The following is a 72,089-nucleotide window of genomic DNA, read 5'->3' on the forward strand; positions in this document are numbered from 1 at the left end:
CTTCCTCATAATACCCTCACATTCCACATTTTCAAAATAAACATTACTTTTCTACACGCACGCCACATTCTCTATACACCCCACATTCTCCAAATTTTATAACACTCATTTGTTTCTTGAATCTCTCCGTGTTCAAAGTTTTCCGCGTTAGTACCCTTCCCATTAAGGAAACTTTGGAAGTTCTTAGCAGTAAACCCCCTTGTTTATCAACCACAATCACCTATTGCTCCTCACTTGTGAGGGCGAAAACCATATCCATCATTGCTCCTTCCACAATCTCTAAACTTCACTTGGTTGTTCTAGCGATTGTTTCTGCAGAGTAGTCGTACTCCAATAAACATCCAGCAGGCAAAACTGAAACATTCCTACAGCGATACCGACGTGAATAGAAATCCATAATTTAGACCACCCTCGCCACTTATGGGCCGCTGCTACGAATCATACACCTCAAGAACAAAACTATTAATATTGTTGATTAGTAGCAGCAGTGACATTGTAAATAAATATTAGGCTTGAATTAATAATAGGCTTAAATAAACATTAGGGTAGTATGGTTTCCTGGGGAATCACAGGCAGGCATTTGGGAAGAAAGAAAGGAATCCTATAAAATAAAAAAATTGACCTTGATTCACAGTTTGAAGCCCGCAACATATGTTCGAAAGATAATTATGATACTTTTATAAAGTTTAATAACCCAGAAAAAGAGAAAGGGATTGGGTAGGAGGGATGGGCATATACGTGCAGTAAACGTTTTCAAAAAGGTAGTTTCATTCGTTAGAGTTTGCTCAATAATGAAGGGTACGAGGAGCTTTAATAGTTGAAAAATATAAACAATATGTTAAAAGTGATTTATAGTGTATTCAGAAATTTCTTATTTTTATTAAACCTAATAAAGTCGAAATTATCATTGTACAGTAAGGTACATAAGTAATTTAGTATTATGAGGTGCGTTCAATATCACGTGGGTGCTAATAAAAAAAGTCGAATTGTAAAGCAAAATATCAAATTCTACCAAAATAATTATCAAAACATACTAAGAATAGGATAAAGTATATAATATGAAATTGACTCATCAACTCTCGAGTTTTCAAAAATTAACCTTGAATTTTCATTTTTTGGTTTTCAAAGTTTTCAGTTAAAATAAAAAAAAAAAAAAACGAAACGATTATCAAATACTCCATAAGTTTTAAAATTTAACCTTGAATTTTTACTTTTTGATTTTCAGAATTTTGGGGAGAGAGAGAGAGAGAGAGAGATGAGGACGTGGAAATGAATCTATATGGCAGCTTCTGGTTGGTTGGTTTGACAGGTTTGGTAACTGCAAGCCAATGAGGAAGAAATTACTATGCTACATGTCAGCACATTTAACCCATTTTGACGAAATAGAGAATCTGATCAAAGTGGAGCATACATCGAGTTACATGATGGACAGTGACAATGCTTCAGGGAGAAAAGTGAAATTAAGTTCGAGTTCAAAGAAGTATTGCAAAAAATAAGCATATCATTTTCTCATATTATAGTATAATATTTTGGAAACATATCAATTTATGTCTTTTAAGTTATTCAGCTGTCTAATCATTCATTAAATGGGTAATATGGCGAGTGTGGAACAATTTATGAGCTAAAGTCTCAACCAACACTTGCACCACATGACAAAAAAAAACAAAAAAAAAAAAAAAAGAAAAAAACATGCACCGTAGAGCTTCCTCCTAAATCGATGCTTTGTATCCTAAAACCATAACCAATCATACAATTTGGTCAAAATGTTCAAGCTTGGCTTATACAACAAATCAAAACCGTCCTACTACTACATAATGATACGTCATCAATACAATGATACATTAGACATTTAAATGAATTAAGAAGTATAAGTTGATACAACTTTAAAACTTCATAATGCAATATGAGAAAATTCAAAACTCATAACCAATTTTGAAAACGACCTCAAAAATTTAAAGCATATAAATTTAGTAAGCCCAAAAAACTTAAAGGTACTTAGCAAAAATTCTACTTTTACCATAGTTTTCACTTTTCATACAACAATTGTATTACCTTTCTAATAAAAATGAAACCCACTTATATCATTAAACTATGTGTCTATTAAAAAGGTAATACAAATATAATATTAATAATATAATAAATGTAAAATTACTCGGTTCTTAGTAAGGTCAAATCGTAAACCTACCTCTATTGTACCATCAAATTGCAAGTGGAGTAGCTTAAATTATTGAGTTTTCTCTACAACTCTTCTTCTATATCTTTTGGCCCACAACCATGTGAAACTTGGTCCGTACTATCTTCCATTAGTCCACACGTGTCTCAAGGGCCCCAAAATATTTGTATTCACTTTTGTTTTTGTTTGAGCCTTGGGCCTTTTTCCATGGGTCGGTGCCTTGGGCTTAAGCAACTCTCTCTTTTCACATTTGACATACTATATATTTTGAGTAATTGACTGTTTCAGAAAGAAAACAAACTTGTGACAAGATTGATAGGGACGGATCAAGAGAAAGGTATAGAACACCCTTGTGTATATTTGGTAATGAGGTAAACAATCACGGGGTGATCTAGTGGTTGGAGATGAATTTTAGGTCCGAATTTTAAACAGCACATCTAGGTTCGATCCATGATGTTGGTGAATCGCAGAATGGTGGTCAGAGGGAGACTGAAATGCATCTGTGAGTCTTTTCGGTTCCCGAAAGGGTGGACTGGCATGACTAAGTCATCAACTGGTCCCCTTTTAAAAGAAAGAAGGTGATGAGGTAATGTAGATATTCTCTCTATGTGTTTGATATGTCATTTATACATTCAATTAGTTGTTATGGTTCTTGCTGAGAAAGGACTACAATATTATAACTTGTACGAAATTAGATGTGTCTTGATTTGGTTAGCTCAATTTGATCAACGTGAAATGGGTCATTTTTATAGATCAAAGGCATGGTGGTTGATAGTGTGGCAAATAATATGAGCTTTAATTTCTACGGGCAATGTTGTGTTTGATGATATCTCGAAGGTTATTTGGATTGGGGTTGTTTCTTTATGTTGATTTTTCCTTTTGTTTGGTGTTTTGCTTGGGCCTTAAGCCCACTTTGTAACTAAATAAACAACGGAGCAAAATTTGGATTTTTATTAACAAAGTTAAGTGTTTTGCTTCATTTTTTTTTCCCTCGGTTTATGAATTTGGATTTTTATTGAAATTGTGAAACTCAAAAGTTGGGGATTATGTACAATTTTTATAGGGTCAAATATAATTCATGTGAATGTAAAAAAAATTTCAGATTGTAGACGAAAGCTGAAAACACAAAGGAGACCGATTTTTTGTTACTTGGTTTTCGAAAAAAAAAAGTGTCAAAGGATCGTAGGTACTGAACAAGGAAGAAGATGAATATGATGGAGAAATAAAATTTCTTACTCGAGGACCACCCTGGGACTCTTGTGTTCTTCTTTTCCATTACCAATTCATCCTCGATTAAATACCTAGGCAAGGAGAAATCAAATTCATCTGCCAAGACATATGCTTATGTGATGAACAATAACAGCAATAACAGGATAAATTAGGAATTGTATGTTACAACTAAACATAAAAATTAGATGAAGGGATTTCAAAATAACAATTAGTAATTAGTAATTGTATGATATTCGATCATTACCTATTTTTAATATTGAAAATTAAGACTTTGTTAAATCAAAGAAGAAACCAGGATTAAATGTTTAACAATTATGAATACAACTCATCGTTCAGGATGTATATAATTTTTAACAAGCCCACGGTTTTAATAGGATTAGAGAGTTTGAATTTCTTCTAGTTAAATTTGTGTTTTGATTAGGTATGTGATTGAACCAATGAAATTCTTCCATTAAAACATAATAAGGAGTAGAAGCCAGCGAAGATATATTTTAATTGTGGGAATAATTAATTAAAAAACTTGACGAACAAGTGAGCTTTCTCTATCACTGACTTTTATATTATATACATCTCAAACATGAATTTTGCCCATGTGTATGACCAAATAAATGAAGAAAATATTGGACAAGTAAATTAATCAATCTCTTTCGCGCCTTACATTCTAGTGTCAAATGTATTCATCAAGTTTGGAAGCCGCACATTGAATTAATGGAACCAAACAGACAAAAAAAATTATTATAATTGATCAAGTAGACTGATCACTTAGTACTATGAACCTATTGTCTAATGATATTTTTCTTCACTTGTAAGTAAGATGCCTTAAGTTCAATTTTACCAAAGATAAATTTAAACCACTTTATTGCTAGTTCATTATGAGGCTAAACTCACCTCCTTCTTAGTATAGATAATATCGTTTATTGAAAGAAAAAAAGTGATCAAGTAGACTAATCAGATGATCTCCCAGGAATAGTTTTAGCTACAACTTTTTTGCAGTCGTGGCTATCTCCATTGCCACTCACCTTTGCAATTCCTATAGAATCCAAAAATGCATTTCCTATTTTAATCTTCTTTTTTTTTTTGCCTACAATGCTGATCACCACATGCCCCTTGAAAATAAGTCCTTTTCTAATTACAACTAAGCAATCAAGAGCAAATGTTTACAACTTTACATGCATGCATCTAGTTAAAAAAAAAGTAGAAGAACCAATGAGACACGATTATATCCCACACACAATTTGCATCACACTTTTAGGCATGAAGAGCAACAAAAGGGGCAACACCTCTTAAAGGCCGTTTGATAACATGCATCTCGTTTTCAATTTTTTTTTTTTTTTTATCAATTGTGTTCCCTTCCAACAAATTAAAAAAAAATACGATCCAATCTATTACAAGCATGAGCAGGCACATACATAAAAGAATATGACCGCATCTGTTTGCCTTCCAACGCTTCTTCCTTTTTTTTCGGTTGCCTAATCCTAGATGGAATGTAACGATGTAGGAATCCATATGTTAACATAGTACCTATTTAGATATACTCAAATGACCACTTCTCATAATTGAAATATGTATATAACCCTATTCTGGTCTAGTTCGGTATAGAATGAACGTATAATCATGAAACTGACTTGATCATCATATTATGGATTATGAATTCATAACCCTAGTCCAGTCCCATTTTGAACGTAACAACAAACCTATTAATTCTTGTAGAAGCTAATTTTAAAGTCTTGCCATGAAATGACATTACCTAACAGAACAATCAATATTCTAGAAATAAACAAACACAAAAGAAAAATTAGCTTGGACATGGTTGCTACTTTTCACTTCAAATAACTGTTCCTATAATACTCAGCCACTTTGATGCATTTTGAAGACAACAACAGTTATATATGTAGGCATTATTGCTGTCCTAAAGATAGAATTTTGCCGGAATGAGAAAACAAACCTAATAGTTTTTCACAACATGTCAAATGTTCTAGAAGATCATAATATTATATTGTAGGATAAAATTACTCATGTATGTCCAGCTCCAGCTACACAAGCCGCCTTAACTAATGGATTTTCGCTTTCAAAAATCCACACCAAACATTTACAACCAACAAAAAGAATCAAACTCCCGTAAACACATGGGCACCATTGCCACACCCAAACCCTACATCACCATTAATCATCACATTCAACACCAAATAAACGACAAATTATCCTTTTTATTAAAAAAAAAAAATCCTAAATAATTATTTTTTGATGAACGATAAGATTATTATACTAAAATTTATCTAAATTAACAGCGGGAAAGATTCGAACGAGGATGCTGAGAGAGAACAACACTACTCTTAACTAATTTCATTAAACCCAAATCCGCCTAAATAAATCCTTCTAATCCTCCGTAAAAAAAAAAAAAATTATTTTCCTAGTGGGGTTCCACCCTCGTCATTAGTCAACCTTCAAAACTCCTTGCCTATAAGCCCACACGACTCAGTCAATCCTTCGTTTCATTCCTTCTTTGCTTTATACCTCTGCACAAACCTCATGGAGTAGCGCCAACCCTTTTTTTATTTTTCTCACCTTCCTATTTTTTTCTTCTCTTTCGAGCAACAAACCTTAATAACTTGCTAGTCATGAAATACAACATTCATGCCGTCTTGCTATGGATGCTCAGCTTCCTCCTGTTGTCGCAGCTGATCACAGCCCAAACGACAGCGCCTTCTCTGCCGCAAGCCAACGGCTCAAGCTCGTCGAAATTCGACATCAAGTTGGCGGTGGTGATGGTGGTTCTCGTACTTGTATTCTTCATCTTGGGCTTCCTCTCCGTCTACACCCGTCAGTGCGCCCAGACCCGCCTCCACGGGCGCATGGTTCGAAACGGTTCCCGCATGGCGCGTGGCCTTGACCCCGCCGTCATCGAAACCTTCCCCGCCTTCATATACTCCGATGTCAAGGCGCTCAAGCTCGGGCAGGACGCTCTTGAATGTGCCGTATGTTTACAGGAGTTTCAAGACCATGAAACGCTGCGTTTGATCCCCAAGTGCGATCACGTATTCCACCCCGATTGTATTGACACGTGGCTGCTCTCTCATTCGACTTGCCCGGTGTGCCGGACTTACCTGGTTCCTAAACCCGGAGAAGAGCCATACACTTGGGTTGATCCGACTGAAGAGGATATCGAGTCGGGTCAACCTGAGACTGGGCCGTGTACAGCAGAAGCACCCTCACCTCCACTGCCGTCGCATATGCCACCCCGCCAAGTGTCAGTTCGGATGGTAGAAGATCAAATCAAAGAGGAGGAATCTCCATCTCCAGCACCTCCAGTGTTTATCAATTTGGTGAATGGAAGTGAGGCAACCAATCAAAGAGGTCCACCTCGGTCTAGGTCAACGGGTTTTGGACCGCCTCGGTCGAGATCAACGGGGATGCGGTTCACCGAAATATTATTTCCACGATCACATTCGACCGGACACTCGCTGGTTCAACCGGGTGAGAACGTCGAAAAGTTTACACTAAGATTACCGGACGAGGTACGGGCTCAACTTGTGAATTCAGCCTTGATTCGTAGCAGGAGTACCAACGTGGCATTCCCAAGGGCCGGCAGTGTGAGAAAAGGTTTAAGAAGTGAGAGTGGGCGTGGAAAAATCCCCGGTTTGTATGAACGGTCTGACCCAAGTTCGCGTTCGAACCGGTCGGGGCGATCGAGCCGCTGGGCTTTCTCATTGCTGCCGCCTTTTGTGTCTCGGAACGGGTCCGTTAGGAACCAAGTTGGTGATAACGACGTTGCAACTGTGTCGGCAGCCGGGCCATCGGAATTGAATAGAGCACCGTTGGACAATAAGCAACTGTGTCGGCAGCCGGGCCATCGGAATTGAATAGAGCACCGTTGGACAATAATAGTGGCGATCAACGATCAACTGATGCCTTGCGGGCGAAGGATCGTGTTTAAACAAGGAATACGTTAAGGTAGTTTGAGTAAATTGAAATTTTGTACATATTTTTTTTTTAAATATAGTTCATTTTCTTTGTTTTTATTCATTTCAAATTAAATTGTGAGAGGGAATACGTGTAAGAAAATGATGTGGTACCTACTAGTTTCAAAATTTTGAATATGAAATTTTGATTTGTTGTGACAAAGAAATTGAATACGGATGCCTTGCTAAGTAATAATGTTGGAAAATTACTGTTCTTTTCAGGAGACTCGTCCTAATTTTGGTGTAAAAAGAAGTTTATGTTACTACTAGATATAGAGGATTCCATGGATTCTTTCTTTTTCTGATGGGTGAGTTGATGTTTGTTTGTAAGTTGATAACTTGATGGGCATAGGGTTTCCATACAAAATATCCCATTATAAAATCCGAAACGTTTTTCGCTTGCGATTAGCATACTTTTACCGTACAACTTTTTTTTTTTTTGAATATTCCATTTTTTTAGTTATCATTTAAATATCATCTCTATAAAAAAATTAATCCAATCGGTGATCAATTGGTTATCCAAATGTATAGAACAAATCAATAATTCTGTATCAAGTAACATCCATATGATGAACTGTCAATTTCACTTTAGACATATAAATGTCTAAATGATCTTCGAGTTGATTAATTTTTTTAAAGATAATCTTTAAACGATTTTGATTGTGAAAATTGTATGTTGAAAAGACGTTAGTTGCAAGAGGTGAACAACTGTGATGAATGCAAACCGATGTGAGCAATTGGAAATAGAACATTCATTGGAATATTGACAGAAATATCTCAATCCTTCATAAAGTAACATAAACATGAAAGTTTACCGTTGGACACTAAACAATTTAAATGTCTGTGGGCCGTTATCCTAAATATATTGGGATGGTCAAAGCATTTTTTGTGCTGCAAATTAATACAAATTAATGTAATTTAAATAAGCAAATGTAATTAAAAATATATATTTTGGAAAGAAAAAAAGTTGCAAATGTAAGAGTTTGGCAGTGCTGTGAGTTTTGGTCTTCTTTGATTGCTGGGCTCACGTTTTATATGCAGAGAATCAAACCATATCAAGTTTGTATTCATGTGTTGAAAGTCAATGCTTACCAACTATTTAAATAAAATTTTGTTTTCAAGTACGTTTCCAAACCAATGAAGAAAACAACATTATAAAAGAATGGAGACTTCGATGTAATCCAAGTCTGCGGACAGCCAACGCACCCTTCTTCCAGCAATCATCTGTTTTTCTAGTTTCCAGACGTATGCAAGATGAATAAATGATTTAGTCGTTTGCTGTTTATTGTATAAGCTAAAATGCGAGGAAAAATGTATTTTTGTCATACCAATTTCATCGCATGGCAATGTTTATTCGATAGATAGTACGTTTTTTTTATATATGACAAATGTTAAACTTGGTTGCATGGGAGAATCTTTTATCCAAGAGAAAAACTTGTGCATGACTTAACTTGTCCCTGAATTATACTGAGTAGAACTACAATCCCATAAAAATTTGACACGTGCTAATTTTTAAATATTATTTCTTATTTATAATTCATATTAAAAGATTTCAGAATACACACATTAGTTCTAAATAGGAAATATAAACAATTAAATTATAAACATCGCCTTCAGAATTCAATGGAAAAGATTGAGGACATTCAGATTCGTCGGCAAGTTTTTCCTCTATATGGTCCAATATTTTTTTTCTTTTCAAATTATGATCAAATTAATTGAAGAGACGCTATGTTCTTGACGGATATAAAAGAAGTTTAAATTGTTGACGAATATGATCCTGTTTACAATACTAAGTCGAACCGCAGCATTCAAAGATCAAATTATCAGAAGTTAAAATTGTATTTTCATAGCTCCCTGGTCTCTCTTTTCCTTGTAAATGTTGAAAGAAAATTATGCAACTCATTAAACGGATAAATGTGTGAAACAAAACAAGTACGGAAAAATGCAATGGACTGATTAATATAGGATAAAACCTAAGATGTGATGTTGCTGCTGCCTTATTCATATGTGAATGTGCTTGACAAAACCAAAACCCAGGATTAAACCTCTCGGCTACGGCCCCATTCTCAATTTCTTGGGCTAGCTCTACCCTCCAGTTTTGGCATTGAGTGGTTTTTTGTATACCCAAATTTCATCTTTGTACATTTATTAATTTTATCTAAACGTAAAGGATGCTATCCCATATATATATATATATATATATATATATATATATATATATAATTACTACAAAGGGCTTAGTTGTGACAGCCCATCCCGAATTATTTGTACCGTAGGTGTGAAAATACTAAAATGCCCTTGGACGTTAATTGGTGTTGTGGGGTGTTGTTTAGTTGTTTCTTTTGGTTGTTGACTCATCTAGGACCACACACCCACACACACACACCCGTGGACCTTTCTCTCTCTTCTTTCTCTTGGATTTTATTCCATTTCCTTTGCAAGTGTACGGACGAACTTCAAAACCAACCTCTCATGCACGGATCGACGTCTAGAAGGTAAGATTCGAACTCCTTGCAAGCTCCTGAGTTCATCCATACCATTTGTGAGACTTGAAACCTTCGAAAACCTCGAGAACCCTAAACCTAGTTTTCATGCACTGTTCATGCACATGTGATTGTGAAGTTCTTAGGAGTTTTTAAGGTCACAAGGAGCTTTTGGAGGTCCTCATGAAGCTCGGAGAAGAAAGTTGAAGTGTTTTGGACGTCGGGAAGCCCAGTTTCAGTGAGTTGCAGGTTTGGCTAGAATATCGTGGGTTTTTCCGGCAAGATTCCGTTGGTTTTAGGGCTTCAAAGTGGTAAGGTTTTGTTCTACTCGTTGTAAGCTTCAATTTGGTACCAATTTCATGAAATTTGGTTGAGAAATGAAAAAGATATGAAGTTTTGAAAATTTTCTAGTTTCCGGCAAGAATTCAAGTTGCAAACGGCGGCGGACAGCGAGGCTCACCGGAGAAGACAGCGAATATTCCGTCAACTCTGACGAAATATTCCTAACGGCAGTCATGTTAGTTTTAATGGAATATGCTTGCTTTTGGACAGAATATTCCCTAACGCTGTTAGGGATTCCGTTCGTGTGCCAGGCACGTGCCTGCGCGTGGTCGGCGCGTGGGGCGCATGAAACCTTAGAAAATTATTTTAAAAATATGGGGATGTTCGTGAGGTTGAGTAGATCACGTTGGTGTATCCAAACACCCCAATTAAGCATTGTATGAGAAGTTATTACCTAGTTTTGGTTATGTGCTTTAAATTGACATTTTTATAGTTGTTTCGCATATAGGTGAGACCTATCCTGAGGACGAGCGCAGTCGCTCGAGACAAGGGGGTTACGACCCTTCCATATATCAGTGAGTGGGCTTTTGGTTTTCCGTATATACCTATATACTTGTGGTTTTTCCCAGAAAATGAAATGGAATGTTTATATGTTTTAAATGCCATGCATAGCGTTTGCCTATTTAATTATGCATTAATTGTTGCATATATGTATGTTTAGTGTTGCAGACGCACAGGTAAGTGCCAGGTAAGTTTATGGTTTATGATTGTGAATTAGTGGTTATGTGAGATGCATAGAGAGCTCATAACCTGCACCCCCGGTGTTAGTGCTCCCGCCCAGAGTAGGGCATAGTCCTTCACGTGATGTTCACCTCCCGCACCACACGCTCATCTTGGATCCAAGTTAAGTGCACAGTCCTGTCGTACAAACCACTTTAGGTGGTTCTGACTCGTAGGTGACTTGCGATTATTCGCCCAGTCTTCACGTGATCGTAGCACTTAAGCGTATTTATTTACACCCAGTCCTGTCGGAACCACCTATAGTTAGTGAGTTGGGATTTGAGCTCTAGATTTAGCCGTACAGGTTACGTTAGGTGACTCTGGCCAACATGTTACTTGCATTGATTGACATTACCTAGGTTACTTACATTTTATGTGGAGCCATTCGACATGGCATATTTTTGAACATGTTTCCGATATATGTGTATATTCTATTTTCTGGGAAACTATACAGGTTTTACGGCGAGGGATTAGAACTTTTGTTAATGAAATGATTTTGAAAAGCTTTGTTTTTGCCCACTCACACTTTCTGTTTTGCGCCCCTATAGGTTCTAGTTTGGTTTGCTCTTTTGGTGGCTTACGAGGAATCCATAGCGTATCTGACAGATTATCACCAGTGTAGGACCACATCTGGGTATGTTTAGTTAGTGTTTGTTCCTCTGGACTACACTAGGCTTTTTGTGCTCTGAATATTGTTTATCACCCTTACACTTGCACTTGTATGTTAACTACTCTGTTTTGTAGTTTGGTTTTTATTTATTCGTACTTTTATTATTATCTTTTGCTTCCGCATTGTGCACATGGCTATGTCACCCCCACATGACGGCCAGCACGCCTTGATTTCGGTCGGAGTGTGTCATTAGTGATTACTCAAAAATAATTATTATTATTTTCTTTGGAAATCTGTGGAGTTTTGAAACAAACAACATGGTAACCAAGTGACTAATTAATTTCGCGGTTGTTGAGTCACTTCGAAAACGTTCTTTGTTCCTCATATTTTGTCTGATTATAGTGCAAATTTTGCTTCATGAAATAAAAGAACCATGCAGTCACATATAAAACAGATAATTATGCCATCAGCGAAAATTCCTTAATTGACGAGAAAGCCTTTATGATTTATAAAAAGAAAAGAGTGTGCAAAGAAAATAAAAAGCAGGTGTCCAGAGAGAAATAAATTCATAAAAAAGTAAAAGAAGTGCACTCTTGAAAGTTTAGTAAATTATATTGGGTTAACCTAGGTTTATTACTCTCAAGTTTCGTGGTTTTTCAACATTTAGTACATGAAATTTTTTTCATCCCAGAATCATACCTAAAATGTTAATTTTGGGACAGTTTCATACATCCATTAGTCTGGCTGTTAAGTCTCTCGTTAATTGATGATGTGGCCCCCATGTGAACAATGACTGGGCGCCACGTGTCAATAAAGGTCACACGTGGACAATGATTGGACGCTACATCATTAGTTAACGGAAAGACTTAACAGTTAGACTAACGGATATATAAAACTGTCCCAAAATTAACACTTTAGGTATGACACTATAACGAGAAAAATTTCATGTACTAAATGTTGAAAACCACGAAATTTAAGGGTAGTAAACTGAGATTAACTCAATTATATTTGTAACTATAATGCCTCATTCTTGGGCCCACATTCTTTCACGTGGGTCTATGACTTCACGGGCCAATTGTAGCTCAAACAGTGGCTACCGGCGTCGATCTTGTCGATACTGGACGGTCTTCACATCCATCTTTATTGACCTGTTGTGAATATCCTCTATGTTCTTGCTTCATCAGTTTTTCTCATTCATTTTATGTGTTAATGACTTGTTCCTTTTTCCTTTTCTTCTTTTCTTTGGTTTTTAATATAACTGATGTTGGAGAGAAGGGAAATTAAAAATTTCACTTGTTTGAGTTCAAACTTTTTCCTCCTCGTAGTTCAAATAAATTTAAGAATTTTTACGACTCACTTTATTCTCGTCTGTTATGTTTAGGCAGAAATTAACACCAAATTTTTTGTTTGTTCAAAACTATCTTAAGGGTGGTTCCACCACTTATGCCTTTCCTTTTCAGTTTTTATTACCTCCAATTTATGTATCCTCCTACAAGAGCCTTCATAACTGCATATTTATATCCAACTATAAGTCAATTTTATCTTCATAATTGTGTATGTATATATCAAATCATACGTCAATTTTATATTGAGAGATGGCAAGAAACAAAATTACATGATGAAATTGGGTCAATCATGTAATATTCCGAAAATTTGAAGTAGTGGATTAAGAGTGGATTACTTGTGGGCATGTGGCCATTGTTCGTAAAACTAATTTGTCTTATTATAATGTTAGATTTTTATCACAAATGCTCCCTAAAATTGAACCACTCAATCAAGATGGTCTTTAAAATTGAAAATCGACAGTGTGGTCCCTGAAAATAGGTGTCATAATTCAATGTGATCCTTCCGTCACGACTCCGTTAAATATTATGTTATGTGATGATGTGTCACATAGTTGGGTCCCACATATATAATTAAATATTATCACATAAATTAAAAATATTTAAATAATGAAATAACAAATTTTATTTTGTATAATTAAATTTTTTTTTAAAGAAAAGAAAATCATCATCTTCCCATCTTGACACTCCAAACAATCCAGTCGGCCATGCAACTCCTGAGGAGCTTAACACCGCCGAGCCAAACCTTGAAAATTCGATCAATTGCCACCCTTTGCAGGTGGCTTTGCACTCTAGGAAAATTTTGGAAAAAGTTTTAGATGGGTAGTGTGAGGGAGGGGTATAGTAGCAAAGACTAGAGTTTTGCCGTATGTGTACCTGTTTGGGCCCAAAATAATATTATTGGGCCGAGCGCCACATTTATGTTTGGCCCAAAGCTTTTTCAAATGTACCATAGGCTGTCTGGTGGTCCTAAGCCACTTAGGTAGGGCGGTCAAGTCCTATGACAAGAAGGAGTGATTTGGATAAAAGCGAATGGGTCGAAGTCCTAGTACGATAAAGGGTCCTAATGTAAGGAGGATTATTGGCCGGAAATGACTACGACCTGAAAAAGGGGTGAGTTTAAAATCCTAATAGGAGTATGATTGGTCAAGATAAGGTTGGATCAGAATAAGAAGTCCTAGTCAGAATATGGTTTCAACTCGATCTTAAGGAGGATTTGTTGCTATAAATAGATAGCAGAGTGCATCATTCAAGCCCCATTTAATTCAACACATAAATTGCCCTGTGCAAACCTCTAAAACATCTTGAGATTTTTTATTTTCTTTCTCCGCCAACACATCTTCAGTTTGGATAAACAGCACTGTGAAGGCAACTGACGAACATCTTCAGTTTGGATAAACAACACTGTTGCCGTAGAATCAGCCGACCGAGAAGCACCTTCAGTTTGGATAAACATCATTGCATCGAGGTCGACTGGTTACCTATCCAAGTCTTGGTCGAGAAGGGTTTCCGAATTCTTATCAGTGGAGGTCATCTTATTAGCCTTTTCGGCGAAGTAAGGTGTTACAAGTTACTATATTCGGCGCATTGAACGCCGAGCGGTTTTATGATTGGATACTCATAAGTGAGTTTCAGAGTTCGGCATTCTGATGGCCGAACCACATTTACCATCAAGACATACATCTTTTTTTAGTACTTGTGTCCGTATAATTTGGAGTCGGTTCGACGTGTTTATACTCTTACGAATATAATCATTGTAATCGAACCCAGTGCCAATGATTCGTGAAGTTCGCAGAACTAGCAGCCTTGTCTTTAGGCTCTAAAACCCGAAGGCCGAGACGTGTTCTTTCCTCGGCTGCAATCGCAAGATCAAGAAGTCAGCAATGCACTCAACGCAACATCAACAAATTTTACTCCTCGGGCCGAGCTCGGTCGAAGAGTTGGCACGCCCCGCATCAACCGAATGACGTAGTTAGCTCATTAGTTACTCGGCATGCGCGCCACATAGGCTTTGTAATTTTTAGGGTCAACAGTACCCAAAGTCATACTGGAGAACGAGCTGGGTGCATGGCTTGGTTTTGGAGAGTTCTATGGGTTTGGTTACTTCGAAGAAGAAAGTTGGTTCTGCGTCATTTTGAGGGATGGGCTGGGAGAGACCCAAGTTTCATAAAGATTTGAATGAATTTGCAAAAAAAAAAAAAAAAATAGTGGTTAATCTTTCCAAATGCGGCGCTGAGCTCCGATCTGGGTATTTGGCTTGGCGTTGCTGAGCTTCGCAGGAGTTGCACACTTGCACGGCCGACTGGGATTTTTTGGTGTGTGAAGACGGGAAGAAGATGACCATCATCTTTTTTATTCTTTTCCTTTTTTTATTTTTTTTTATTTTTATTCTTAATACACACTTTGTGTGTATAAACACATTTTTTTAGAAAATGAGAATGAAAAAGGGAGAGAGAGAGAGAACGGATTGGGGGGGGGGGATGGAGGTTTTTGTTTTCCCTTTTTTTTTTTTTTTTAATATTGGAGGTATTTTAAAATTACATGTAGATGAAGCTTCAATAAAAAAATAGTAAAATTTGGACTTGTGAAATTACATTATTGCCCATCATTTTTTTGTGTGATAGAAGACTAATTTGTCTTTTCACTTTCTTTTGGTTGACAAAGAGGTTTTTATTAATTAGTAAAGATTATAAAAAATAAAAATTGTTATTTTAATATTTTTTAATTCATATAACAATATTTAATTATATTTGTGAGACCCAGTTATGTGCAACATCATCACATAATATAATATTTAACAAAGTTATGACAGAAAAACCACATTGATTTGTGACACTTATTCTTGTTTTTAAGGACTACATTGATTAATTTTCAATTTCAGGGATCATTTGTGATAAAAATCTTTAATGTTTAGAACAGTTGGTTTTTAGCCCATTAAAAAATCCTTTACTATTGGGACCAGTCCTTGGTAAGAAAGAAAAAAAAAAAAAAACTTATTAAGAGTTTACATTAAAAATCAAGGGGAGGGTGAATTTCTCCTTTCTAGTTCTTTTGTTGCCAATTTTTTAAAGGAAGAAGAGTTCAGTTTCCGGTTGCTTTACTTGTGACGATCAGGACGGGTCAAATTCTTTCCTTTGTCTCCACTAGAGATATCCATTTTTTCAATTTGAAGTCTGTTTGTTATTTGGTGTAACCCTTGAATTAGAGTTTGGTTTTCTTGTAGTGTGTTTATTTCAAAGCATTTTTATAGCATATTCCGTTGTTGGATTACATAGTAGTGGATTTGAATGATTCTGAATTACTCTTGTTGTTTTTTGGCATGCACTAAGAATTTAAATGACTACAAACTTACTGAAAAACCCTACTAAGCATTATTCTCCAAATGGCCTGAACATATCTTTATGTAAGAAGCTCAAAGTTTCTTTTGTGAACTCATTATATTTTTTACCCTGAGTTATCTTATGAGAACCATTATAAAACTTGGTTATATTCAAATTTGTGGTTGTTTATCTACTATTCAGTTAGCATTTTTCATTTCAGATTTTGACACTTTAGGATGAAATCGATTTCGTTTCCAGAGTCTTTGAAAGTGATTTGGGGCTGCTAAAGTTTTTACAAAAAAAAAAAAAAAAAAAAAAAGCAGCATGCCTGTCTTAGACTTCAATTTTACAGTACTTTCCGAACTTGGAAACCCAATTGACATTTTAACACAAGTTAGTTTTATATGTCTACTTTGAATCCTGAAATTTTCACATTTTTTAGTTAAACAAGATATTTTTGGTGAATTTTATGGTACATGTTATTTCTGCATTTTGTATTACAGCAAGAAGTCCTTTATTTTATTTGTTAAAGTTACACTTGTAGTTTTGGTTACTATATTTGTTGAGTTTAAATTTTACACTGTCAAACTCTTTAGCTAATATTTGATTTACACTCCTAAACAACCGCCTTGTTCTATTTGTTCCTCTTAACCTCACACCTTGAGTTTTGGGGCGTGACAGCTTGACAACTTGACAACCCACTAGTGACTCTTGTCCTCCAGAAAACAATTCTGACATCAGAAACGGGTCAATTTAACATACTGGAACTAACGTCAATCTTTTGAGAGCTCGATTAGTCATTAATAATTCATTTTTTTTAAGCCAATGCCAATTTTTTTTAGAGCCCAGTTAGTCATTACCTATGAGTTTGAGCTCGCAAAACGTGTGGAATATATATGTTGTATATTATTTTGTTATATTTTTTATGTGAAACATTTCTCTAAGGGTAGCTTCGAGGCCAAAAAAAGATTAAATTTCGATATGAAGGAGGTATACCTGTGAAAACTTACATACGAGACATTGTTGCTTTAGTTAATGTCGATACCCGCGTTAGAAATTAAGGGTTTTAAGAAGAAGGATCCAACACGTTCGTTTGACTCATCTTTCTATACGTGCCTGTTGGTGATTCATAATTATATATATGTGTTTGGGCCCAAAATATTATTGCTGGGCCGAGCAGCAGGATGTGCTCGGCCCAAGGAGATGATAAATACTATGGGCTGAATAATAGGGCCCGGGCCAGCTGACAGGGTCGGCCAAATCCTATCATAAGTAGTCCAGATAAATAGAAAGGTCGAGGAAGTCCTGGTGCAACTAGGATTCTCGACCAGCAAGGAATGAAGTCCCGAAAAGAAGGAAAATTCAGAATCCCAGTAGGAGTAGGTTTGTTCGAGGAAGAAGCGAAATGGGACAAGGACTCCCAATCCAAATCGGAGTCGGTTTCAAGGAATGGGGCACTATAAATACAAGAAATCATGCAAACAGAAAGGACCTTCAAATCAGCATACAATTGCCCTGCGCAAAACCTCTCAACACCTTGAGATTTTTTCCTTTTCTTTTCCCGCCGACACACCTTCAGTTTGGATAAACAGCACTGTGGAAGCACCCGGCGAGCACCTTCAGTTTGGATAAACAGCACTGCTGCCGCAGAATCAGCCGACCGAGAAGCATCTTCAGTTTGGATAAACAGCACTGCGTCGAGGTCGACCGATTATCTATCCAAGTCTCGGTCGAGAAAGGTTTTCGAACCTTTGTTGGCAGAGGTCACCCTGCTAGCCTTCTCGGCATAGTTAGGTGTTACGAATTACATTGCTCGGCGTACTGGTCGCCGAGTGGTTTTATGATTGGATACTCACAAGTGAGTTTCAGGGTTCGGCATTCCGACGGCCGAACTACGTTTACCATCAAGACATACATCACGTTCGAGTACCTATGCCCATACACCTTGGTCTCGATTCGACGTGCTTATACTCTCACGAATATAATCATAGTGACCGAATCGGGCTCGGACGATTTGTGAACTCCGCAGAATTAGCAGCCTTGTCTTCAGGCTGTAGAACCCGGAGACCGAGAGTGTTCCTTCCTCGGTCGCAATCGCAAGTTAAAGAAGTCAGCGACGCGCTCAAAGCTACATCAACAAATTTTACTCCTCGGCCAGGCTCGGCCGACGAGTTGGCACGCCCCGCATTCGACCGAAGGACGTAGTTAGCTTATTAGTTACTCGGCCTGCGCGCCACGTAGGTTTTGTAATTTTTAGGGTCAACAATATGTTTGGATGATCTCATATTTCTAGATTCAACATAAAGTCTTGGAATTTTAATCCATTAGAGATTGTTAAACTGATGATATGTTAAATCATAATCCAATGGGTCAAAAGTAAAATCGCGTGAGTTGGAAACCAAATAACTTGGTTGAAATATACAACGGTTGCAAAACTAATGTTTGAGAGAGAGAATAGAGGGAGGGCCGGCTAGAGAAAGAGAGAAGGAGAGATGGGCTTGAGGAATTGATCCTTGTGTAATTCATGTTGCTTAGTGCTTTTATTTATATATACTAGTTATGATGAGTTTTACTTGCTCTACAAGTAATACAAGTTAAACAACAAAAGACTTTTTAACCAAAATGGTCATTGAGATTTGTATAACTCCTTACTTTTGTCTCTGAGATTTGAAATCAATGCAAGTGCTCCTTGAGATTATTCACCATCAATCATTTTGGTCATTCTGAAAATAGTTATGTTAAATAAAGATTAAAATAACATAACTACCCTCAATCTAATAAACAATAGGCCAAAATGATTTAACAAAAAATGAGGGTATTTTTATCATTTTATCTTATTTAATGAAGATTTTTCACGGAATGACTAAAATGATTGATGATGGATAAACTCAAGGACCAATTCTATCGATTTCAAATCTCAGGGACCAAAATGAGAAGTTATGCAAATCTTAGGGACCATTTTAGATAAAAAGCCACAAGAAAATGATCTTCTAAATCCTATAAGATTCCTATTTCTAGTTTACACAATCACACTAATTAAAAAAAGCCACATAACCGATTCGGAATGGTAGTCGACACTCTACACATACAACAAATACGCAAACTCATTTAGAACATATATACTTCTAGACTTTTTAATTTTCTTTATGTAAACAGTTCTGTAAATAGTTTTAACTTCTTTGGAAAATACAGATATTATCTATAATTCTTCTATATTTACTCCAAAAAATTAAGAGGAGGTTTTCCATATAGTTTTATTAGTAAAGCGATGTTCGCGCTCCAACTTGCACATAAGCGTATGAACACATTATAAAGCGTCAAAAGCTCTCTCCTCACACAGTAAGATCCATGCATAGTTTGCACACACACGGACGCCATGAAATAGTAAAACCGCGTCCAACTGTCATTTTATATCTTTCTCTGCCCTCCCACCTCAATGTTACTCATCCCTTCCCATTCTTTCTTCATTCGCAATGGCCCGAATCAAATTCATTGGCATCCTGAAAGACAAAGCCTCAATCCTCAAAGCGACTCTATGCATCAACGGCCGAGTCTCCGTACACCTCGCTGTCCTCCGCGCCACCACCCATGACCCGTCAAGGCCGCCTTCAGAGACACGAATCGCCTCCGTGCTCGCCCTAGGGCTTTCCTCCCGCCTCACTGCATGCGCATGCATCGAGGCCCTCATGGACCGACTCCACGTCACTCGGAGCGCCTTTGTTGCCCTAAAATGCCTCCTCACAATTCATAACATTATATCAAGAGGGTCTTTTATTCTCAAAGACCAGCTTGCTTATTACCCTTGTTTTGGGGGATACAATTTTTTGAATCTCTCCATGTTTTGTGACAATTCCGATTTGTGCATGCTGGAATATTCATCTTGGGTCAGATGGTACGCCGGTGTGATCGAGCAGAATCTCATGGTGTCTAGAGCAATTGGGTATTATTTCAATTCGACAAAAACCGATGGTAATAAAAGAGACAAGGAAGAGAAGGCACTTGCTCTTTTGGACTCGGATTTGGCAATGGAGATTGAAGTGCTTGTGGAATTTGTGGTACGAATTTGCGACGCACCCGATTCATTAGAACTTCAGAAGAACAATTTGGTATACGAAGTGGTGAGAGCAGCGGGCGAAGATTACAGGTCGATTCAGCGTGAAATTGTTGTCCGAGTCAAGGAAGTTGGAGATAGAATCGACTCAGTTGAGGGTTTGAGTTCGGATGAGTTGACTCGGTTGATTGACGCATTGGAGAGGCTGGAGAGTTGCAAGGGGAAGTTGATGCTATTGTTTGTGAACAGGAAGAGGAATGATGGGTTGTGGGAGTTGGTGAAGGAGACGAAGGCTAGGCTTGTGGAGATGCAGGAGAAGCGAGAGGAGAAGAGAGTGGTGGTTTTTATGGGTAGGAACGAGTCAGCCGAGTCGACTCAATGTTGGAACCCATTTCTTGAACCAGGACAGTTGTTGCTGTTACCATCTGGTGGTGCGTGGGTAGGCTTGGGACCGACACCAATAGCCATTTGAACAGCAGATTATCGTGTCTTGTCGGGTTTTTGTACAGTGGTATGCATCTAATTGTATGTGTGAATTATATTAGCATTTATACATAAGCGATTACCAACTGTTAATAATACATTATGGAATATAAATGTGAACCAATGACTCACCATCACGCATTGCCCTTGTAGGAGAATACGAGCACTAGCTACTCCATATATATGTTTCTAGATTAAATTAACAAAAGAGTTATCTTTTCGTAATCAACAAAAACGAAAAAAGTGACTTTTGATCTTCAAACAATGTTCTTTGGTGTGAACACCTAAAATGGGTACTTTGACAACCCAATAATTGGTGTCACAATTCTTCCAACAATGCGGCTGTAACAGTGTGAATGTATTTTGACATGCCAAAAAGAATGGTTCAAAGAATTTTTTTATTTTTGGGACAACAACAGCAACGGCGTGGCATTGTTGTTGTTGGACAAAAAATTGAATGGGGTCTGTTTTTCTTTGGAGAGAAATGGACAAAAGAGAAAATGAAATTCTAGCCAGGTTTGCATTATTAACCCAAAAATTGAAGTTTGATTTTTCTCATGGTGGCTTTTGATGGGGTTTTCCATGACGTGTTTGACGAAATGACAATAAGATAATTCTGATGTTGTTTGTGTTCTTATCTTAATTTCTTTCTGTGTGTTGCTAACTATGTTAGGAACAATAAAATGCTGACTTTGTTTATATTGTTGCGTTTTCAAGGCACTGTAAGCTGTATATGTACCCAAAACAAAGAAAAGAAAAAATTAGAGTAATTAATCTTCATCACTTCATCCTGCCCAGTCAACTATAGTAGGCCTTTCATAATTGTTCTCCTAAAAGAAGTGGATGGAAATAATTGATAAGAAACGCCATTAAGAGAGAGTATTGAAGGAGTGTTGTGAAATAGACAGATTATGAGAGTTGAGTTTTGTATGCTTCAACTTGAGAATGGGTGAATCACAACATCCCTTTAGGGGTTTCACAAAATAGAGCATATACAACACTTGAAAAAAAAAAACACCCTATAGAGCATTAAACATGCTTCAAAGAAAAAGTCGCACTTGACTTCGATTATATTCAATTATCTTAGACGCGAGTTCAATACCAAATTATAACTGACACAAAGCTAAATATATATGGCTTCACTCCAATTAAAAGGTTGTATAGAAACACAAAGGTCGTTATTTCACCACACTATTAATTATTTCTCCATACTACTATTTCACCCACATGCAGGTATCCATATATTTACAACGAGTTCTCTTTACCTATTTGTTGGGAAAACGTTTAAGAACTACTCTGTGGTTAAGCTTTTGAATTCACAGGGATGGCCTAAAAACCAAAATGCTACATCAAAGAAAGTTGGTTTAAAGTAGCTCGAAATATTTATGCCCAAATAATTCTGTTTCCTTTTTTTTTTTTTCATGTATATTCATGAAACTAGAGTAGCCTAACAAACTGCAGGTAGCATTTCATGTATATTGTTGCTCCTCTGTCTGATCATCTGGATTAGGAGTTGACCACTTATTTACACGCTGGCTGGCCTTCTGAGCCTGCAAAATTTGTCAACCAATATTATGCTCGTTTCAGCTTGGACATTTTTTTTTTTCTTTTTTTTTTTGCTGAAAAGAAACAAGTGTACACGTAGCTTTTATTTTTGGTGAAATTAAAGAAATAAGTGGCCTTTTATGATCGAATCTTATACCTCTTTTTCCCAATCACGTCGCGATGTCACGATGCCCAAAATCACTGTTTGGACAGCAGTTCCGCCAAGGATCATCCCACCCCATATGCCCTATTTTTATATGAAATTTTAACAACCATATATAATGAGATAATGTAGTAAACTGATGCTTGAAGAGTTTATTAGAAGTACATATAATTATGGAGTCAAAACACACAATAACAAGGTTGTCCATTGAGATAGATGAAAGAGCAAAATGTACCGTAACACCCAAGTCAGCGACCCATCCCATTACAAATCCTAGAGGGAGCCCAATAACGTAGTAGCAGAAAAGATTTATGTATGCCACCCATGCCTGCCATCCTGAGCCTACAGCTACTCCTGTAATACAAGTAACGACCATCTTCTTTACAAAGGAACAAAACACTAACGTTTTAGGCATAAAAAAAGTACCATTGTTACTTTTAGAGAAGTGCTATCGTACGAAGGCAGTTGTTGGACACTACATGCATCTATGACCAGAATTAGCGCAGGCATGCACAACTAACAATAACAAAACAATTACTTCTACCTTCGCGACACTAATATTAAATCTGGAAGTGTTGTTTAAGCTCTTGAGATAACTCAAATGATGATGTGCAAAGTTAGAATTAGGATAGTTCAATGATTTGATTCCCACTTATGTAACCCAAAGACAAAACACGACCATCGTAATCACTCCACAGGAATTGAATATCTAAGACATGTAGCTAACAATTTATGAAGGGGAAAAATTTAACCTGACAAGACGGGTTGAACACCGTTAAGTAGAATTGTGATACCCAGGATGTAAGACATTTTATTAACTCGTTGGATGACATCACTGCTTGTTGTGAATATGTATCCAAAATTATCACGGAATGCAATAATAAGTATGCAGAAGAATAGGGCAATCAAGCTGGATTCTGCCACAGATACTTTTGCTGCAAATTTTGCTGCCTGACCATTTCCAGCACCCAGCTCATTCGATACTCTTACTCTGTGAGACCCATGACAAATTCTTTTTAAATTTTTTACTTCAATCATAATGCAGACTCACAAAAGTAGTAACAGATAAGATAAAAAAATCATTTACCCAGTTCCAGCGAAGAAGGCTAAATGAATCATGAGCTCCCAAGCATTCATAGTCATGCTGCAATAAGAAAAAAGGTCAAAACTCACAGTTGATATGGTCATTTGCATTTTTATCTTTTCACTAAATTACCAATTGCAACCCAAATTCGAATATATGCTAAGCAATGTTGATAAAGGTCTAGTACCAAACTGATAAGGCATCCACAGAAAGAGTCGCGTTCTGTAAGTGTCCAGTCATCAATATCAAGATTCTGTAGTACCAAAATTCCAAGCTGCATAAGTGATTAACAACAACACTTGAGATCAAGGATGATTAATTTTAAAACACGCGATATTAAACGGTCCAATCAAACCCTTATTACATTTCTTTTTGACAAAATGATATTCTGATACTCTACCTTAGATAAGACCTTATATTTGCACTTAAAGATCAATCGAGCAGAAACCAAAAATCATCTAATCATCGAACCATAACAACACCAACAATTAGGGTAAAATGATCACTGTAATAAAATGCTTACAAGAAAATATTGATTTGATCCTTTTTAGAAGTAAAATAACTCTCTCACAAGAAACTTTAAAATTCTAGTGACTGCCGACATACTGTGCATCTGCTGAGCAGTCCGGTATGTTGCTTAAGTTGACATAAATATTTTTCTATAATTAAAACTTCTCACTTAATGTTGTATGGAAAAAAATTAGTAAAGCAGGGACATGGTTAACATTTAAAAGAAAAAGATTTACCAACACTTCAAATTTTTATGATAGAAAAAAAAAAAACATGAAGAAGAAAGGAGAGATCTATACCAAAGCATGACCCCAGAAGCAGTAGATAGTTTGACAAATTCCCAAAGGCCAGAAAAGGCCTCCATAGAGAAACCAGTCCAACTGAGTGGACACCAACCACATGTCACATATCCTAGTAGCACGAAAAAGGAAACCCACCAAGAGATATCCAAAGCAATAGCAGCACCCACAACCCCAAAGTCTAAAACATACACAAAAAGCCAACTTATCAAGGCATGAAACACCAAAACCACCAAGGCAACCCACAAAGTCACAAAGTTCTTCAGCTGGCTCTGCAAGAACCTCTGCAATGGGAAAAAAAACGCATAGCTGAAGTGCATGGGTAAAAGCCACAAAGACACCACTCCCGACATCTCTGCAACGTCATCGGACTGTCCTAATAGTTTCAGAATCGGAGAGGCGAAAATGTATATAGGCGAGAGCAGAATGCAACATAGGAACAACACAATCCATGACCTTTGGAGGTATATCCCCAACATATGGTGCCTCTTCGCCCCAAAAGCCTGCCCACATAGTGTCTCTAGTGCGCTTGCCATGCCTAACTGGTTGATTGTGACAAAAAAACAAAACAAAAATACAATTATGTCAAGACGTAAACATATAATAGAGCCCAAAGCTATTTCAATTGGCTACGGGTACCACATCATTTGATTTACAAAATTTAGTTTAAAAATTTGGTATCTTTAGCATTTCCCTAGCTCTATAACAATGTTAACTTGGAATAAATTAAAAATTGATTATACTGAAGAATTGGAAAAACCAAAGCAAACCTAGCAGCCACACCGTGAAACCCAAGTCCCCCACCCCTGCCCACCCCACAGGCGGTTCGGCGAGTCTGCGACAGCCTGCCCTCCCCTCCCCACCCCACCCCACCCCGGTTCAAGATCTGGTGTGGATTAAAAGTTCTGCAACGAATAAAATGCAAGTCCACATTAATCGTTAAAATCAATCCCCCTTCACCGAAATCACATTTTAAATAAACAGCACTCTCAGTGAAATCAAACTCAAAAACAACAAATGGAAACCACAAAGTTCAAATTGATCAATGATCCATTAACCCATAACTTCGAAAATCGAAAAATTGAAAGGAAAAAATTGTATACTGTAGACACAAAATAGATGGGGGCGGGGAGGGGAGAGAGAAAAGGTTGCAGCCGGCAGGGTGCGGTGGTCAGGGTGGGTGGGGTCATGGGATGGGATAGCTGCTAGGTTACAGGTTAACAATGTACCGTTAGAGTTGAGTGATTGGAAACGTGTCGATTAACGACAAAGGAGACAGAGAGGGACACGGAAATAGGGACACCAGACCTCTGGCCATTTACATTTCTAGTTTGGAATTGTGTACAATTTGAAAGTCGGAATAGCACGTCACACAAAAAAAAATTATTATACAAACAGACTAAAATTTATCGTATTTTGATCATTACCAGGAGACCAAAAGTGAAGCCGACAATGACATTGTTGGCAATGGAAATGGAAGCGAGTTCAACCACACCAAGGTGTCCGGCAAAGGCTTGTGTTATGACGATCATGGAGAAGGAAGACAAACGGCCGATGATGGCAGGACCGACCACGCGCCATAGTTTCTTGGATTCTATCCAAACTCTTGACCAAAGGTGTGTATTTTGTTGATCATCATCAGTAGTAGTAGTGTTTTTGCTTGATGATTCTGCTAATAGAGATTGGTGAAGATGAACTTCTTCTTCTCTGTCAACGATTCCCATCATACAAATATTTTCCTGCCCAGTGGGTTGGTTAGTTGGAAGAGTAAAACTAAAAAAGAGTCGTGACTTGAATAACAGATAATAGCTAGTTGACGATTAGAAGTCGTTGCAGAAACGTTGTTTAAAAAGGTAAATACTAGCAATCCAGCCAGGTTCCCACCCCACAAATATTTTTATGGAACGTCGTGTCTGACGTCCAGAAACCCATAAACAGAAAAAACAAATCAAGGCAAGTGATGAAGTACAATAAACATTGGGCATCATGTAATATTTAATCTCCTTTGATATGATTTTAAAGATAAATGTTGAGAATATTGCCTCCGTTAGAGAAAGAGGAAATACTAAGTTGGTTCTTTAATGCAAAGGAAGGCTATGTTGGAATTATATCTAATAATAATTATTATATTTTAATAATTTTAAAATGTAAAGAAAAATGTTTTTATATCCTTTTACATCAAATAATTTATATCTAAATTAAGTTGGTGTCATTCTTTTTGAAGTGGAACTAATGTTTGTATATGAATCTTTGCCAGCCGAAAAAAATAATAGAATTTTAACGAAAATTTTTTGGTACTGTTCACTTTAATGAAAAACCATATTTTTACACTAAAAAGTCAACTATGGTACTATTTACTTTACCCTTTATTATGTCCTTATCGTTAAAACTCAAAGTCTTCAAACCATTTTTCATTAGTTTTTCTTAAAAATAAAGAATTGATGGATATGCCCTTAGCCAAATGACCACTGCTTATAGATGTAAAGTTACATCTGTTTAACAAGCAGCATTTGAATTTTATATAAACCTATGAATTCTAGTTGTGTAATATAGAGAATTAGTGAGTCAAATCTTATTCTTGAGAAATAAAGTTTCTTCAGTTTGTTTCTCCCATTATTTGTTGTTCAATTCCGAATCATATATTGAGAGTACGAAATATATTGGGTTTGTTTTCGAATTATAGATTGTTGAAACTTAGGAGACGGTCTCCTACCGAAATACAAGCATAAGAGTAAGGAAGAAATTCTGTCTTGATAACATTGCATTTATGCAAGTCTCAATTTTCAAGTTTGTCAGTATTTCTAATTTTTTCTCTAATTGTTTAATTTTTTTTCTATTTGATCATTTCGTCACACAGTGGGCAATCTGGTCATATTTTCTAAGAGTACCTATCTATAATATGAAAAGAAAAGAAACTTGAATTTTCAATTCTATTAGGTACCAATGCATTGTTCTCAGCCGGAGAAGAAAAAGTCATCCTTGAATTTTTAAATACTGATGATTGTAGTGTACGTAGAGAAAAGCCTATAAAAACAAGACCTAGCAGGTAAAAACCACCATTGTTTAAGATCTAGCAGTTCGAGGCCATCATTGTTTAAGATCTTTAGCAGGTAAAAAGCACCATTGCTTGACCACTTACGAATTTTACAGAAATTGTAAATCCGATTATCCAAATATAACAAAAAGTGGATTTATTCCATTTTATTTATGTTCCTCTAATTTATTGTCTCGGTTAGAAGTCGACCAGTTGTTCACACGCTGCATTGCCTTCTGAGCCTGCATATAATTGATCAAAACCATTGTTGGACTTGGATTACAACAGTGTAACTTTGACTTGTATACTTAAAGAAGAAGGATAAATAACCCGAAATTCTTATGTTTATTAAACCATACCTCCATTTCCCAATCATGTCTTAATGTCACGATGGCCAATATCGCTGTTTGCACAGCAGTTCCACCAAAGATCATCCCACCCCATATACCCTGTTTTCCATTTAAAATTTAATCAATTAGTTGATCCTTTGAGATTTTATTGTAAGTAGTAACACATGAATTGGAATTCAAACCGAGGCTATTCAGAAGGCATATCCTAGCCAGAGACTAAGAAAACCAAATGTGTAATTTTGACTGTCTAAATAGTAGTAACACATTTTTTACATTTTGCCGTACATTAAAATGATGAATGATGGGGGTAACAATGGATCAAGATCCTCTCCTGATCTTTGTATGGGGATCCTCATGACCAAGAAGTGTGGGCCGTTGAATGAAAATCCAACGGCTACAAACAGGGGGGTCCCTTTAAAGTTATAATAATTATAGCCGTTGGATTTTCATCCAACGGCCCACACTTCTTGGTCATGAGGATCCCCATACAAAGATCAGGAGATGATCCTGATATGGTAACAATGCACATTCTATAGGAGAAATCAAATCACTTTGTCTAATGACTTCTTTTCAATGTTGCAAAAAAATTTCGAATTCGAATATTTTCCACTGCTTGAGGATGTAAAAGAAATCATTCGAGGAGAGAACATTCTGTGTAACTTCGAGAATGAAACATACCGAAACACCGAAGTGGAGAGCCGATCCCATTACAAATGCAAGTGGGAGCCCAAAAATGTAGTAGGAGAAAAGACTTATATATGCCACCCATGCTTGCCATCCTGACCCCACCACCACTCCTGTGAATATACAAAGATGGATTTGAAAGAAAAACAGAAGCACTACTGTATATAGAGAGTATAGAATAGACCATGTGATACCAGTATTAAGGTTAATTATTCTACCACCAATTTACTTTTAAAAACTTGATGAAGGATCAAGGTTAACCTGCCAAGACGGATTGAACACTGTTAAGTAGAACTGTTACGGCCAAGAGATACGACATTTGATCAACTGCTTCGATGACATCAGGACTCGAAGTGAATACGTGGGCGAATTTGTGATGGAACATGATAACAAGTACACATAAGCATAGACCGATTGAAGCAGATTGTGCCATTGAAACCTGTTGTGCAAATTTAGCTGCCTTCCCATTTCCGGATCCCAGCTCATTTGCCACCCTAACTCTGTGAGTTTCATGACAAGAATTTCAGAAGACTCTTGAAGAATTACATGCTAGAAATGCATTACAGTGCGTAAGTAAATAATGTCACAACCAAGAATTACATGACTGAAAGAGATGATAAATATGGTACGTACGCCGTGCCAACCAAGAAAGCCAAATGAATCATGAGGTCCCATACATTTATAGTCGTGCTGCAAGATGTAATCAAACCAATAATCAGAATGGCAAACGACCAATTTAAGTCTGCTTTGTTAACAATTTAATTTTTATTTTGAGTTTTACATTTTGTGTTAGCGACAAAGGAAAAATATATGGAAGAAATGAGGATGAAGAAAAGTGGATGAACGACTGGGAAATATGGGAAGATATACAAGGAAAGACATAATGAAAACCTAAAATTAAAAATCAAAAACTAAAGTTTTAATTTCAAGATTTTGCTTTCATTCATTTTTCCTTTTTTCTTCGCATGCATATCTCATCGTCCTTCTTCATCTCTAATTTCCCCTATATACTTCCTTTCATATTTGGAGCACAAAAGTAAAATGGTTATCAAATGGACAACTTTGTACTTTTCAGATAGATCCTTGTAATCTTGAGTTTTAAGGTCTAAGTCCTTATAAGGTTTTGATGTATTGAAGTCCCTGTAGTTAGGTTTCACTTTTGAAAAAGTCTCATAATGTCTCACACACGCATCTTCTTATTAACTATATTTGAAAAATTAGCGAATTGAAGAGTAAATCAGAAGAAAGATGAACACAGAGAGTTTGGAGAGAGAAATATGAGATTTGTGTTAATTAAAAAAGAAATATTACACAATTCTGTTTTTATAAGAGAAAACCTAACTACTCTAACCAAATACTAACAAACTTACTATATTGCTGACTTGTACAATCATTTAACTAATCATCTAACTAATGATGTGGAACCTTAATACACTTACCATATTGACAAGGCATCCACAGCAAGAGTTGCTTCCTCTAAGAACCCAGTCATCAGTATAAGGATTTTATAGCTCCAGAATTCCAAGCTTCAAAGAAAAATAAGAACAAACAAAAGTTGGCTAAAAAGTGTCTGACTGTTAAGTATGGTACAAATGTATATGTGCAAGAAAAATAAAAATAAAAAGAGCAAATTAAGGAAGAAATTTAGTACCACAGCAGGACCCCAGAAGCAGCAGAATATTTGGCAAATTCCCAAATCCCAGAAAATGCTTGTATTGAGAAACCAACCCAACTCAATGGACAACCACCAGACACAACATACCAAAACAGCCCCAAACCGCAAGCCCAGCATGAGATATCCAGAGCAATGGCAGCACCCACAACTCCAAAATCCAACACACTCACCAAAACCCAAGTTGTTACTGAATGAAGCACCAAAACCGCCAACGAAACCCACAAGGTCACAAAGTTCTTGAGCTGGCACTGCAAGAACCTCTGCAATGGGAACTGAAATGCATAGCTGAAGTGCAAGGGTATGAGCCACAAAGCCACCGCCCCAGACTGCTCCGCCACCTCATCAGACTGTCCAATTAGTTTCAGAATCGGAGACGCGTATAGGTACACAGGCAACAGAAGAATGCAGCACGAAAACAGCACAATCCATGACCTTTGCATGTATATGCCCAGCATGTGGTACTTTTTGGCACCAAAAGTCTGCCCACATAGAGTGGCTAGAGCGCTTGCCATCCCCAACTAATTGATTGCCAAAACAAAAAATATATAGTTTACAATTACGATTTTGTTCATGAGTCAGATCCTTACGAGTGAGGAGCTAATCCTTCAATTATGCAATTCACAAGATGACACGTCAACAAAAGGATAGTGATTTTACACTCTTATTTTCTCGTTCTGCACTAATCTCCTTATTTTTAGTCCCTTCTCCTCTGATTTATTGTATTCAAGGGATAGAAGGGGGGAAACAAACCGGGAGAAGTGCACGGGAAGAGAAGGGGAGTGTGGAAATCACATACCTACACAATACTGACTCATTACACATGCAATAACTTTTGTTGTTTTCGTTTGCTTATGTGTCATATGGAGGAAAAACTTCTTATAAGAAGCCAAATATTTTCCCTTTTGTTATCAATTTCGGCAAATTACCGAGTATTATGATTAAGGTTCCAAGAAACATTATTGAAATCAGACTAAAACAAATAGAAGAATGTAATTAACCCATATCATAATATATTTTATACATATATACATATAAATGTCAAGAGTAAAAAAAGCCAATTGTATATATTTTCAATGTCTATCTGTGAAATAACCAACAAAATATACAAGAGAGTAAGTGTTTGATATGTATACCAAGAGACCATAACCAAAGCCAACAATGATATTGTTTGCGATGGAAATGGAAGCAAGTTCAACATCGCCAAGGTGGCCAGCAAAGGCTTGGGTGATGACAGTCATGGAGTAGCCAGCCAAGCGGTTAATGATATCAGGACCTACAATGTGCCATAGTTTCTTGGACTCTATCCACACTCTTGATAAAAAGTCAGTCGCTATTTTCTTCATCTCAGAAGTACTTGATGATTCTATCTCCAATAGGGAATATTTTTGGCGGTCCATTACTTTTTCCTCGACACTTCCCTTCATCAAAACAGTTTCTTGTTAACTAATGGACTAGATGACAGGGTAGGTTGGTCTCTGATCAAAACTACGGTTAAATGAAGACAGCTTCAATTCTTGACTAAGTGTGGATGTCCACATTGAGGATTGTGAGTTCGGAGAAATGTTTTATGTTGATGGCCACACCTGTTATAATAAAGATGGATGACATGGTTGATATTTGATAAATTACTTTTGTAATATATGCCTCAGTGCCTTTTTCCCTTATCAAGCACAAATTTCAGATTAGAGAGGATTAACTCAGTAAAGAACTATAAGATCGGTTCTTTTTTCATCCTTTTATAGAGACTCTATTCAAAAGTAAAGGAGTTCGTAACCAAAAAAGAGTTTAAGAGAATTACTGTTGAATGAACATCTAATTAATGAGTTAAAGGGTACAATTAGTTAATTATGTTTCGGATTCCTGAAGTCGAATGAATGGACGGGTAAGGAAAAAAAATTTATATCCTTTCTTCCTTAGTTGCAAGCGACCACGTACGTTAGTAAAAAATTTGTTGACAGTTTTACCTTGACAAATAAAATTGTCATAAAGGTTACACAAACTGGGGGATCAATAATGTAACGCTTGTAACTTAGAGGATCATTTAATTCAACTTTTATAAAGTAGAGGCCATTTAGTATTACAGTATAGTGACATTCTTCTTCATTTGTAGGTGAGAGGTTTTAAGTTCGATTCTCGTCAAATGCTAAATTGAACCACATTATTGCTAGTCCATTTTAAGGTTCAGCTCGCCTTTCCCTTAGTGTAAATACTATCATTTGTTCAATCAAAAAAAAAAAAAACAAAAAAAAAAAGAGGAGAAACTATTACGAACCGCAAACTTAAAGGGATGCGGAGTATGTAAGGGACCAATATACTAATAACGGACTAAACGAATTGCAGTACATATATAATCAATATATAATCAATTACAACGCGGCATCTCACTTGTTAATTTTTTTTAATGGTTAAAAGTAAGCCACAAAGTTCAAAAAACAAAACTGAAAATATGTTTTTAGCTTCTAAAACTCAATTGTCTCCACATAAAACCCGACATAAGATTTTTACTTAAACAAAACCTATTGACTAGATTCCACATCAACAAATTCATTAATTATGTTTGACTTTACACATTTAAAAGTTTTTGGATGCCTAAACTACCCCTATTTGATGTATACAATTAATTCCATGCGGATGGTAAAGGAGAATTAATGATTTTGCAAAAATAAAAAAAAATGTTATAAATTCATTGCCTAATATGAAATAACAGTAAAGCATACCTAATATATGTAATAAGACTTGCTTAATAAAGTCAATAAAAAAAAATATTACACTAATTAATTTACCTATATGTAAATTTATGATTAGCAAATAACTTATATTTTGTAGGTAAATTAATATTTAATCAAATAACATTCCTTCATTTGTAGGCAATTTATTTTCCATGTAATATTATATATATATATATATATATATATATATATTTGGCACATTTTATTATTATAAGATATATGTACAAATACTAGGTAAATTAATTTTAATCAAATAACATTGTTTTGTCGTGTAAGTAAATGAATTTTGAATCAAATAACATTTCTTTGTTATCTAGGTATTTTATTTTGTATGTATCAATATCAAATATATATATATATTTATTGGGCATATTTTATTATTATATGTACAAATAATAGGAAAATTAGTATTGTATAAAATAATATTGTTTTATTATGTAGGTAAATTATTTTGCATGTATTTTACATATATTAAGTAAATTATGTTGCTTTTTTTAAGCAATCTAACATTTTAAAATTTTAAAAGTAGGCGCACTATTTGAACCAAATAACATTTTTTATAGGTAAATTATTTTGCATGAATTTTTACATATATCAAGCATTTTTTTTATTACATATGTGTGTGTCAAATTATATAAATATATATATATGTATATGTATATGTTGAATTTATAGTACTATTATATACTTTTGAAAGTGTGTGTATTGAACTACTATTAGAATTCCAAAAATCTCATTATGCACTACAAACCGTGTCATCACTTCCTCCTACTAGTTGTTGTATTATACAAGATGCATGTTGCATCTTTTCATTAGATTTAAGCCCTTTCAAAAGCTGCTTTGAGTTACATAAACTTAGCGCATCCAGCAGTGAAAAATAAGAGTGATCATCTTGAAAATCCACCAGTGAAAAATAAAAGAGTGATTATCTTGAAAAAACTCTTCTATTCTTTAGTTGTCTAACTGTTCCATTATTCTTCCCGTCATGTATCTTGAAAGTTGAAAGTACAAATATATAATGGTTTGTGCGAGTCCGAAATTTGCAGTGCTTGGATTTCATCAATCGTTGAATTTGAAGAGATGGATGTTTATTGAAATGTAAGCACAATGACACATGGAAAATTTTATCTTTAAGACATTTCATTCATGCAAACCTCAACCGCCAAATTAACTTGTATGCATACCTTTTATCTTTTACAGTTTGGAGACGTTTTCAGGTTGCATAAGAGTCAAATTACAATTGATGGCTTATGTGGCAATCTGAAGTTTTATGTCATATTTTGTACTTTTTCAACCGAATTGTCGAATATTATTTTATTATTTAAATAGAATTTTAAATGATTGTAATTATTAAAAAATGTTGAAACAAAATTTTTATTGGTTGAAATGCTAGTGGAATAAAGGCACACCATTACAATGAATTAAAAATAAATTTGACATTGATGTCAAATTTGACTCCAAATCACAAAACCTTCAAATCCAGTCAGCAAATAACACTTCGGTTGGAAAGATTTTTGATGTCAAATATGCACAGTGACATTCAACCTAGGATTTTGACATCTCCTTTGGAGATGCTCTTATAGTTTTGTCATAACGTTGTCTTCAATCAACTTGTAACAGTAAGAGCATCTCCAATGGAGATGTCAAAAGATAAATGTCAAATGTTAATTTGATGGCTGACGTGGCAATGTCAGATTTTCTTTTTTTTCCAACCGATATGTTCTTGTTATAAATAATATTTGTAAGATCCATTTTAAAAAGAAATCAATTAAAATAAATTTTCAAGATCTATAATTGGTGTATTAATGAGATTCACTCAATAAAATAATTAAAAATTATTTGACATCACCTTTTTTCATATGTCAATAATCCACATAGGATTGACATATCGGTTCAAGTTTGCTCCTGCCTTCAAATTTGATTACATGACATTCTACTAAAGATATGACATCTCCTTTGAGATGGTTTAAGTTATCTAATTCCTCTTTTGTTAACTAGTATTTTCTATGCTCCAATTAATGCATGGAGAATCTGTTAGCGAATATTATAAATGATGAATATTTCGAGAAGTAGCTGTATTAGTTCGATATATTACATTCCTTTAGTTATGTAACGAAGAATGTATTCATTTATCATGTAGAGGAATGGGAAATGTATCATCAGAGACCATCAAATATTTGAAATTTTCTTTAGGAATTGGTTGGAAAGTAGCATGGGGAAGAATATAGTTGAGAATGCTTTAAATTTGTGAGAAAGTTAAAGACTTGGGATAGGATATATAAATTAGTCATTTGTAATCGTTCTGAAGGAAGTATCTTACATTTGTATTTGATGACTACGTCCCATGATCTTGATTCTTTGCAACCGTTTTGTGCAGTTAAGAGAATAAGGCTATAGTTCAACTCGCATAATTCTTCAGTTTTTCATTTTTTTTTTTTTTAGTTTACATTCATTATATGGGTCTTCTATTGTAAAATTGATGGATTGATGGATGAATGAATGTCCACTAAAAAAGAACAAGACTTAGGAATAGTGTTTGATACTTTCAAAAGTATCATCATTGTTTTGTGGATGGTTGTAGTTACATGAGTCTCTCTATAAATAGAGCACTCCGTCTGTTATCAAAAGCACTACAAAAGAAAACAAGAGAAATAATATCAGTATCCTTCCCTCTCTTTATCTGTCATCCTTTTTGTGTTATAGCTACTAAAGTTATAATGTTATATTTTGCACCTGCTTCTCTCCTGTCCTTAGAAATGTTATCTCTCTAACTTTTGCCTCTTTATAATACGTTATCAGCACGACTCTCTACTACTTCACATCTCCCTTCACCGAAAGAAAGAAAAAAAAATGCTTCCTTTAAGGTTTTTCCTATTTTCTTCTTCTTCTTCCGCTTCATCTGCGTGATGCACCCTCGCGATGAACTGCTAGCACCATGCCTGCTTCTCGTTCTAAATTTAACAGTTACTTATATCTTTGATTTCTTATTTGGTGCAGTTCCTGGTTTCTAAACTAGTGTTTATTTATGTTAATTTTATTGTAATCAAAGATGGTGCGGTACAATCGCCCATCTTGACCTGCAAATTAATTTTCACTGCGATCAAAGATGGTGCGATATAATCGCCCATCCTGAGCTGCAGATTTAATTTTACTGCAAATTTTAGGTGGTGCGGTATAATTGTCCACCTTACTCTACATATTCAAATCGATTACAACTTGCTTTGCATAATTTTATCACAATTTTAGGTGGTGCGGTATAATCACCTATCCTGCCCTGCATATTTAAAATACTTTGCTTATTTAAATTTTCCTGCTGTTCAAGTGGTGCGGAATAATCGCCTATCCTATGCTTGTTTCAATGAGAATGGTGCGGTACAATCGTCCTTCTCATTAATCATGAAAATCTCGAGTCTGAAGTTTCGAGTGCTTATTATTTTGGCTTGAAGATCAAAATGAAAAATTTGTAAGAACCAAAAATTCTAACACTAAATTCCTCCAGGAATACAAATTATTGCAAGTTCTTACGTATCTCATTTTTCTTTCAAAAAGAAAAGAAGATGGTGAACTTGGCAAAGCTCAATTTTGCTGCCCTGGACATTATTGGGAAGAATTACCTTACGTGGGTACTGGATACCAAGATCTATCTGGAAGCAGGGAATCTTGGAGATACCATTAGGGAAGAAAACATCTCATCTTCTCAAGATCGGGCGAAGGCCACGATCTTTATTCGTCGCCATCTTGATGAGGGACTAAAGAGGGAGTACTTAACGGTTGAAGATCTGTTAGCTATCTGAAAGGCATTGAGAAACAGATACAATCACTAGACAATGGTGATTCTTCCAAGGGCTCGCTATGAATGGACTCACCTAAGGATCCAGGATTTCAAGTTAGTGGCTAAGTACAATTCTGCGTTGTTCAGAATTACCTCTCATATGAAGCTCTGTGGGGATACCATTACTGAGGAAGATATGCTGGAAAAGAATTTCAGCACATTTCATGCCTCTAACATGCTCCTGCAACAACAGTATAGAGCGCGAGGCTTCACTGAATACAACCACCTAATATCTGTGCTCTTGGTAGCTGAACAAAACAATGAGCTCCTGATGAAAAATCATCAGTCCCAACCTACTGGATCTGTACCATTCCCAGAAGTGAATGCTGCTTCTCTTGAAATGAATGCCACATTTTTTGGTGGCGATAATCATAAATGAGGACGTGGCCATAAGCGAGGCTGGTGGAACAAGAAAAGCAAGAATCATAGTGGTTAGTTTCACAACCAGATTCCAAGGAAAAATTCAGGCCCGAGCTTTAAAAATGGAAATTGCCACAAAGGCAAAGCTCGTATGAACAATGCTCTTAGAAACTCTGATGGAGCCTGCCATAGGTGTGGTGGCGATGGGAATTGGGCGCGTATCTGTCATACCCTAAATCATCTGGTGGATCTATATCAAACCTCCATTAAGGAGAAGGGTGTCGAGACTAATTTCCTCGACCAGGCTAGACCAATGGATATACCTAATCCAATGTGCGACTTATCAGGACAGTTGAATACAACTCACCTAGATGTCTCAGACTTCATTGTGGAAATGAGGAATGGAGTGTATCGGTCCGACTGAATCATTTATATTTGATGTACTTTTATTATTCTGAACTTGTAGTTTAAAAATTCACATTTCAATAAAAAAAAAAAGGCATTTAAATTTCTAAGTTGTTTTTAATCGTGATCCCCTTTACTCAGAAAGCATGGATAAAAGCTATGGTTATTCTCAAAACATGAGAAATGCTGAAGATATTTGTCTTGCAGACAGCGCAACCACACAAACAATATTTTGTGATCAAAAGTATTTCTCAAGCTTGATGCTTACAAGAGTAAGAGTAACAATAATATCAGGTCAATCGGATGTAATTGAAGGTTCAGGGAAAACCCGGATTATGTTTCCAAATGGAACAATATTGTCCATACAGAGTGCATTGTATGCTACTTGATCTACTCGAAATTTGTTAAGTTTTAAAGACATACGTTTAAATGGATACCACATTGAAACGAAAAGTGCAGAAAAGTATGTATGCATTACCTCTAATGATACCCATAAGTGTTTATTGGAGAACTTGCGTGGTTTGTCGAGTGGATTGTATTATAGATACATAAGGACAATTGAATCACATGCTATCATGAACCAGAAGTTCTTTGATTCAAAAGATTACATGCTTTGGCATGACCGTTTGGGTCATCCAGGATCCACCATGATGCGTAGGATCATTACCAACTCTAATGGACATCCATTATTAAGCAGAGACATTGATATCTCAAATGATAACCCTTGTAAGGTTTGTTCTCAAGGGAAGTTAGTAATTAGACCGTCACAACTAAAGGTTGATGCTGAATCCCCATCATTTTTGCAAAGAATTCAAAGGGATATTTGTGGACCTATTCAACCATCTTGTGGACCATTTCGATATTTTATGGTTTTGGTTTATGCATCTAACCGATGGTCACATGTTTGTCTCTTATCTACTCGGAATGTAGTTTTTGCGAGACTTCTTGCTCAGATAATCAAGTTGCGAGCACAGTTCCCAGATTACCCCATTAAGTCAATTTGACTTGATAATGCTGGTGAATTTACGTCTCAAACCTTTGATGATTACTGCATGACATTGGACATTGATGTTGAACACCCTGTTCCTTATGTCTATACTCAAAATGGTTTAGCAGAAGCATTGATCAAGCGGCTTCAGTTAATAGCTCGCACTCTGCTTATGAAAACAAAATTGTTAGTTTCTGCATGAGGACATGCCATCTTACATGCTACATCATTAGTTCGATTGAGACCTATAGCCAACGACCAATACTCCTCAGTACAACTCGTGTTTGGACATCAGCTAAACATTTCACATTTACGAGTTATTAGTTGTGCTATTTATGTGCCTATTACACCGTCGCAACGCACTAAAATGGGACCTCAACATAGACTGGGAATTTATGTGGTTTTTGATTCACCATCTATCATTAAATATTTGGAACCCTTGACAGGTGATATGTTTACAGCTCGTTTTGCTGATTGTCACTTTGATGAGAAAGTCTCCCGTCGTTAGGGGGAGAAAAGATCGTTCCAGAAGAACGGCAAGAGCTGACATGGGTTGTACCCACCTTGTCTCATTTTGATCCACGTAGCACTCAATATGAAAATGAAGTGAAAATGATTGTTCATCTTCAAAGTATTGCCAATCAAATGTCAGATGCATTTAATGATGCTATGAAAGTGGCAAAATCACATATACCAGCTGCAAATGCACCTGCAAGAATTGATGTCCTTGTTGGATAAAATAAAGTGGTAGCAAATGATTCATCTGGTGCATGCCTGAAGCGTGGTAGACCCCCAGGATCAAAAGATTCAGCTTTTCGAAAGAGAAAGACAAGGGCAAAGCTATATCCAAATGAAATCATTCAGGAAGAGAAAATTAATGAAAAATTAGCAATTCATGATTCTGTACTTCCAGAAAAAGAAAATGTCCTTGATGAGACACATGTCCCTAAAAAGACAACAGTACATGAAAGCAAAGAAATCTCTATAAATTATGCATGTACAAATGAATTGTGGGATCATAATGAAATAATCATCGATGATATGTTTGCATTCGCAGTAGCCACTGAAATCATATTAAGTGACGATATTGAGCCCTGCTCTGTTGATGAATGCAAACGGAGATAAGATTTGTCTAAGTGGAAAGATGCAATCCAGGTAGAATTAAATTCCTTAGAAAGGCGAAGTGTTTTTGGACCGGTAGTCCAAACTCCACCTGATGTAAATCCTGTGGGTTACAAATGGGTATTCACAAGAAAACGCAATGAGAAAAACGAGATAGCAAAATACAAAGCATGACTCGTTGCATAAGGTTTTTCACAAAGACCTGGAATTGATTATGAGGAGACATATTCTTCTGTAATGGACGTAATTACGTTCCATTGCTTAATAAGTTTAGTGGTTTTAGAAAAGCTTGACATGAGACTTATGGATGTCATCACTGTGTATCTATATGGAGAATTAGATACTGACATATACATGAAGGTCCCAGAAAGACTTAAGTTGCCTGAAACAACTAACAAACCACGAGGTATGCTCTTGATCAAATTAAGACAATCATTGTATGGGTTGAAACAATCTGGATGAATGTGGTATAATCGTCTCAGTGAATATTTGATCAAAGAAGGATATATCAACAATGTCATTTTCCCTTGTGTGTTCATCAAGAAATTCAATTCTAGATTTGCTATAGTGGCAGTATATGTTGATGATATGAACTTAGTTGGAACTCCTGAAGAGCTCAATAAAACTACTGAATATCTGAAAAGCGAATTTGAAGTGAAAGACCTCAGGAAAACAAAATATTGTTTCGGCTTGCAGATCGAGCATTGTGCTAATGGAATTTTGGTCCACCAATCAGCTTACATTGAAAAAATCCTGAAGCGATTTAGCATGGATAAGGCTTATCCACTCAGCACACCAATGGTCGTTCGTTTTTTGGACATTAAGAAAGATCCATTCTGTCCAAAAGAAGATGATGAAATGGTCCTTGGTCCAGAAGTACCATATTTGAGTGCAATAGGTGCTTTATTGTACTTAGCGCAATGTACTAGACCAGATATAACTTTTTCAGTTAACTTGTTAACAAGGTATAACTCTACTCTAACAATTCGTCATTGGAAATGAGTCAAAGCTGTTTTGTGATACCTTCGTGGGACAACAGACATGGGTCTCTTCTACTCAGGAAAATCCACAAATAACCAGATCCTTATTAGATATGCAGATGCTAGTTTCCTCTCTGATTCGCATAAAGCCTGCTCACAAACTGGATATGTGTTCACTAATGGATATACAACAATCTCGGGGCACTTAACAAAGCAAACATTAGTTGCTACATCTTCAAATCACTAAAAAATACTTGCTTTACATGAAGCAAGTCGTGAATGTTCCTGGTTAAGATCAATGATCCATCATATCTGGAATTCATGTGGTCTACCTTTGAAGACAGACAATCCAATTGACATCTATAAAGATAATGTAGCATGTGTTGTCCAAATGAATGAATGATTCATTAATGGTGATAAGACTAAACACATATCTCCAAAGTTTTTCAGTGCACATGAGCTTCAGAAGGCTAAAGTTATTGAAGTTAGCCAAATCCATTCCAATGAAAATCTGGCATATCTGTTCAACAAATCTTTACCAAAGTGCACATTTCAGAAGTTAGTGCAGAGTATCAGATTATGTCGACTTACCAATCAGCTAAATTTGAAGAATGCAGCCACAATAGGTGGATCCGGCCGACATATTACTTTTTATGGATTTATTTCACCTGAATTACTTATTCTTTGATGAGATGTTGGACACGGCCTATTGTGGTTTTGCTATGCTGATTATGGTTTTGAGATATAGATATTATGCATGCTATTTTCTGGGAATGTATACATGTTTCATGGTGAGGGGTTATTACTTGAGAAGAGAAATGATGTTTTCAAAAGCTTTGTTTTTGCCCACTTACAATTTCTATTTTGCACCCCTCCAGGTTCTAGTAGCAAAGTTTCCGTATCAACGACGATTTGTGGCACTTCCTAGTATAGGTGGCTTTTTGTGTTGGTATAATCATTATTTTACCTCACTATATTTTACTCTTGCTCTGCATCACGTCTGAAAAGGGGTCCATAACCGCTCGTGGCGCACTCGTGTACTTAGACACTTTTAGTTTTAAATTTGTTCACATTTTACACTCCATCACACCTTATGGCTTTGTCACCTCGGCCAACATAGCTCGATTCGGAGTCCTAATAGATTTTTCGGGTCAGGGTGTGTCATCACCACATCTATTCTACTTACTTGACTGAGCTCAATTACAAATTGGCACGCCTGCATTCAGCAAAAGCAGATAATTAACTTAATAGTTACTAACATACACACCATGTAGGCTTGTTAATTTTAGGGTAACAAAACCAATCTTGCACCTATGGATGTTGTGCGTTATGCGAACGTGCAAAGTGTGCGTTATGCGAACGTGCAAAGTATGTAGAGATCAAACTAATAAATCGCTTTATCTAACCAAATAAATGTTTCATTAGCTGCCAAAGGCAGAGCCAATAATCATCAAAGGGTAGGTTTTCGAATCTTAGTGCATGCTGGCAGACCAAATAAATAAAGTGTAATACTTTGCATCCTTTCATGGCGGATGCACATATCGCATCCCTTATGAAAAATATATCTTCAACAAATATATTTCATAATAAAAAAATGTTCGATTCCTTAATCTTTATTTAAAACCCTTATGAACAAAGTATAAATTTCATAATCGAAACTATTTTATTCTTTAATATTTATTTGAAGATCGTCCTTAAAAAAAAGAAAAAAAAAACACACATTCGAAACGGAAATCGTTTGGTCACCAAAATAGATCAAATAAATTGACATTTATCATGAAAATGTTACTTGGTACTCATATCGTCGATTTATTCCATATATTTGGATGCATAAATGATCTCTAATTTGAATCTTTTTCAAGGATGGTCTTCAAATGAGGACTGAGAAAATTTAACATTTCAAGTTATAAAATTTTTACATCATCGATTTATTTCATATATTTGGATGCATAAATGACCTGTAATTAATTTAAATGATTTTTTAGAATGGACTTCAAATGAGGATTAAAAAAATTGAACATTTCCGATTATAAAATTTATACGTAAAGATACGTTATTTGCAAGGAGTACTGAAATATATTCATTCCCCCAATGCGGGTATATATACACGTGTTATCCATAAAGAATCTACGATGTAATTGTTCAATGGCTAATCCCATCTAGTGGACTATTTGTTGGATATATAGGTTATGGCTATGTCGAGAAAGATAGGATGAAGGTTCCTTCAAGGCATGTAGGAATCAAGGTATCTTTCAGACTTAACTCGCGCCCACAATTTATGCGCAAATTAAGAGGTGATGCGAAATTACACTGTGAATACAATAGAGCTCGTAATAGCGTTTAGTGTGTGTCAATGTTTTACACGATCCTTTTTTACAAGCCCCAAAGACACCAAGAATAACAAGAAGGCTCAATTATTACCAAGAACAAAATTTCTGTGCTTTGGTTTTGAAAGAAAATATGGAAGTATTTGGAGAGCTTTTCTTTCAACGTTTGTAGGAAGTTTTAATCTTAAGTCTCAAAAACTCCAAAATTCATCCTCTATTTATAAAGGAATTCATGTGCTTTTCTGATATGGTTTAGCAACCATTCAAATCCAAGTATCACTTTAATTGTACCTCTTTAATGAGGTACCACTTCATGAGTAACGTGTCTTTTTTTTTTTTTTTTTCAATTCAAACGTTTAGAAATATTTATGAAATTCTTTTAAACTTAAATATGAAGTGGCAAAGCTTAAAACCCAAAGAACACAACTTCATTTCAATACCAATGTGCGCGATAAACAAAACTACAAAATAATAAAAATATTATTAAATAAATAAGAATGCCGAAACGGCTACAAAACCTCAAAGGGTTATATCTTGACTAGTTTACTACTGAATAACAAAGCTCTCTAATTATAACCCTAATCCCTAATAAGCAAGGAAACTAGAACCTAATTCTAATGATCTGCGCCTAGAACCCAAACAATAAAAATAAGCAACTAATTTTCCAACAACTTTACCTCCGAAGAGGTGGAATTTTGAATTCTGCAGAACTAGGCCGATCGGTCACCTCTTTACATAAAGAATTCTTTCGTGCTTTTGCTGTCCAGGCAGACTGGTAGCCATATTAGGCCTACAGTTCGCTAATGTCTGATTGTTGAGATATTGGGCAACGACCCTTGTAATTATCGTTTTGATGTTTCTTATTCTTGATACAAGCTAGATGTACATTAGACATGAACAAATTCAATGGATCCAAAGTATAGCTTAACTGTATACAATGGATACATTGACTAGCTTAATTCTAGGATCTATACAATCGATCCAAAGTGTATATGTACCTGTATAGTTCTTCCAGTAAAAATAACGAAGTCTTATTCACGGGTTCGAAAGAACACCGTCTCCTCCCTCGAAAAAAACCCTCGCTACACTCCTGAATTAGTGCTACAAGGGATTGAACGACTCCACCACCACAAAATCTTCCATCACCGATACAGATATCTTCAGCCACTGTAGCCCGAAGCCGGTCACATAAAAGTCGATGCTTTGACCTCGTGGGGTTTCCAGGATGGTGGGACCAATGTCTCAGCATTGGTAGCCGCTGCAAGCAATGGTAGTAAGGTTTTAAATACGTCTGCATCTGCTTTTAATGGTGCATAGATAATTGATTTCGGTGCAACGGATCATATAACATTTGATTCTAGACAGGTCTCACCCCTTAAACCATCCTCACAGTAGTTTGTTTCCACCACCAATGGTGCTCATGTCCCGGTTATTGAGGAAGGATCCTTGTCAATCACTGATACTTGGAATTTGGGTCCTGTTTTAGTTATTCCCTCTTTGGATTATAACCTTCTTTCAGTTGAACAAATAATCACAGCATTATTTTGTGTTGTAATTTTTTGACCTAAATTTTATGTGTTTAAGGGCATCCAAACGAGGCAAACGATTGGTTGTGGTGTTAAGCAAGGGAAACTCTATTACTTGAATTTGGTGCTAAATAGTTTGCTCAAATAAAGCACTGTATCGTGCTTTTTGAGATACTGGTAGCCAGATAAAGCTGACCGTTCGCGAGTTTCTGATTCTTGAGATATTGGATTCATAGTAGGATCTAACAAGGGACCCATTGAATACTTAAAAAAAGAAGGAACCATGATGGAGGTTCTCCGATTCAGGTTTGAAATCTTAAGCTATTAAGAGCGTCTCGTGCTAAGAAATGGCCAACCCATTGACAAACTGTACTCCTGAAAATCCTTCGTAAAATCTTATTCAAATCCTCAATCAGACAACTGTAAATTTTAAATGCATAGAAGATAACTTGTGAACGCATATAACTTGTGACTTATAATTTAATATCCTTATAAATCTTATATAAAAGGATTCTTCCAAACAAATACAAAAAATGAAAAGTTTCAATATGATAGAGGTTTTTTTTCCCTACTAATTATTATTTTGTCTTCTTATCAGTAGCGTAGCTAGGATTTTCAAATAATGGGATCATATTATCAACCAAAAAGTTTCATTGGGCTGAACACCTAATAGACACTTGTCAATTCCTGTCAACATATGCTGAAAGTTTATGCCAACATATGTCAACAACAAATATTATTTGTAGAGGCTTGTCAAGGGTGGATGTAGGATATTGTGGAGTAATGTTGAAGAATGCCAAGGTTTTTCAGCTGAATTATTTCATACAAGAAGAGAGAAAAGGAAGACAAATATGATAGAAGGAAATAAAAGAAGTAGGAAGAGGAGATTGTAATTTAGTTTATCTTAGCTATATATAGGGGTCAAATACAATATACAGACAAATATACATGGGATTTTTAGAGTTATTAGGGTCAATGTCACATCCCGCCCCGGGCGGGACCACTTCCCGGGCCCGCTCCACCACTGTAGCACGATATTGTCCGCTTTGGGCTTACCATTCCCTCACGGTTTTGTTTTTGGGAACTCACGAGCAACTTCCCAGTGGGTCACCCATCATGGGATTGCTCTAGCCCTCTTCTCGCTTAACTTCGGAGTTCCTATGAAACCCGAAGCCAGTGAGCTCCCAAAAGGCCTCGTGCTAGGTAGGGATGGGAATATACATTTAAGGATCACTCCCCTGGGCGATGTGGGATGTCACAATCCACCCCCCTTAGGGGCCCGACGTTCTCGTCGGCACATTTCCGGCCAGGGATTGGCTCTGATACCAAATTGACACATCCCGGCCCGGGCAGGACCACTTCCCGGGCCCGCTCCACCACTGTAGCACGATATTGTCCGCTTTGGGCTTACCATTCCCTCACGGTTTTGTTTTTGGGAACTCACGAGCAACTTCCCAGTGGGTCACCCATCATGGGATTGCTCTAGCCCTCTTCTCGCTTAACTTCGGAGTTCCTATGAAACCCGAAGCCAGTGAGCTCCCAAAAGGCCTCGTGCTAGGTAGGGATGGGAATATACATTTAAGGATCACTCCCCTGGGCGATGTGGGATGTCACAGTCAATAACAGGAACTCCACCCCTAAAAAAATGCGCTGGCACCTAGTCTATTTAATCCACTCAGTGAACAATAATTGGCCAAATGCATTTTCACCCCTAAAAAATGCACTAGCACAAAGTCTATAAAATGTGTTGGCACAAACGATCTTTACTCCTACAAAAAGTGTTGGCACCTAACCCATTTAAAATATTATTAATTTTTTTTATAAAATAATAAATAAAATTCGGATAGGATTTTTAACCAATTTTGTCACGCCACGTGTCATTATCTGAAAGTACTAATTTATGGATAGATTTCCGATAAGATTTTCAACCAATCCTGACGCGCCATGTGTCAGTATCTGTTTACAATAATTTAGCCCAGATTTCGATCAGATTTTCAACCAATCTTGTCATGCCACATGTCATTATCCGAACATACTATTTTGTGGATAAATTTCCAATTAGATTTTTAACCAATCTCGACACACCACGTGTCACTATCTATTTACAATAATTTAGCCAAGATTTCGATAAGATTTTCAACCAATCACGTAGTGCCACGTGGCATTGTCCAGAACCTCATCCTTCCTTTTTTTTTGTCCATATAAACCCTACATCCTTATATCCATCTTCATTCACACACCAAACTGAATCCTTCTTTTTAGCTCATAATCATTCTTCATTGTTTTTAAATATTAAGTTCTTACAATGTCTTTGTCAAGGAGATTGTATGAGCAACAGAAAAAATTGTTGGCATAACAGGAAGAATTGTTTAATCTCGAGGAAGGTAGAGATGAGGCTTTTCCAATGGAAGAGGATGAGGATGTTGAACATAGAAGACAGAGGACCTCAAATTCCTGTCATGTCATGGAAACTGTGGGTCAGATATCCAAACCCAGACGTGCTGCAAACTTGGATAAAAAGAGGGAAATACGAGGTAAAGATCTCTTGGAAGATTATTTTATCCCCCCCCCCCAACAGTTTATTCCTTGATCATATTTTTAGATGTCATTTTAGAATGCAATGAAGTTTGTTCGACAAAATCATGAGTGCTATTTGCAACCATGATCCATACTTTGTGCAAAAAAAAATGATGCTTTTCATGTTCTATGTCTTCTTTCTTAGTAAAAAATTATTGTTGCCTTACGGATGCTTGCAAATGGAGTATCTATAGATCAAGTGGATGAGAAAACGAGTATGGAAAATCAACTGTTCTAGAGTCTCTGATGCAGTTTTGCTCCGCAATCGAAGCCCTCTACATCGATGAATACCTCCAGAAACCCATGCTAAGGGACATGCGAAGGCTTCTGAAGAAGGGTGAGATGCGAGGCTTCCCTGGCATGATTGGAAGCATCGACTGCATGCACTAAACTTGGAAAAACTGTCCAAGTGCGTGGCAAGGAGCTTATGGTGACAGAAAATGAGTCCAAAGTATCATTTTAGAAGTTGTGGCTTCATTTGATACATGGATTTGGCATGATTTTTTTGTTGTTCCAAGAGCTTAAAATGACCTCAATGTGCTTGCCTAATCTCCAGTGTTCCACGAAATGCTGCAAGTAAAAGCACCAAGAGTCACATATTGGGTCAATGGCCATAAATACGAAGGAGCATACTACCTAGTAGATGACATTTACCTAAGGTGGACAACGTTTGTCAAAACAGTGCCACATCCACAAAGTGAAAAAGAAAAACACTTTGCAAAATGTCAAGAGGGGTGTAGGAAAGATGTGGAGCATTATTTTGGTATCCTGCAAGCTCCTTGGGCGATTGTCAGGGTTGCTGCCAGAATGTTTGATGTCGAGGCTCTTCGATCCATCATGATGACATGTATTATTCTCCACAACATGATTATGGAAGATGAGTATGATTATGATGCCGTCAATGAATACGAGCCGAACACGATGAACAACTCAATAACACGTATCTATTATACTCATGACCGCACTGAAGATCCCGTGCAACACGAGCCATTGGAACGAGATGGATGTTACAATCAATTGATCGTTGAGCGGTACACTTTAATGCAAGAGCCATACTGCCACTTAAGTCATCAAAGTGACTTGATTGAGCACCAATGGGATTGCAACAAGGTGAAGATAATTAAAATGAGCTTGTGGTGGAGAAATAAAGTTCCTAGTTTAGTTAGTGTGTTTTTTTAAAGTTTATTTGGTGAGTTTTTGTAATTTTATTTGGTGTGTTTTTTTAAGTTTATTTGGTGAGTTTATGTAATCTTATTTGGTTTTTTTTTTTTTTTTAAAGTTTATTTGGTGAGTTTATGTAATCTTATTTGGTGTAATAAATAAGAAATTACATAAAGTACTACAAAAAAATAAGAAATTACATAAAGTACTAAAAATAAATAAGAAATTACATAAAGTACTACAAAAAATAAGAAATTAAATAAAGTAGTAAAAAAAAAAAAGAAAAGAAATTCTACAAAGTCTGAGGAGCTAGGATATGTGGTGCTAGAACCCCCTCGACTTGATTCCTCGTCTCTTGCACGCCTCCTTCACCATGGCGAGCAAGTTCGTCCATATATTTTGTGTAGTCATTTTTGGAAGAACTCCCTTTTTTCTTTGCCGCCTTTTTACCTTGAGGCCTTAGGGATCGATGAGTCGACTGGGTCTCCAACACTTCTTTAGGTGTCCCTTCCCACTCTTTAAATGTGCCTTCTTCCTGTTCGGCTGTCACTACAAAAAAAAAGGTCATTTGCGAGGGTCAAATGGCATCGGAAAAGGCATTTTGCCATCACAAATACTTATTTACGATGGGAAAAAGCCCTCACTGGGCGTCATAAATTGATCCATTAGAAATACTTTTTTTGCTTCATTTACGACGCTTTGTGGCCTGTCATTACTAGTTATCTTTTCATCAGAATTGATTTTTCAAAATGACAAATTATTTTATTTTCGACATGTCTGTGTGGTCGCAAATACTTGTATGGCCGTCGAATATACTTTCCAAACGACATCTATATTGAAATGATTTTCTTACGACCAAAACATTATGTCAAAAAATGATTTTCCAACAATAAAATGTTGTTTACAAAAGCACACAATCGTCGCAATTACGATAACCGACAATTAAGAATTGTCAAAAATAAGCACAAAAACATATTTGTGAGGGTCAAGAGTCGTTGGAATTATACATTTCCGTTGATCCTACTTCGTCGGCAAAAATAAAAGGATACAAATACAATTTTTTTTTAATTTAATAATATTTTCAATGCCAATTTTTATATTAATAATCATATATTCAACTACATATACAAAAAAAGATCAATGTAAAAAATTTACAAGTACTTGTTACAATCCTATGATATGTCTTAAACGCTAGTTTTTCATGTCCACTTTAACCAACTGTCAAGGAGTTCGAATGTAGTGCTACAACCATTGAGCCACAATTATTATCTTTATTCTGCAAAAAATTAAATTAAATAAATTTAATTTAATTTAATTGAATTAAAAAAAAAAAAAAAAGATAACTTATATCAAGCACAATATAATTGTCAATTGATAAGAAACCCAAACAATGAAAATCAGAAAAATAAACATAAACCCAAACAATATAATTGTCAATTGTCAAGGTGTGAGCATATATAGCAACCACCAATCTATAGCATAAATAATGCAAGTGAGTAGTTGAAGTGAAAAGCAAAACTATATGCACAGTTGAACAATTCAGATGTTTCATAGTTTCAGGATTATAAGGACAACTATATCATATAAACTGAACCATAATCACAAGTTCACAGAGAAGTTAAAGTATATACCAAATCACAAGTTCATAGAGAAGTTAAACTGAACCACACACATGCTGAGATCCAAAACTAGCCACAAAGCTAGCACAATACATACTTTAAACATTCTAATACTATAACCCACACACTGCATTACATATTCCAACATCCACACAATCCAATTCAAACCCAATTCATAAATCCACCAAAAATCAAACCAAGAAATTGAATCGAGAAATTTGTTTATTACCTTCTATGAGCTTTGGCATGGAAGAGCTTGACCATCTCATCAGTAGACATGTCGAGAAGAGCATCCTAATCGACGCCCATGTACTCACTAACATTGTACTCTGAGCTTCCATAACTGAATACCATTCTGTGACACGGTATAATTCCCTCATCCAAATGGCACATGCAGAACAATGTTTACATGGATCTGTTAAACAAGGAAAATCAGCACAGTCAAATTGGAATTATTACATTACTGTAGAAAAGAGAGACAGAGAGACAAAGATAGAGAGAGCGAAAGACAGAGAGACCTTCGTACAAACTGGTCTTTATTACATTGGAGCTTTTCTCTTAACATCTCAATCAGAACAAGACATACTCATGCGCATACCTAAGAAGCAAAGTGGATCATCCCACTGATTTTTTTATCACAATGGACATATTCCAAATATATGGCTTACCAAGATTTATTCAAGCTTAAGTTATTTAATGAAATTGAGGGAAACATCTTCAATTTACTAACCATATGATGGCCCTTGAACTAGTTAAGTGGAGAATTGGTCTTTTGCGGTGCACAAAAAGCGCCGTAAACAGTTATTCACGGCGTGAGCCCCAAAGCAGTAAAAGCCCTGTTGTAAAAGATGTTTTGTCTAATATGACGTTCTATAGTAGCCATGAATCATTTTTATCCAATAGTACAAACTAAACTAAGTACTACACTACTACTAAAACAGATTCACAGAGTACTAGGCTAACCAACAAAGTCAATAATTTAAGTATTAGTCTAAGCCCCAGTGTTATTCTACTACTACAACATGCTCAAATTATTTGGATTTTCAAAACAGATTATTTGGATTGCAGTATCACTGTAAGTCTATAATATCTCCATCTCCTTTGCAAAAGTAGAACCTTGCTAAGTACCTCATGTGACCTGGAGGTCCGAGACATGCATACAAAGAAACCCAAGTCACTCTGCAATCCCAACCAAATTAGAGAGAGAGAGAGAGAGAGAGAGAGAGAGAGAGAGAGAGAGAGACAGAGAGACAGAGCAAAATTAACAAATCCCCATCACCATAATTAAAACTCCTTAGAGTTCTGAAACAGAACCAAGTCTGAAACTAAAAATTAAAAGTTTGCACTATGATTCTAGAATTATCTATTCCTTATGATGACTTGTAAACTAAAAATCAAAAGCCGTGATTTTGTATTCGATGACAGATTGAAAACAAGCACTAAGTGGTTACTAATTGACAAATGGTCTTACTGTCAGCACCTGAAATAACAAAACCCTACTTTTGCATTCAAATTGCCTAAAATTAAACAAATTATAGTTAACATTTGATTCCAGAATTGACCAAATCCAAATTCAAATCCCTAAAGCTAGAAAACCCCAATTTATTTCAATCTTAAATCCTTAACTGCATACCTTATTTAGAACATATATGGTGGTCAGGAGTCGAGACCATCAAGTGCAAGTGGTGGGAGAGTTGAGAGTTGACAGGAGATGATGGTGGTACCATGGTTGGAGACAAGAGAGATATCGTGGCCGCTGTGATTGGAAGATACCAATTTCTAAGCCATAAAGTGAGAAAGGCTAGCAAATGCAAACTACCCTGCAACCCAATCATCATCCACCATCATTCATAAGAGAGAATAAGCATAGGGGTAGTTTTTGAACAAGAAAAATATTACTGCGACAAATTATAGGTTGTGGAGTGCGGATGTGCAGGTGGATGGCTGTTAGAGGCAAGAACCTGCAAATTCAAAACCAAATTTATAAAGCAAAAAGATAAAAATATGAAAAACATTCAACCTTAGAACATTGGCCAAAAAACGGTGGTCTTGTGAGTCCAAGAGATGAATATTAGGTGTGGATTTGAGTTTTTTTGGAATGGATCTCTTGGGTTCTTGAATTTTCGGTGGTGGGCAACAAGCGACATGGAAAGGAGGCCATGGATTGCGACAGAGTGATGGAGAGAGAGAAGCTGTGAGAGATTTTGAGAAATGAAGGATGTAGGCTAGGGTTTTGTTTCTGAAAGAGGAAAAGTTTGTAAGAGAGAAATGAAAAGGAAGAGAGAGCGCTAAATGGCGTTCTCTTTGGAAATACAGTTCAGTTTTTGGTCACCATGCAAAAATTTTGGCAGCCCGCCAAAAACACTTTTATGATTTAATTGCTAGATTAAATTCAACGGTAATGATTTAATCTCACATGTGTAAGATGAAGTCTTATGGCTATTATTGTAGTTAAGATTTTAATTGTTTCTTAATTAATGTAGAAGTACAAAAAAATATACAAACGAAAATTCAAAAAACAAACATTCGGATACCACAAAATATTATGTTCTACTTAATGGAAGTATAAAATAAAATTGTTGAATCTATTGTTTTGAAGGAATACACATTCTACAAAACTAGTTTCAACGATCCAATGTCAAAGTTGTTTGTATATGCTCCAAGATCGCATACGTAAAAAATCGCAAAAAATGGACATTTAGATATTAGGTAATGGGACAAAATCTTTCGATGGTTATAAACGAAAACTCACGATTTAACGGTTATTTTAACTCCGATTTTGATGATTTTTTACAAATACACTCCTCAACCCTATAAGAGTACGATGAATGAATTTGATCTTCAATTTAAAATATTTGCACTAGTGGATACCACAAATTATTTTGTTCTACTTAATGGAAGTATAAAATAAACTCCAAGTGTTTGTTGAATCTATCATTTTGAAGGGATACGCATTCTACAAAACTAGTTTCAATGATCCAACCGTCAAACTTGTTTGTATATGCTTCATAATCGCATACATAAAAAATCGCAAAAAACAGACATTTAGATATTAGGTTGCAGGACGAAACCTTTCGACGGTTATAAACGAAAACTCACAGTTTAACGGTTATTTTAACTTTGATTCTGATGATATTTTACAAATATACTCCTCAACCCTATAAGAGTACGATGAATGAATTCGATCTTCAATTTAAAATATTTGAACTAGTGGATACCACAAATTATTATGTTCTACTTAATGGAAGTATAAAATAAACTCCAAGTGTTTGTTGAATCTATCGTGTTGAAGAGATACACATTCTACAAAACTAGTTTCAACAATCCAACTATCAAACTTATTTGTATATGCCCAAGATCGCATACGTAAAAAAAAAAAGCAAAAACAAACATTTAGATATTAGGTAACGAGACGAAACATTTTGACAGTTATAAATGAAAACTCACAATTTAGTTGTGGAAGTGATGTGATTATACTTTGTTCAATGTCCAAGACAAATGTTATGAGTTAACAAAGGCATGCAAATTATTTCTTTATTATAGAATACTATGTTAAGTTATACACCTTTTTGCATAACTGTTTTATTTTAAATTTATGGTCCAATCTTCTCCATATGTATTCTAAGTTATATGATCTATTTATTGTAGAATTTAAATTAAGCATCAAACTTATTTCAAGAATATTCCAATGACACATGTGACCATTAGTAAATAATTGATTCCAACAAAACCATATGCCTTAAAATTTTATTCTGACAAAGAAAAAATTTTGTCGGAAAAATATGATTACTTCCTACAACAACTAAGCACCCTTGAAAATATAAAGGCATTACCAAGAGGACTTTTTTTTCCCTCCAAAAAAATAAAAACATTACCGATGACCCATATTTTATGGCCGCAAAGTGTGCTTTTTATGACGGTTTTTTTGGGCCCTCGGAAAATCTTCGTCAGTAATGACTACTTTTTTTTTGTAGTGCGTGTCTACTTATGGTGAATTGTGTAGAGGGATGCCGTGCATGACAACTTCTGGACTGGTTGGCACATGTTTGTATCTCGGACAATCTTTGACAACATCCCAACATTCCCATTTGGTGAAGGATTTCTTCTTGTTCTTCCTATTGTAGAATGTTTGTGCTTGTAGTGTCTAAAAAAATGTGGGATAAGACAATATTATAAAATGCAGGTGTAACACAAATAAATAAATAAATAAATAAAAATATTGATGCGGGTGGGATACATATAAATAAATAAAAATAGATCACTTGATCCGCTACACTTCTCCCACTAATGAGATTAGTGGAAGCATGAGAGAGAGCGTTTTTCCAACAAGTAGAGGATATGTTGAGTTTTGTCCAACGACCTTGAAGACCTTGACTATTTCTTGTGCGATCTCCAAGCCTATCGCAAAACACTTCCCTAATTCTACTCCACATTTCTCGCAACTCCATCTTATTACCTGTAAGCGGGTCATGAGTAATTTGAACCCAACATTGATACAACGTGACATCTTCGATGACCGTCCACGTAGCCATTTTTTCCACACAAAAGTATACGAAAGCTTTGGTTGAAAGTGTTGAAAATATTGAAATGTAGTGTAAGGTGGAAGATGATGGTTAGGTATTTATAGAAAAACATAATTTTTTTTTTTTTAAATTTTTCTGTATTTTTAAACAATTTTTATTAATTTAATTAATCTAGACCGTTGGATTTGAAAAAGATTCAAATTCAACAGCCAATGGTCATAATTCTGACTGTTTGGTTTTTTTTTTTTTTTTTTTTTTTTTGGACAAAAATCATAGACCGTTGAGCTTGGGATCAGATGGCCCAGAACGTGCCACATCAACTAGCCGTTGGGTTCTAATTTCAAAAAAAATTTTGACCGTTGGAAATCCAACGGTCCATAACGAGCCATGTGGCCACTCACAGGTAGAAATTGGTGAGCTGCAATGGTGGGCCCCACCGCCTTTTTTTGTTGGGGACGCGCGCCCATTCGGGCGTGTTTCCTACACACCTGACGCAATATATATATATATATATATATATATATTAGTGGCCTGTGACGTCATGCTGACGCAAGCCTGATGTCACATAGGCTGTCCCTTGGGTCAACACATTCTAGGCCGTCCTGGAGACTGGCTTGGGCTAGGTGCAGCCCATTAGGCTGGGTTGGAGCAAAAAAATGGGAGGCTGACCTATTTTGTGTGCTTTAAGCCGGCCTACCCCAATGGGGTGGAACTGCCCTAACAACCAATGACCTCATATTAGCTCGACCATTGCTTCTTATTACACACCATTCCAATTTTAGCAAGAGTATTTTTTAAACAATAAAAAAAATAGTAGGTGATTTTTTTTTTTTTTAATTGTTCTTATATTCTTCTTATAATTTGTTGAAAAGTTATAACACAGTTTGATGCCATGTGGATGTTGAAGGATATGAATCCTTTGCAAAGCCATCATTTGATTCATGCACCGGAACCTCAGAAGGAAAAGTATTAATACAGAACAAGTGGATTACTGGATATCTTATGATTATTCCGATACAAATATAATGTCCAAAACCTCATTGCTGTAATACAATAGTGGGTTAAGTATATGTCTCTTTCATGTGATGGCTTAATGACAACTACATATACTCAGAATTCGAGATTTCAGGTTGAGAAGAAGGTTACTTTAGATAGCCACCTTGAGTAATGAACATAATATCTCATGTATATAATTCTTAAGAGAAAGAGCTATACATCAAATTAAACAAAGATAACGATAATAATGTGTAAATAACCTATAAAATAAAATAAAAAGAATTGTTAAACTAAGTACGTGACATGTGAAGAAAGTTGAAGCTTCTTTATAAAATTAATTGGCAATATGTGGAGTAACTCAACTATTTATATACACAAGTAAGACTTCTCATTTTTCCGATATGAGATCAACTATCAACCACACCCTCTTATGTGTGACAAATTTTGAAGCCTAACACATAGACAACACAAATCGGGTGACGTAGAGCACGTGTGATAGACTTGACACATAGGACAATCTGTTATGATAGCATGAAGAAATTTGAGTTTCCAACATAAAACTAATTAGATATATGAAGAGTAGCCCAACAACTTTTTCAATATTTTGATCACAAAAGCAAGCTTTCCATGTTAATTATTATGGTTTAAGTACATTTTTTTAAGATCGCGATGGATAATGTGGGAATTTATTGGTTTATTTAGAAAATTAATTAGAGATTTGATTTTGTATGAGGGTCTATTTGGTATTTGATACTATATTTTTTTTTAGGTTTAATTCTTTGTAAATATTACTTGTAATATAGTTTGAGAAGTAAGTCAGCTAAAATGTAGCTTTCAATTTGTAGCCGTTTTGACATTCTTGTACATTTATTTTCCATTAATAATATTCGTAGTATCATAGTTTGTTTGTTCGTCTATTTGATCCTCTAATTTTCAACTAATAATGGATTGGCAAAACTCTCTATATATAGACAAGGGCAATATTGTGTTCGATGATCCTCCATTTTGGATTGTTCACTTACTATACAGGATGATATATTTGGAGCGGTTCAGATTTGAGCTATAGAAATAAAAATACTTTTCTTTTTATTTAGCGTTTTGCTTCGCCTGCCCCCTTTGTAACAACAAATAGAAATAAAAATACTTTTCTTCTTACGAGAGAATCAAACTAGGGATGTACTGACAAAAGATAAAGCTATAGTGATTCCAATATAAACTTTAATAAAAGTAAATTACATGTTGTAAACATTATTTAATATATATATATATATATATATGATTGGGTAAATCTCGGTTAAATTGGATTTTAGTTTACTCATTATTCTACTGATTCTTTTCTATTAGACAATTTCTCCTCTCCCTCCCTCCCTCCTTAAGGAAAGCCACACAATCTTTAAGCGTTCTACAACCTCTCTCCACTCTCTCTCTCTTGCCGCATCCTCCCTTTAGAAAATCGGCCACAATATTACGGACATAATTGGAAAATGGTAGCATATATATGAGGAAGGAAGAATTTGAAATACTTTGCTGGCCTCCTTAGATATGCGAAGTTTATGATGCGATATAAAAAATGACAACTTTTGTTGAAAGAATTATTTTTAAATGGAAGGCCGGAAAGGTTGCTACTTGCTACCTTGTTGCTATATATTCACAGTTGGACTATTTTGTTTGCAATTTGCTTAGGGTTCTTTTGAAATTACTCTTAAAATTACTAAAAGTACTTTTAGTGAAAATGTTTTTGGATTCTAAAAGCACTTAAAGTGTTTCCTATATGAAGCAGAGAACTGATGCTTCTTGCAGAAAACACTTTATGTGCTTTTTGAGGATTCATTTACATTTTACTAATAATTAGTTTTAAAAATATTTTCACCAAAAACACTTTGAGTCATTTAAAAGTACTTCCAAACGATATCTTAATCTATGATCTAAAAAAGCACAAATATATTTTTATAAAAGAGCAGTACAGCACTAGAATGCATAGAACAAAGTGATTATCGGCTCTGATGAGCTTGCAAAGTGGATAACTTTTTGCTAATTTCATCGCGCGATTGTTTTGTTTATTAGAAAATTTAGTTGAGCTTTTAGAATTTAGATAGAGACCCACCCAATAATGCATACGCTTGGAAAAACATCCCTAGTGTTGTAGAAGCCTTCGTATTCAAAGGCCACTACTCTATATTTTATTTTTACATAATTAAGGACAACTAATTGTATAAACTTTAAAGAATAATTTCAATTATTATGTCACTTGCAAAAATGAAAATTTTTTTTTGGGTAGACTTGGAAACTTGCAAGAGCTTCCGTTCTAGTTACTCCCATTACTAGTACAAATATAGCCTGAATGTCCATCCATTATATCCATCTCTCTGTCTAGCATTTGCAGAGGGAGATAAGAGTGATAGGGAACTTGTTCAAATTCCCCATAACAAGGATATGGGTTACCCTTACTACTCTCCACCACCACCTTCACCTACTCTACCATGCCCTCCAACACCACCCCCTCCTCCTCCGCCAATACACCCTTCGAAGCCATACCCACCAAAAGCTTCACCACCAAAGCCGTACCCACCAAAAGCATCGCCACCAAAGCCCAGCCAACCTCCAGTACACCCTCCGAAGCCATACCCACCAAAAGCATACCCGCCAAAAGCATCACCACCAAAGACTAGTAGTCAACCTCCTGTAGTGCAAACCCCAAAGCCATACCCTCCCAAATCATCACCACCAAAAGGCAGTCACCCACCAAACACGGCGCCACCAAAACCCGCATACCCACCAAAACCACCAAAGGGCGCGACACCACCTTCATTCCCTCCTGGTTATTACGCTCCACCGACTTATTACGGCAACCCTCCTCCTCCTAATGTGGTACCACCCTCATTCGAAATCGTTGCACCGCCTCCGGGGAAAAACCACACCACCGTTATCGCGGTGTGCGTTTCCCTGGGTGGGGCATTCTTCCTTGCATTCCTCTTGGTCGGTCTCTTTTGTTTTGCTAAGAAGAAAAAGAAGAAAGTAATGATTCCCGCACCTGTTCCTTGTGTTGAGGAAGAAGAAGAACATGTCCAAGTTACGGTAGTTGGAGGAGGACGCTATGGTGCTGAGCCAACTCCAGTCGCTGTTCCCGTAGAGCAACATGGATATGGTGGTGGTGGTGGTGCAGCTGACATTAGACCTTCTTATGCTCCTCCTGGTCATCATCCAAGTTACTAATAAGGCCACGTCATTTTCGGTTGCATTCGTCTACGTTGGTGTGACTGCATTATTCTGTAGGGTTTGCAGTAAACTTTGGTCAACTTCAAGATTTTAATTTCTGCATTATTTTTTTGGAGGATAATACTAGGAGATCAAATTTTTTAAACCAAATTGCAAACCAAATAATATGTCACAAATAAAAAAAACAAAAAAAAACACGTTAATCGATACTTAATTAATCATCCAATCATCTACAATCACATTATTTGGTTTAAAAAATTTGGTCATCATTATCCTTTTTGGGATTTTATTTATTCGTGTTGTGTGCCTGTACAAGGAACATCAAAGAAAGAAATGTTAATGTTTGTGGCCCTGAAATTGTTTTGCAAGAAATCGAAGAAATGCACTGGTATTGCTGAGAGAATTCGAAGAAGAAGGGGTTCGCTGCTCCTTGAATTCTATTACATACTCATCGACACGAAGTGTGTGTTTTATAATAGGATTTTTACCACTTGCATAAAAGGGTTAAAAACATAAAAAAAATGCTTACAAGAGAATAATGTTACCATAATATAAATAACTCCAACAACATCATTCTCCGTAAAAATTGATGTAAATTATTTGTATTTAAAACCAATTCTTAGTTAATTATTTAAAATAAGTTTTAGAAAATACTTGAAAAGTTGAAATCGAAAGACAGAACAAGAAAACTAAAATAATTGAAATTAGATTTTTACAAAACGTGGCAGCAAAGAAGAAAAACACACTTTTTAAGAAAAATTAATTGAAAAAGGCACTAGGGTTTAGCTGTCGTCATTAACAATCTTATGTAGTTCCTACCAATTACTTATGAAATTACCATATACATACTTTGAATATTAGGTTTTTCTAATGCATATTCTCCTTGTGATATTCAAGCAAATATGAACATGCACAACTCATTAAACTTTGTGAAAAATATTTTGAAAACCCATGCAACCCCTAAGAGCGTGATATTTGCTTTAAGTGAAATTACAGTTATCAATCACAACAAGCTCTAATCAATTTTCTAAGGTGATAATCCAACAGAATTGCATCCAATTACTTGTCTAAATATCCTAATAGTGGCTAATGATCAAGACATGTAGATGGTTTAAACACATTAATTAATAATTCAAAGCAAATATACATTAATCCATAAGCAAATTGATATAAACTACGTATTCATGCCAATTCATGACCTCGCCCTAAAAAAAGAATCAATTACACATATTAATAATTAAAAAGCAATATATCATTAAGAAGAAAAAGATGGAAACACCTTGCAATAAAGTCTGCAAATCTATCTATGCCGAGTTCTTTCTCAAAAGCCTATTTATTCTACTACAATTAAATCATTCCTAACATGATCTTAGAATAGAACTCGGAAACTAAATAATACATTACGAATCAAACATGGAGAATTTGCCCAGCTAGAAATCCTTCACGTTTCTGGCCCATCACAGCATCAAATCCAGCCCCAAAGATCCTTTTTTTATTTTTTATTTTTTATTTATTTTAAGATTAGGACGTCCTCTACAAGTTCAAGAAGAGCTAACTCCAGGAAACGCCATCTTCATGCCCCAAAAGTTCCAATTGAGCTTAATAAGTCAATCTACCATCATTGCGCTTTGGGCCTTAATTAATTCACCATAATCCAACAATTTGGCATAAAAATATGGAACTTTGACACGAACAACTTGAAGGACTCATGAACCCGCTCCAATTGGAGTTACTCAAAAATTCATTCATTTGGTACTTTTTGCTCAAAGTAGACTCACATGTCCTACAATTGAAATATAACCCAAAGTATCAAAATTTTCACATAATAGCCAATACATTAATACCAAGAATAGAGTAAAAATATAAATTAATATTGACTCATTAATTTAAAAATGACAAAATGTGACCATTGTGACTCCATACGAGCCCCACGAGTCATCAGCGAAAACTACTTCATGTGAGCTGCATATGGTTCACTTAATGTACTTAACAAAAATGACAGGTGAAAAATTACACAAGATTGAGATGTTTTCATCTTAGCCGTGCATTGCAGCTAAGAACACAAGCTAACAAAAAAAACTAAATCAAATGAAAAATTCCCATAAAACTTGAACTCTAAGAAAGTGATCTCTGCAACAAGCTTATTCATCAACGCTCCCTTCTAAGGTTGTTGCAGATTTGACCCTAAACATACTCCTGAGAATATAGAATCTGTTTTTTGGCAAAACTTTTGTAAAGATGTCTGCCAATTGTTCTTCAGATTTGCAGAAAACAAGATTGATTATGCTATTCTACAAAGCATTCCTGATGTAATGGTACATTATGTGAATATTATTAAGTATACAAGTTAGCAATACAGTTAGTAAGTTGGTTAGAGTAGTTAGGCTCTTCCTTATAAAAACAGTTGTGTAACCTTCATTCTATCAATCAATACAAAAGCATATTTCTCTCTCTAAATCTATCTCTCTGTAAAACTCTCTGTCTTCTCTTCATCTTCCTTCTTGATTTTCTTTCAATTTCCAAACATTACAATGTAGTTAACATGGTATCAGAGCCACCAAGGCTCACGCCATGGATCTTGGTGGTCGATTCCTCTACTATCTTTCTTCATTACTTTCTTTCGTTTCCGCGTATTTCCTTATTCGTAATACAAGTGCTCTTTCTTCCTTTCTTTCTATGTAAACTTCTCTGAGATTTCGCATAGGTTTTTTTTTTTTCTTTGATTTCATCTGGGTTTCACTGCAAATTTTGACTGGGGCTTCGAGCTCGAGCAAATTGGGTTGCTGAAGAAAGATTTTCCTGAAGTCGGTTCTGGGTTTCAACCAGAAGCAGCTCACCATGCTGGGTGTGGCCAACGATATCGGCGAGAACTTCTAGTTCACCGTCACCGGATCCAGAATCTGAAAAGCCTTCAAGCACCAAGAAATCGAAGGACCGACTGTGGAGCGAGACCCTTCGACTTTGGCCAATGAGACCAGAGAAGTTCTCGAATCGATGGCGAAAAACATGTGTAGTCTGAGCAGGGTATTGGCTCTTCTGGGTTTGGCCCAACTCGGCGTCGGAGCTTGGATTTCATACATCACTAAATCGACCCCAATGCCGGAGGTTTCAGTTCAAAGCATTTTGGCTTTCGGGTTGCCCTTTACGCTGGCGTTCATGTTGAGGCAGAGTTTGAAGCCAATCTACTTCTTTAAGAAGATGGAGGAGCAAGGCAGGCTGCAGATTCTGACTCTCATCCTTCAGGTTGCTAAGAATTTGAATGTGTTCTTCGTTCGTGTTCGCGGCGTTTCGTTCTTGTGCATTGCTGGCTTGTCAGTCGGAGTGTTGTTCGCTGCGCTTACGAGATGAGTTTGGAATTCCCGTTCTTCCGTCGCTTGATTTGTAGTTGATTGGTTCTTGGTGGAGTTTCTTGGTTCTAGAATTATGGGGTTTCAGTAAAGTAAAGGTCTGTGCATTCTACCTGTTTGTTGATTTGTGTCAGTGAGAATTTCTTTATGTTTGATGAATTCCAAGGCCGATTGTCATTGTCAACTAGTTTGCTCGTCGGTTTCTTGAAGAATTGTTAATTGTGGAGGCTTAAAGATTTGGTTTTGGTTCAATTTCTGGTAGTCTGGTTGGTCTAGGAATGTTGATCTTACTTCCCTTGATAGTCTAGATGAAGTGACTTGGGTTGGGATTAGCAACCAGCATGGTCCTCTGGATGAACAAGATGCGGCTAATATTGGTGAACTACTTAAATCTGTTCAGATGGTTACGGATGTAATGGAAGCTCTTGTGAAGAGAGTTTTACTGGCAGAATCTGAAACTGCAATTGAGAAGGAGGACAGTGTGTTATGGGTTTCAAGATTCAAGTTCTCAGTTCATGCTGGGTTAGCTACATTCTTTAAATCAGCCCCTGTCGCTGCAGATCGGTATATGTCTTCTTATTGTATATGTTACCTTCTCTATCTTCATACTCTTCTTCAAGATCCGGGCGCCATTTGTCTACAACTTGCCGTGCTTGTATCCTCTTCCATAGTTCTTTAGCTTCCTCTATTGATGTGATCTCGTTGAAGTTCTTCGTGTTTGGTATACCTAGGCAACGCATACCATGCTGATGGCGCCATTCCTTAAAATGTCTCTCAAAAGCTCTACGCCCCCAGTAACTGTAATTCCCGCATATCTCGCACTTGAATTCCTGACCAAGACAATGAAGCTTATACGGCCAGTAGGGAATGGGCTTCCCATCCCAACCCATTGGCAATTTCAGTGGATTGTCAATCTGCTTCTTCATTCATCTTGGTGGTGCAGCTTTCCGAGAAGTTCTTTCTCTGCTTCACTGATAGTCTGCAAGGTTATTGGGTTTGATCTTTCTGCAACTCTTGATATATTTGGAAAAATGCGTGTGAATTCTTGCATTCTGGTATGTACAATTTTGTGGTTGTTCCGATTATGGTTTGTGTCAAAATTCAGAAATGTACTGTCTAAGAAGATTGTTCAGCAGCTAACTGAGGAATGGTGCAGTATTTTCCTTATTACAGCCTATAATGTCGAGTCTAACCAACTCAATTGTTAGCATGAATCTACAGTAAGTCCGGTTATACGTTGAAGTTTGATGAAGTTGTAAACGGTAAATCCCACGAAGGGTAATTCCGTGATGTAAGTAGGTAAATCCCACGAAGGGTAATCCTACATTGATGTTGATTTTCTGTTGTTGAAATTGTGAAGGCCGATGCCACTGTTAAGAGTAGTTGTATTTTGGTAAAATCCACAAAGGGCGATCCCGTGGTGCTATAGTTAAGGCCAATGCCACACTATAGTTTGTTATTTGTCTGTTTAAAGGCCGAAGCCAATGTTAAATGAAGTTGTTGACGGTAAATCCCACGAAGGGTAATCCCGCAAGAAGTTGTTATAACCGGCCTGAGGGTGTGTTACAATTTTATAAGAGGCTGTTCTTGGAAGATTGCAGATGGTTCCACATTGTGTTCAGTGATTGTAGATGTTCTTCCAATCTCAAACTGGGTTTCCCCAGTTGAGATTGAGGGGGGGGTATTAAGTATACAAGTTAGCAATACAGTTAGTAAGTTGGTTAGAGTAGTTAGGCTCTTCCTTATAAAAACAGTTGTGTAACCTTCATTCTATCAATCAATACAAAAGCATATTTCTCTCTCTAAATCTATCTCTCTGTAAAACTCTCTGTCTTCTCTTCATCTTCCTTCTTGATTTTCTTTCAATTTCCAAACATTACAATGTAGTTAACAAATATGCTTTGATCTTAGATGAAGGACAAGGTTCTTTGTCATTGGTATAGCTGATTGGTTGTCATAGTATAGGGGAGTTACTCAATTTGCAATTCTTTAAAGTCCTCAAGCACAAACCTTAGCCAAACTGCTTGAGTCGTAGTCTCAGAGGCACTAACATACTCAACCTTAGTAGTTGACAATGCAACACTATGTTGCTTCACAAATGCCTAAGAAAAAATGCCACTGCCAAATGTGAAGACATAGCTTGATGTACTTTTCATGTCAGTTGCATCACCTCTCCAATCATTATCATAACAACCCACAAGCATTGTTGATTTCCCTTTAACATATTCAATCCCAAAGTCAATAGTTCATTGGATGTACTTGAGTACTCTCTTTGCAGTTTCAAGGTGCTTCTTGGTTGGATTGTGCATGAATCTTGATAATAGGCTTGTTGCAAGCATTATGTCAAGCCTTGTTGCAGTGGGATATAACAAACTCTCAAAAATTTCCTATACATTGCTTAATTTGCAAGCTAACTTTCATCATTCTTCTTAAGCTTCTCATTCATTGATAAAGGAATGCTCACTGGCTTGCAGTCCTTCAAACCAAACTTTTCATTTTTACACCATTTACACTTTATAGGTATATCACCTTCTAGGTGTCGACCAGCACACCTTGACTCTTGTTGTGTGTGTCATCTAGTTTCAATGTTGTCTTGAATACCTATTTGACACCAATAATAGGCTTATGTTGGTCTATTAACCAACTCCTATGTTTCATTTTTCTCAATCATTTCAATTTCTGAATCCATGGCTTTCTTCTAAGCTTCATTAGTGGCAACATTTTTATATTTTTGGTCCAATAATATTGAGATTACACCTTGCATATTATATCACTCAGTGATCTTAGTTTCACTAAAGTGGTACTTGCAAAGGTGGTTTCTCTAAATTCAGTCACTAAATCCTAAAAAATAGTCTTTTCTGGAATGCTCCTTTTCAACTGTGTTGATCCTGCATTTGTACTGCCTTCAACATTTTCAATAATCTTTTCCGGTTTACTGGAAATGACATTGACTTCTCACTTTTAGTATTCCAACTCCAGATAGCATTTTCATCAAATAGGACACTTCTGGAAAGTATAATCTTCTTAATGTCAGGAACAAACACTTTATATCCATTCTCATCCTTTCCATATCTCACAAAGATTTTCTTCATTGAGCATTCATCCAGTTTGTGTCTCAGTTTACCAGGAATATGACTATAGCAAACACATTCAAAAACCTTGATAGGCTTGACTTTGGTTTTCTTCCACTAAAAGCCTCAAATGGAGTTTTGTCCTTCATTGCCTTTGCAAAACATCTATTAAGCAAATAGACTGTTGTATTGGCAGCTTCACCCTACAAGTAGTAAAGCAACTTCTTTTTGTGCAACATACTATTTGTCATTTCCACTATTGTCCTATTTTTCCTCTCAGTAACATTATTTTGTTTTGGAGAATAGGCAACAATCAATTGTCTTCCAAGACCCATGTCTTTACAAAAACTGAGAAAATCATTTAAAGCGTACTATCCTACCTCTATCACTCATTAGTTTTTGAAGTGCATATCTGGACTACTTTTCAATCATTGCTTTGAATCGTTTGAGCTCCCCAAATACCTCAGACTTGCAAGTTAGGAAATAAACCCAATCCATTCTGGTGTAGACAACTATAAAGGTTAGGAAACACGTATTGCCACCCATTGTAGTCACTTGCATTAGCCCACAAATATTAGAGTCTATGAATTTTAATGGTTGTAAGCTCTCCAAACTTGTTTTCTACTGAAAGCTTCTCTATGTTGTTTCCTTGCAGTACATCCTGCATAAACTCCACCACAACCTTTCAATTTTGGTAGCCCATACATCATTTCTTTTTCATCCAACAACCGCAAGCTTTGAAAGTTCAAATGTCTCATTATTTTTGCCAATCCCACACCTTTTCTTCCATCACAGCCTTTCTAGCTACTGCCTATAAATCATCCATGAGTAAAAACACCTGTTTCTAGCAGTGCTTTAAAAATCGGCCCAGGCGCTAGGCGGTAAAGGACCGAGGCGATTTGAACTTTCCTAAATTCTCAATACAATTATATTTTTATTTTTTTAGTGTAAGTAAGCACTTATTTATATGTTATATAATAAATTTAATTAAATCCAACTAGGCCCCAGGCTATCACTTTACTAGCACCTAGCATATTTTAGATCCTTGGTTTCTAGTCATTTGCACAATGGCCACATGATACTCAAGCTGCCTATCTTCAAAGATTGCCACCATATCATTACCAAACAGCAAGAAATATCCATGTTGGATCATTTGGACAACATTGAGCAAGTTTTCATGAAGACCAGGAATCGACTTACTTCTTTAATGTACCGAGTACCATTTTTAGTCTCAATTATCAAAGACCATTTCCCTGTGGCTTGACCAATTTATTCATTACTCATCTTGATTCTGGTATTCACAATCCAATCAACATTGACAAGTAAGGACTCATGTGAAGTCATGTGGTTACTACAACCATTGTCAATAAACCGGACATGTTCATTTTTAGCCATAGTAGCTGAGTTGCAAGCAAAAAACAACAAAGTTTATTCCTCCACTTGTTTAGCATATTGAACTTGTTGAACCACATTGCTACTGCAATCCTTGACAATATGCCTAAATTTGTCACACTTATGGCACTTTGGTTTTCCTTTGAACCAACATTCACTATAGTGTAGGTTTCCGTAAGTTTTAACTTCTTTTGTATTCTCCTTATTGCTTCCAAACTTAGCTACTGTATTTGATTTGTCACCATACTTCACAACTCCTTTTCTCTCCTTATTCTTCCAAGGTTTCTTCCTTTTTGAATTTCCAGCATATGAGCTATTCTTGGACTGAATACTCAGGTTGCTAAATGCTCTTTCAGTAACATCACCATCCTCAGCATGCTTAATAGGCCTTGTTTTCAAACCCTTTCAGTGTAGCACCCACCTTAGTATGTCTATTTCACTAAGATTCTTAGTTTCCTCAATCACAAAGACAATATTATTATACATATAGGTAGGACTAATAGGCAATTTCTTAACAATTCTGTTACCGGACAGTTCCTCAGCATACATCTTTATTTGATTTATCAAGCCAAACAGTCTAGTCAAATAAGCAGATAATGATTCATCACTTTTCATTCTAACATATTCAAAGTCTCATCTAATACTTTGAAGTTTCATTGCTCGGACCTGAGAATTCTTCTATACTCTTGCTTTAGTGTATTCCAAGTTGCCTTGGCAGTTTCTTGATTTGTAATCCCTGGGAAAATTTCATCTGAGACTGCACTCAGAATCAGTCCTAGAGCTTTAGCATCACGAGCAATCATGTCCTCAACAACGATACGCTCTTCCTCAGTGAGTTCTTCATCTGAATCTAAAGGAAGATCATAACCTTCCTCTACAAATTTCTAGAGATTATGAGACTTAAATACGGTCTTCATTTTGATACACTAGAAATCATAGTTGACTATGGTGAAGATCAGAGCTCAAAGCTCCGCTTTAGATCCAGCCATTTCAATCTATATCGCCTGAGTTCTTCCCTGAGAATTCGAGAAGCAATCCTTCACAGTTCACACCCCTTGATTCATCTCAAACCAAAATGTGGGGCCAATAAATGCATGTCCTATATATTGTTTTATTAAATGTAAATGTTATACATACTCTCAATTTTTTTTTTTTTTTGAATAAACGATATTATTTACATTAAGGAAGAGAGTGAGTTTAGCCTCATAATGAGCTAGCAATAATGTGGTTCAAATTCGTCTCTGATTCAAATCCCAATTAACTTTGCACTATGTATCATTACATGATAGGAGCATATTCATGCGACTTAAATGGCTTGTTCTCGTGTATTTACGTTATGTTTCTCTAGTTATTTTAGTCCTTTATGCTTCTTTTGTGTGTTTTCAGGTTCTAAGGGCTTAGGGAGCAAGAAAGTGCATTTTGAGGCTATTTGGAGCATTTTTGGGCATGGATTGGATAGCTTAATCATGGTGCAAAGAAGATGGACGAAATTGAAGCCTTGTATGCTCTTTGGGACATAAAACAAAGGGCCTAGCCCAATCAAACAAATCCTTTGAGCCATGGAAAACCTCTAGCCCAATCAAACAATCCATCAAAGCCATGCAAAACCACCAACACATGCATTCCCTTCACATTCACCCACATGCACATTCAATCATTCACTCATGCACCCTTTATTCTTTAATCCAATTCAGCCATTTAATCATTCAACCATGCTTTCCCATTTCATTACTCATTGCACATGCATTCACACCTCTTTAATCCACATGCATTCATCATCATTCACTCTAGTTTTAATTCACATGCAAACACATGCATTTCCAACACCAAACACACCTTGCCATGTATCCCATTCCATTTTCCAGCTTTTCTCCTTCTCTTTGCAACCTAATTCACATGCATTCCATCCTTTAATTCACCCACATGCCCCTTTAAATCATTCAATCACACCATCACACATTCATCCTCCAACATTGCACATGCACTTTGCCTTTCATCATTGCACAACAAATAAAGCCAACACATGCACCCATCACCTAACACAAATCCATTGCCGTGTATAACCTTGGCAATCCCATCTTTCCCCCTTGCAATTCCACATGCATTCCCTCTTTAATCATTCTTTTCCTAGCTATTTTTCCATCATTATTTCAGCCACATGCATTCTCAATCATAAGAGCCACATGCACTCTTAAACAATCAACAACATATTCTCCCATTCCCCCTATAAAAACCCATGCATTCATTGAGAAATTCATTCACTCCCCACTCCATCTCTCCATTTCTCACACCACAACTAACACAAACACTTCCCCTTAGAATCCAAAACCGTGAGTCCCCCTTCCACCATTCCTCATCCATTTCCATAATTCCCCAAACCTCACCTTAGACCTTGTGCTACAACAACGAGGAAGATAAGAGGGCCTAAACGTTCATACAATTCAAGTTTGAGTTGTTGGAATGTTTAGGTGTTTCTTTGATTTCAAAGTTTAAATTCAATTCTCTTTGTTTTGTACGTATGAGTAATGGAAGAAAAGAGTGCCTAAACGTTCATACAATTCAAGTTTGAGTTGTTGGAATGTTTAGGTGTTTCTTTGATTTCAAAGTTATGAGGAACTAAACCCCCTTTAGCTATGGGGTAATTCGAAATAAATGTTTATGCTTGCATTTTGATTTGATTACTTCTAATTGCGTTTCATAAGTTGTGAATTCAATTTGTTTAACCGTTTGATTGATAACTTATTTATGTATGTTTATTGAGAGTGCACGCTTAATTTTCATGCATGAATATGACGCTAGAATATAAGTGAGTTTCACCTAATTGTTATGAACTTATATTCACAAGTAGTGGAGGTTGCTTATAAACAATCGCGTTAAATGAATTCTTGGCACGAGTTTCATGCAATCATAGTAACGAATGCCTCGTCAACACTTATAATCTTCATAGAGCGTAATGATTCTTGCTTGTATCTCTATTATGCAATCATGTAGGGGACTTGTGGGGAATGTTTTGGGTTGTCGTATGCAATCATCCAATTCAATAACGTTAGGAAGATTTGAAGGTTAATTTAAGCGGACCTAATTAACCCGGGGTGATGAGTTTCATAATTTATTGAAATGCAATTGGAAATCTTTTTATTATGCAAGTGTAACATATGTGGAGATGACCCCCTTTGCTAGCATTCATCCATTCTATTTCATCAATTTTATACTTACATTCTGTTTTAATTTGTTCATTTAATTTAATTTCGTATAAACTTAAATCCCCCTTTACTTTAATGTCAATTTAGTTAGAAATCATTTTAGTTTGTGTTTTTAAAAGCATTTTGAGTCTTTGGTTTGTCTTAGTGTTTTAAAGATTAGTTTTGCATTCTTTGAGTCTAGTATAGTGTTTTATATTGTGTTTTTACGTTTTTGAGTCAAATCCAAGTGATTAACAATCCCTCCTAATCCCCGGTCTAGAACGATCCCTACTTATACATATACTACAATTTGACAAAAAGAGGGTTTAATTTGTGTGCGTATAAATTCTCGCATCATTACACCTACACCTTCTAGGATGCCATGGGAAACATGTTAACTCGTCAAGCACTTTCTCCTTAATGTGCATGTGGTGGATTGGTATTGTGGATAGACTATTCTCTCTTCAACTCACGCTATTCTGAATTCGAACTTTAATATAATTTACAATAATAGTATTGTATGTAACAAAATCAAACACTTCTTTGTGTTTTATATTACCTTTTTCGCATAGCACTAGTGTATATCACATTTAGGGTGTGTTTTGTAATGCCCGAAGTATTTCTAGAAAACTGCAGTTTTACAGCATTCAGCAACTTGGAAATAGTTTAAGCGCTTCTTGAGAAAAATTTGAGAGGTGGATGTTTCCATTGGAAACACTTTCAATTTGAGTTTTTGATAAATTTGTTATTTTCTTTTAATAAAAACACTTGGGTTTAACAAAATAGTTTTGAAAAACTGTTATTAGCACTCTAAAATTTTCATTTTTCATTCTTCACAACTGTATTTTTCTTTTTTAATGTAAAAAAAAGTACAAAATAAAAAATTTTGAAGTTCGAATAACAATTTCCTACTTCTAATGTAAATACTTCCAAGTTGGTCTAGAGGTAGCATAAATAAGATTGTGAGTAACCTCGTAGAATAAGACTATAAACAAAATTAAATTAACTTTGGAGGTATTGTGCTTTATAACCTTATTTCTTCGCTCAAACTGATTATTATCAAGACAAAAGATTGACAGTCATAATTGACCTAGAATTTTCGCGGACAAAAGGTTGGAGGTCCTTTTCTTTTCGAAAAACAATTGCATCAAACATTTATATACAAGTGGTTAAATACATAAAAAATAAGTTTTTCATAGACATGGACATGATTGGTTGGCCCAACATGGGCTCTTTATAACTTAGATGTTAAAAATGCTTTTTACATGAATTTATTTGCGAATCAGCCATGACGTATACATGGCTCAACTCCATGGTTATCTCGACACTTCCCTTATCCCACTAATTACCAGTTTCAAGGCCATTTGTGGTCTCATGCAGAGGTCTCTCAAGTATGGTTTCAACGCTTCAGTTCCTTTGTTTTGCATCATGGTTTTGTTTAGACTTATTTACGGCAATGCTTATGAAAACTCAAATTTATTCTCTCCTTGGCCTATGAAATTTGAATTGTGTCATTTAACTCCATGAAACTCCAATATAGTCTCACTTAGTACTACGGTTTAGTGATATTCCTCTTCACTTGTAAGTGAGAGATCTTAGTTCGATTATCGCCAAAGTCGAATTTGTACCATATTATTGATATCCCATTGTGATGCTAAGCCTACCTCCTCCTCCTTAGTGCAGTTAATATCATTTGTTCAAAAAAAAAAAATTGTTGAAACTTTAAAAACAAAAATTAATAAAAAAAAATTAATTTTAAAAACATTAAACATTTGATAAATCTATTTAAAAATTAAAACTAAAACTGTTTTAATAGAAAGAAAAAAAAAAAATTTAAGACCCATTTGCTTCTTCTCTGCTCTCTCAGCTACCTTGTAATTTTCACACACAGATGGTGTGCACTACTGTTAAGTCCACAAACCCAGCTTAAAAACTCACTGGCATTCCTAGAGCATGTCGTCGTCTACTCACCACAACCAAGTGTCCAAATCTTGATAGAGGAGAAAACTTCATAATTCCCAAATAATATTCTCTACAAACTACTGGAATTTCATAACATCAGCAACACCAAGCACCCACCTCCGGCAGAGAGCTCAATGGCTGGTGGCGACCTTTCCAACCTTAGATCAAACGGTCACCCATCCAGATCTCGCCGTCAACGCGCCACATTAGAGAGTGAAAGAAAGAAGAGGAAGCTGTTGGAAAATTAGTTATTATTTTATTATTGTTTATGGTTTTCTTGTGTGCCAAGGATATTAGAGTTTCTTTCCCGTCAAGGATTATGGTTTTACTTTAGTTTTCATTATATATAGAGTGATTGTATTAGTTTATTTCATTAAGTCATTCACAATGTTATCTCTTGGGATTTTGTAGCCGTTTCGGCATTCTCGTTTGTTTAATAATATTTTATTCTTGTTAGTCTTGTTCGTCGCGCACTCTGATATTCAACTTAGTATCAAAGCAGGTTTGATCCTTCAAGGTTGAATCTGTTCTCGGTAACTAGTTTGTTTGTCTTGTCACATTCCTAGCTCTTCTTCGTTGTGGTTTGTCGTTGTGCCCTAGTTAGGGTTTTGTTGCTTAAAAAAAGGGAGAGAAAAAAAATTGAATTTGTTTGCTGCATCACGTCATCGTCTTCTTCTACACTCAGAACAACCGCCACGAACCCGCATCACCATCCA

At 36.0% G+C, this 72,089-nt stretch overlaps 6 protein-coding genes across 6 annotated transcripts; 4 read left to right on the plus strand and 2 right to left on the minus strand.

The window, feature by feature from the left end:
- Nucleotides 1-5,912: 5,912 nt before the first annotated feature.
- LOC137718549 (RING-H2 finger protein ATL38-like) lies at nt 5,913-7,511 on the plus strand. Its single transcript, XM_068458101.1, has 2 exons — nt 5,913-7,217; nt 7,268-7,511. Exons 1-2 carry the CDS (start codon nt 6,022-6,024, stop codon nt 7,335-7,337), a joined length of 1,266 nt encoding a protein of 421 aa, XP_068314202.1. The 5' UTR covers nt 5,913-6,021; the 3' UTR covers nt 7,338-7,511.
- An 11,818-nt stretch (nt 7,512-19,329) lies between these two features.
- LOC137718624 (putative clathrin assembly protein At4g40080) lies at nt 19,330-20,812 on the plus strand. Its single transcript, XM_068458173.1, has one exon. The coding sequence runs from the start codon at nt 19,654-19,656 to the stop codon at nt 20,701-20,703; it is 1,050 nt and encodes a 349-aa protein (XP_068314274.1). The 5' UTR covers nt 19,330-19,653; the 3' UTR covers nt 20,704-20,812.
- Nucleotides 20,813-21,943: 1,131 nt separating this feature from the next.
- LOC137718827 (protein DETOXIFICATION 27-like) lies at nt 21,944-26,039 on the minus strand. The gene is made up of 8 exons (XM_068458364.1): nt 25,743-26,039; nt 24,316-24,857; nt 23,694-23,780; nt 23,510-23,566; nt 23,175-23,413; nt 22,658-22,776; nt 22,417-22,506; nt 21,944-22,264 (listed from the first exon to the last, which is right to left on the minus strand). Exons 1-8 carry the CDS (start codon nt 26,037-26,039, stop codon nt 22,184-22,186), a joined length of 1,512 nt encoding a protein of 503 aa, XP_068314465.1. The 3' UTR covers nt 21,944-22,183.
- A 1,477-nt stretch (nt 26,040-27,516) lies between these two features.
- Nucleotides 27,517-31,455, minus strand: LOC137717144 (protein DETOXIFICATION 27-like). Its single transcript, XM_068456447.1, has 8 exons — nt 31,192-31,455; nt 30,035-30,576; nt 29,823-29,909; nt 29,017-29,073; nt 28,645-28,883; nt 28,378-28,496; nt 27,709-27,798; nt 27,517-27,591 (listed from the first exon to the last, which is right to left on the minus strand). Exons 1-8 carry the CDS (start codon nt 31,453-31,455, stop codon nt 27,517-27,519), a joined length of 1,473 nt encoding a protein of 490 aa, XP_068312548.1.
- Nucleotides 31,456-36,344: 4,889 nt separating this feature from the next.
- Nucleotides 36,345-36,998, plus strand: LOC137717145 (uncharacterized). The gene is made up of 2 exons (XM_068456448.1): nt 36,345-36,568; nt 36,707-36,998. The coding sequence occupies exons 1-2, from the start codon at nt 36,345-36,347 to the stop codon at nt 36,996-36,998; spliced, it is 516 nt and encodes a 171-aa protein (XP_068312549.1).
- Nucleotides 36,999-57,636: 20,638 nt separating this feature from the next.
- LOC137717146 (protein TRACHEARY ELEMENT DIFFERENTIATION-RELATED 7A-like) lies at nt 57,637-58,416 on the plus strand. The gene has a single exon (XM_068456449.1). The coding sequence runs from the start codon at nt 57,637-57,639 to the stop codon at nt 58,414-58,416; it is 780 nt and encodes a 259-aa protein (XP_068312550.1).
- The last annotated feature ends 13,673 nt before the right edge of the window (nt 58,417-72,089 follow it).

Source organism: Pyrus communis, chromosome 15 (genome assembly GCF_963583255.1).
Source record: "Pyrus communis chromosome 15, drPyrComm1.1, whole genome shotgun sequence".
Lineage (NCBI taxonomy): Eukaryota > Viridiplantae > Streptophyta > Magnoliopsida > Rosales > Rosaceae > Pyrus > Pyrus communis.

Excerpts from the sequence above, each read along its gene's own strand:
- LOC137718549 (XM_068458101.1), top strand. The coding sequence starts at position 6,022 with ATGAAATACAACATTCATGCCGTCTTGCTATGGATGCTCAGCTTCCTC. Across the intron at positions 7,218-7,267 it reads TCGGAATTGAATAGAGCACC|AGCACCGTTGGACAATAATA; the intron begins GTTGGACAATAA and ends GGAATTGAATAG.
- LOC137718624 (XM_068458173.1), top strand. The coding sequence starts at position 19,654 with ATGGCCCGAATCAAATTCATTGGCATCCTGAAAGACAAAGCCTCAATC.
- LOC137718827 (XM_068458364.1), bottom strand. The coding sequence starts at position 26,039 with ATGGGAATCGTTGACAGAGAAGAAGAAGTTCATCTTCACCAATCTCTA. Across the intron at positions 23,414-23,509 it reads GCCTTCTTCGCTGGAACTGG|AGTAAGAGTATCGAATGAGC; the intron begins GTAAATGATTTT and ends TGGGTCTCACAG. Across the intron at positions 22,507-22,657 it reads TCGCTGACTTGGGTGTTACG|GGCATATGGGGTGGGATGAT; the intron begins GTACATTTTGCT and ends ATATAAAAATAG.
- LOC137717144 (XM_068456447.1), bottom strand. The coding sequence starts at position 31,455 with ATGGACCGCCAAAAATATTCCCTATTGGAGATAGAATCATCAAGTACT. Across the intron at positions 29,910-30,034 it reads GCTTCTGGGGTCCTGCTGTG|CTTGGAATTCTGGAGCTATA; the intron begins GTACTAAATTTC and ends TTTTCTTTGAAG. Across the intron at positions 28,884-29,016 it reads GCTTTCTTGGTTGGCACGGC|AGTTAGGGTGGCAAATGAGC; the intron begins GTACGTACCATA and ends TGAAACTCACAG.
- LOC137717145 (XM_068456448.1), top strand. The coding sequence starts at position 36,345 with ATGGTGAACTTGGCAAAGCTCAATTTTGCTGCCCTGGACATTATTGGG. Across the intron at positions 36,569-36,706 it reads TACTTAACGGTTGAAGATCT|AATTACCTCTCATATGAAGC; the intron begins GTTAGCTATCTG and ends TGCGTTGTTCAG.
- LOC137717146 (XM_068456449.1), top strand. The coding sequence starts at position 57,637 with ATGGGTTACCCTTACTACTCTCCACCACCACCTTCACCTACTCTACCA.